A 72,089-nucleotide genomic window follows, 5' to 3' on the forward strand; every position below is an offset into this window, starting at 1 on the left:
ATAGATGTGAATGAATGAGATGTGATGTGATGTGAATCGAGATAGATGTGAATGGATGAGATGTGATGTGAATGGATGTGAGATGTGATGTGGATGTGATGTGAATCGGGATAGATGTGAATGAATGAGGTGATGTGATGTGAATGGATGAGATGTGATGTGAAATGGATGTGATGTGAATCGGGATAGATGTGAATGGATGTGATGTGATGTGATATGGATATGGGTAGATGTGAATGGGGAGACGGGTAGATGTGAATGAATGAGACGTGATGTGATGTAAATGGATGAGATGTGATGTGATGTAAATGGATGAGATGTGATGGAAAATGGATGTGATGTGAATCGGGAGAGATGTGAATGGATGAGATGCAATGTGAATGGATGTGATGTGATGTGATATGGATATGGGTAGATATGAATGGATGTGATGTGATGTGATATGGATATGGGTAGATGTGAAATGGATGTGATGTAAATCGGGATAGATGTGAATGGATGAGATGCAATGTGAATGGATGTGATGTGATGTGATATGGATATGGGTAGATGTGAATGGATGAGATGTGATGAGAATAGATGTGATGAGATGTAATATGATGTGACTAGATGAGAATGGATGAAGGACGATGGGGATAGATGTGAATGGATGAGATGCAATGTGAATGGATGTGATGTGATGTGATATGGATATGGGTAGATGTGAATGGATGAGATGTGATGAGAATAGATGTGATGAGATGTAATATGATGTGACTAGATGAGAATGGATGAAGGACGATGGGGATACATATGATTGGATGTGGATTAAGCAATGTGAATTGATGTAGAAGAATGTGGAATAACGAGAAATGATGTGGAACAATGTGGAAAGATGAGAGTTCGTTAGAAATTGTATTTATTATGACCTGTTTTTAAATGACTGTTTTATGTCAAGAATGTTGGGGAAGCATTTTGACCATCTTTTGAATGAGGTCGTGGCGAGACCTAAGTGATAAAGTTGCAATAGCTGATGGAGAGCCAACGGAGGATGTCTCGCATAGCAAGGTTGACCGAGGTCTTGACCAGCCTTAGTTTTAAATGGTGAGCTTCCGGTATGATTTAAATGGTGAGCTTCCGGTACGATGGATGAGGGACCAAGGAAGCGCCCTATGAGTGAAGCACTAGGTGACCTGCGAAGGAGCCTAGAAGATGTTGACCTTATGGTGCTCGGGCTCTGGGTCGCCGAAGATACCACACGTGCGTCAAGGAAGAAAATGGAACAAGGTGTTAGAGTTGTTTTCTAAACTCGAGCATAGATCTGGTTGATTGACCTTGCTGGTCCTCAATCTAGATTTTCAAAAAAATTTGGATTATGATCCAATTAAGCTTCCTATGGAACCAATAATATTAATCCAAATGTAGGGAGGAGATAAATTGAAGAATTAAAAGAAAACCCCCCAAAAATGAGTAAATACACACATAAGATGAAGAGTTGACTAAGGACAAGGTTTATTAGTAGAAAACTATGAATATTACTAAAAAAATGAGATATTTTCGGTATAATGATTCAATTTTGCACCTTGGTAAGGAGAAGGGGGCTCTTCAAGGAGAAGGGGGCTCTTCAAGGAGGCGCCTATTTCACATGTGTGGTGGAGTTTTAAACTCAAAAATATTGTGATATTTTTATCTCTCCTCTCTCCTGGATCAAACTAAATCAAAAGGGAGCTAAACTAGGTCCAAATCTTGTCCAAATTCAGCCAAACAACACCTGGAAAATTCTAGAAACTAGTTGGACTTGATTAGAGGCCTCCCTCACCTATAAATAGATCCTTAGCCCTTTGTAAAAAAATATGAGAACTATACCATGCTAGTATTATACTGAAATAATGATATTTTCTATTATACTCTAAAAATCCACTACAAATTAGAGAGATTGGAGTTTCTCTCTTTCCTCAATCTTCCTTGAAGTCTTCATCAACATACCAAACCAATTGATTGGTTGGGGGCCTCTACTTTGATTAAAGAATCAAGCAATCTAGGAGGTACAGTGTGGTTTATGGTCTTTTTTTTAAAAAATATCCAAATGATTCTCTCTTCTCAACCCCTCTCAAGCTTGAGAAGCATACAATTGAATGGCTTTTTAATACAATTGAAGTTCTTTAATGAATTGAAGTGATAAAACACATAAATTTTCATTTATGCTTAAATTCAATGTTTTTTTAAAGCATGTCTCTCTCTCCCCCAAAGAATGGTCATTCCTATGACCGAATATTCAAATGAATCTTCTCATGAAGCAATTCTCTAATCTAAAAGTAATTTCTATGCTTGTCAAATTGAGGCCAAATAAGTGGCTTTTTAATACTTTTATGCTATTTAATTCATGGAAAAATTAGGAATCAAGTCCATAATTGGATATTGATCCAATTAATGGTTATTCTATCATATTATATTACTAAACTTTATGTTTTTAAAATTATTGAGAATTATCAGTAATAGCAGCGAAGCTATGGCAAAATTTTTAAAAAATTCACACATAAATCATTTTCATTCATAATATAAAAAGAGGACTTCCTACCATATCCTAGGATTAATCATCCTAGATTAATTGAATGATTTTCATTATAATCATGAAAAAATTAATTTTTATGTTTAGGCATAAATAGTTAATTACGAAAAAGAGAAATTTCTAGTAATTCATTTTTATATTAAAAGAGTAATCCCCATGACAATGGAAATCCATGTATTCCAATGAAGTAAGAGAAAAATTGGGATGCTAAAATAATTTATATTTTATTTAAAAATCAAAGAAGGATTTTAGTTAAATTTATCTTTTTGCATAGATAAATTTTAATAGTAAAAGAGGAATTCCTATGACATTTGGAATTCCATCATTTAGATGGGAAAAGAGAAATTCCTAGCATATTGAAATTAATGGGTATTTTATTTAAATTCAAAGATGCATTTTAGATAAATTTATTTTATCTATGAGAAATATTTAAATGGTAAAAGAGGAATTCCTATGACATTTGGAATTCCATCATTTAGATGGGAAAAGAGAAATTCCTAGCATATTGAATCAATAGGTATTTTATTTAAATTCAAAGATTAATTTTAGATAAATTTATTTTATCTATGAGAAATATTTAAATGGTAAAAGAGGAATTCCTATGACAATTGCAATTCCATCATTTAGATGGGAAAAGAGAAATTCCTAGCATATCAAATTAATGGGTATTTTATTATGAGAAATATTGATAATAAAAGAGAAACTCCCATGACATTGGAATGTAAATAATTAAAGGCAAAAAAGAGGAATTCCCATGGTATTTGCGATCCAAGAAATTAAATGGAAAGAAGAGGAATTTTTATTATAATTCAATTTAATTATTTATCAAAAGTGAAAATATAGGTAGAATTGATTTTTGTAAATCCCATGAATTCTTTTATTCAAAAGAGAAATATTGAATATAATTCAATTGAGTTATTGAGAAGGAATATAGAAATAGTCGTTCGAGAAAAGGAGCCTTTAATTAGGCTAAGCAATTGGTAGAATGTAATGGAAATGGATGTGGATGTGTATGTGAAAGAATGGATGTGGATGTGTACGTGGAAGAATGGATGTGGATGTGGATGTGTATGTTTGGAAGAATGGATATGGATGTGTATGTGGAAGAATGGATGTGTATGTGGAAGAATGGATGTGGATGTGGATGTGGATGTGTATGTGGAAGAATGGATATGGATGTGTATGTGAAAGAATGGATGTGGATGTGGATGTGTATGTGAAAGAATGGATGTGGATGTGTAGGTGGAAGAATGGATGTGGATGTGTATGTGAATGGATGTAATGTCATGTGAATCAGATGTAAATGAATAATATGGGATGTGAATGGATGAGATGTGATGTGATGTGAATCGGGATAAGAATGAATGAGATGAGATGTGAAATGAATGTGATGAGATGTGATCTAAATTGAGATAGATGTGAATGAATGATATGTGAGGTAAATGAATGAGATAGATGTGAATGAATGATATGTGAGGTAAATGAATGAGGTGTGATGGGATGTGAATATGGGTAGATGTGAGTGGATGAGATGTGAATATGGGTAGATGTGAGTGGATGAGATGTGATGAGGATAAATGAGAAAAGATGTGATGAGATGCAAAATGATGTGATTGGATGAGAACATGAATATATATTAATTGGATATGGATTAAGTAATGTGGACAGATGTGGAACAATGTGAAAGACAAGAGTTCATTATAGAAACTGTATTTATGACCTGTTTTTAAATGATTGTTTTATGTCAATAATGCTAGGGAAGCATTTTGACCGTCTTGTGAATGAGGTCATGGAGACCTAATCTGATATAGTTGCAATAGCTGACGGAGAGTCAATGGAGGACATCTCGCGTAGCAAGGTCGGCCGAGGTCTTGACGAGTCTCGGTTTGGTGAGCTTCCGTTACGGTGGATGAGGGACCAAGAAAGCAGCCTATGAAGTGAAGCACTAGGTCACCTGCGAAGGATCCTAGAGGGTGCTGACCATATGGTGCTCGGGCCCTAGGTCACCAAAGATACCCACACGTGAGTCAGAGAAGATATTAGAACAAGGAGTAAGAGTTGTTTTCTAAAACCGGACATAGATCTGGTTAATTGACCTTGCTGGTCCTCAATGGATGAGTCCATGGCTCTTTTATATGGATCTGTTGGTTGATCTTGGTGATCTTCAACGGAGATTCCATCTTGATTTTTATAAGCGAATATATTGCCGGTTACTATGAGCTAGGAGCTATAAAAAAAAAGGCCCCTGAGTGGTCAGGTGGTAAGAGTTCTGGTGCCAATGATGCCATAGGTACACCGATGAAGGAATGATTGGAAATTAGGATTCAACCGGATATTTTGGAGGATTATGATCAGTGACACTACGCTTTCATTAAATGATTATTTTAAAGATAGCTGAATTTGTGAAAAAGGCAATTTCATACTGGGTGTGTAAGTGGTGTGACTGGCATTAAATTTGCATGAATATCCGGCTAAGGGGCCTGGGAACTCTTTTCCCTGGTACCCGGGATAAAACCTAACCAAATTCCTAATTGGATCCCATCACTATAGTGGTTGGGAGATTGGCTAACCCATGGGACTGTATGGGGTTAGGCTGGACTGATGGATCCGTAAAATGAGACTCAATTTTGTTATAGTACGATAGATGAAGTAAAATCCCGAATTCTGTTATAGTACGATAGATGAAGTAAATCCCGAATAGTAATTGTTCTATGGAAAAAGAATCAACAGCTATACCTCTCTCGATGGGAAAAAAAGCATTGGTTCCTATGATCCAAGTGTAAGTTTCTTCCTTGATCTGACCAAGTGACTCATCGGTTCGGTCGGATCAGTTTGGTCAGTGTAATGACCCTGACTATGTTAGAGTACAAATATCCTGGAGGAATCGCCCATGCTTTGCGGCGGTAGGGGAGGTTTTTTTGGGTTCGGTTTTTGAAGAACCAAGGGATTAGTCTCTTGTCTGGATATCCGTGGGGGCGAGGCCCCGAGTGAGGGATCCTGCTCCGCGTAGCAAGAAGTGCTACTTCCACTGCTAGCACCTCTGAATCCGTTGCATAGAGGGGGCCAGGGATCTTTCAATGCATAAAAATCAACTTCAATGGGAATAACACTTTTATAAAAAAAATCCTCTTATGCACTATTTATGCATAAAATCAAATTTAATAGAAATAACACTTTTAAAATTTAAAAAAATTCTTTATGCATCTATTTATGCATAAAAATTAATTTTTATAAGAATAACGCTTTTATAATAAAAAAATTCCTTTATGCATCTTTCTATGCATAGAAATTCAATTTAATAAGAATAACACTTTTATAATAAAACAATTTCCTTTATGCATCTTTCTATGCATAGAAATCAAATTTAATAAGAATAACACTTTTATAATTAAAAAAATTCATTTATGCGTCTTTCTATGTATAGAAATTAAATTTAATAAGAATAACACTTTTATAATAAAAACCATTTTCTTTATGCATCTTTCTATGCATAGAAATCAAATTTAATAATTAATATCAGTGATATCCATGCATATTCATAGGTGAATATGTACATGGAGTAATTAGAATATTTCTTTTAGATGTGTAAGGTTCCCCCCCTTCCAAAATAGGAGAAACACTTAAGATAGTCCACTAAGTCTTAACTTGGAGAAAATTTCCTACTCATCGACACCTTGACCATGCAGAGATTCAAGGATACGATTCATAGGTAAGACCTAATTCTATCCCGCAGGAGGAGCGTGGTCTTCTAAAAATCAAATCACCCATAGGGTAATTGATCATAAATTGGGCAACTACAAGACTTGATTTCTAGAGGCAACGCTTTTTTCCTCATCCATGCAAGGCACAACTGCTGGCTTAGTCTTCTAGAATAGAATTGCCCGAGAACCTATTTATCTAACGTAGGGCTTTCACTTAATATGTTGGAAAGCTACCCGACTAAATGGGGTCCACCCATCCGTCGGATGGTGCCATCAGGGCATTCCATCCTCCCACTTTCCACCCTACTCACGCGTCAATTTGTTTTCTAATTAATCCTACCACACTGTTTGACATAAATAAACATGTTCCTTAATTAAGGCCCTTTTCACAAGGTTTATTAAAACAGCCTTTTTTCACAGTACAATAATGCCAAGACAAGATTTAAAAGAAAAGTTTATACATGAATCAATTTCATACAAGCCAAACCGGCTCTCTTATTCTTTTCTTTTATACCGCCGATGATCTAGAATTCGGTCTTCTAGCCTCTACATGCTGGGCAAAACCCTACGGGACCATACACCTCATCGTCGGGCCGCTGGCGAGGACTCAAGCCGGCTTGTCGCCCTCTCAGGCTCCATCGCTCAATCCTCCCGTCCCTCAGAGGGATGTCTGTGCACTAGGGTGGGCTAATTCACCACACTAGCCTGGGCCCTCAGAACTAGGCAGCATCACAATCACTCGCCTCAATCGGCAAACCTCATTCTCCCACCAATGGTATGAGGGATACCATGGGCCAACTCCGGCGGGCCTTACTAACGTCTCCGCCGTCTGGCTACACAAGCACAAGAACGGGGCAGTGTCAAGGCAGGGAGAAGTTGTACCTGTACCTTAATTCAACCAAGATAACAATCCATTTACTCACTAAACCATAGGACTAGGATCCATGTCACCTTCTTAAGAAAACAATCCTTTTCACAAAGATTTTAGCATTTCAACTTGAGATTGCTGATAAGACATTCTTTATTAAGGCATATGCTATTGTTTAAAAGAATACAAACTTTAAATAGTAAATCAATCAAATAGATCACTATTAACAATTAATAGAGAAGCCGAGGCCATACCTCAACCCCTAAGAATGATATATAATTGAAAAATAAAATATGTATATACCTTATAGAAATTTGTCGTTTATCGTTGCCTGTGCTCGTTAACAAGAGCTTTAGAACTTGACATATGAGAATAGAGTCTTCTAATACCTTGTCTTTTGATTGAAATCATCTAATAATCTCCAAGCTTTATCTCCTCTTACTCATACTGTGACTCTTCTCTCTAAGGTCTATGGCAAAATAGCCTTCTCTTTACAGGGCTACGGCATACTATTCTTTCTCTAAAAGAAAAGCTATGGAGTTTTGGTCTCTTCGTCCGAAAGACCATAGTAATCTAAGCTTCTTTTCTAAGATATTAGATAAGAATGAAGGGATATATACATCTCAAACTCTAGGATTACCTTGAGGCTACTTGCTGCCTTCTATCACAGATTTCTCTGTGTAGAGACCCTGACAGAAACAGCAAATTGTTTTGGCCATAACTCTCTGATAAAAAACTCAGAATATGGTCATATAACCAGTCAAAAGAACGGGAAGGCATTTGGTCTACAAGCCAACGCGAGAATAATAGGCAAAAACGTCTGTATATAGCCACAAACGTGCTATCTTTAGAAACGCGTTGTTTTTTCATATTTTTAGTATGCATGGACTCTAAATGTGTAAAGTACTCTAAATATGACCTCTTATCACCTAAATTCGAAATTCTATTTTTGGGGATACTTATCTCTTAATAGAACTATTCTTATGTTCTTATTTCTTTTAGGATTTTTGGAGCTAATATTTTGATTCTAACACTTTTCTAATGTTTCTAGCCTTGTTGTCTCACTCTTCTCTAAGTACACTCTCTTTCAGGTTATTGAAATCTATATTAAAAGAGACATATACATACATGGCTTGGGAGGGACCTTACAATCTCCCCCACTTAAAAAATTCGAGATGTCCTCATCTCGCGAGCTGGGGTAGTATCTAAGTAAATCCTCCTGTCTCTTTCAAAGTGGTATCCCCACTAGGTAAAAATTTTCTTTTATCTAAATATTGTTCTTAAAGATTCATTTATTTCATGTGCTTGGCTCGTTTTGTTGTGCCTCCAAAAGATCTTTATTATTCTAAAGTTAATTGGCCTTATTATCCTAATTTCATGTATCCATATACCTCTCATATGGTATGAACCTTCGAATTCCTTATTCTATACCCCCATGTAATATGGTACTTAACAAATTATCATGGAAAAACGTAAGGAAATCAATTCTTTACGCAATCTAGCCTATGATAGCAATTTCATAATCTTAGTATCATCTTGTAGAATACCTCTATTCGTCATGCACATTACTTCACATGAATCTTGCACCAATCCTCTTCTATTTACTCATAGAAATACTTGTTGAATTCGGTTATCTTTAACCTAGCTATCCCTATTTCTTGACCTAGTTTTTGCTCTAGCTCATGATTCCTTGTAGCCAGCATTAGGAAATTTTTGAGCTCATTTTGGGGCCCTGTAAGGAAGTTTGACCGAAATATTCCCTCCAAAAAGGGGCACTGGATAAAATTTTTGCAAACGAACTCCAAATTTGTCGGACCTCACATATTTAGATTCTACTCTTCAAGAGCTATCCATTGATATATAACACGATGGGGTTCAGAGAAGGGACAAGATAGATACCTAGAAGATTCCTTTTTGCCTAGGAATCTTCTACGTTACGTTGATATATAACACGATAGGGTTCAGAGAAGGGACAAGATAGATACCTAGAAGATTCCTTTTTGCCTAGGAATCTTCTACGTTACGTAGAAGATTCCTAGGCAAAAAGGAATCTTCTAGGTATCTATCTTGTCCCTTCTCTGAACCCTATCGTGTTATATATCAATGGATAGCTCTTGAAGAGTAGAATCTAAATATGTGAGGTCCGACAAATTTGGAGTTCGTTTGCAAAAATTTTATCCAGTGCCCCTTTTTGGAGGGAATATTCCGGTCAAACTTCCTTACAGGGCCCCAAAATGAGCTCAAAAATTTCCTAATGGGGTGGGCTTGACGTTCCTCTTGAATTAGAAGACCTCTTCTTGATTAACATGGACGGACTCGTGTCCTTCTCGACACTTTCTATATTTAAAAAAACTTTATCATAGTCTCTGGTTATAATTATAGCTTTTGAAATAGAGGATGGTTTCACATTCTTGATGAGGTTATTCAAAGGTAGATTAAGCTTCCAAATGAATCGATGGAGAAGAGTTACCTCATCCATCTCTGAAGTAAATCGGGAGAAGTTTAACAAAAGTTTGGTGGTATTCTTTTAGGGTCTTCCTTTCTTGGGTTAGCTCTCCAAAAATTCATTCATTTTATCCTCTCAAAATCCTAGAGGACAAAACCTTTCATGAAGGTGTACTTTCATGGCATCTCATATAACTGATTCTAGTTCTAGTGGTTAGATTGACAACAATGCTTCCAACTAATTCGACATTTCTTTCAATTTTTAGACGAGCAAGGGTGGACTTGCTTCTTTCATTATATCCATGAAAAGTTCAAAACTATCAAATACTTAACATAGCACCACATTTAAAGGCAGTCAAGATTAGTACATCTAAGATCTTCATTTTTTTGAGAATTACATATCTGGTGCCATGGATTGACACATCCAAAGATTGTCAAGATTAACACGTCTGAGATGATTAGTTTTCTGAAAATTACACATCTAGTATCTTGGGATTAACACATCTAAGAGCATGATCCTCTGGGAATTACACATCCGAAGTTAGACCCATGTTTGTCTAAGATGGGTTCTAGATCTTGGATGATCGTCCTAGTGTAAAGCATCTAATGGATGACATTCACACGTCAACTATTCAAACCTTAATGGAGTTATAATCTTAATAATTTATAATATGCGAATTAATGAGATATATCCTGAAAATTTCTCTAAACAAAGTTTTGATCTATCCTTCTATTTTGTCTCTCACTAGATTCTTAATTTGATCACCCTATGTGTTTCCTCATAAAAGGTTTTCTCCCCAATGTAATTTCTCAAATTTATTGTACAAATATCTTACGTGTGCACCCCCAAGATACAAGAATAATTTCATAGGATGATTGTCTCAACATGTGAGGATATTCAAACAACTTCTATGGCCAATAGAGATGATTGATTCGTCCTCATATGATAAACAATCACTTGTTTTAATCCCTTGATAGTTAACCTTTAAAAAACAAATCCTAGGAACTAAGATCGGCTCTGATACCACTTGTAAGGTTCCCCCCTTCCAAAATAGGGGAAACACTTAAGATAGTCCACTAAGTCTTAACTTGGAGAAAATTTCCTACTCATCGACACCTTGACCATGCAGAGATTCAAGGATACGATTCATAAGTCTATCCCGCAGAGGGAGCGTGGTCTTCTAAAAATCAAATCACCCATAGGGTAATTGATCATAAATTGGGCAACTACAAGACTTGATTTCTAGAGGCAATGCTTTTTTCCTCATCCATGCAAGGCACAGCCGCTGGCTTAGTCTTCTAGAATAGAATTGCCCGAGAACCTATTTATCTAATGTAGGGCTTTCACTTAATATATTAGAAAGCTACCCGACTAATCGGGTCCACCCATCCGTGGGATGGTGCCGTCGGGGTATTCCATCCTCCCACCCTATTCACGTGTCAATTTGTTTTCTAATTAATCCTACCACACTATTTGACATAAATAAACATGTTCCTTAATTAAGGCCCTTTTCACAAGGTTTATTAAAACAGTCTTTTTCCACAGTACAATAATGCCAAGACAAGATTTAAAAGAAAAGTTTATACATGAATCAATTTCATACAAGCCAAACCAGCTCTCTTATTCTTCTCTTTTATACCGCCGATGATCTAGAATTTGGTCTTCCAGCCTCTACATGCTAGGCAAAACCCTACGGGACCATACACCTCATCGTCGGCCGCCGCCCGCTGGCGAGGACTCAAGCCGGCCTGTCGCCCTCTCAGGCTCCATCGCTCAATCCTCCCGCCCCTCAGAGGGATGTCTGTGCACTAGGGTGGGCTAATTCACCGCACTAGCCTGGGCCCTCAGAACTAGGCAGCATCACAATCACTCGCCTCAATCGGAAAACCTCATTCTCCCAATGGTATGAGGGATACCATGGGCCAACTCTGGGCCTTACTAACGTCTCCGCCGTCTGGCTACACAAGCACAAGAACGGGGTAGCGTCAAGGCAAGAAGAAGTTGTACATGTACCTTAATTCAACCAAGATAACAATCCATTTACTCACTAAACCATAGGACTAGGATTCATGTCACCTTCTTAAGAAAACAATCCTTTTCACAAAGATTTTAGCATTTCAACTTGAGATTGCCGCCGATAAAACATTCTTTATTAAGGCATATGCTATTGTTTAAAAGAATACAAACTTTAAATAGTAAATCAATCAAATAGATCACTATTAATAATTAATAGAGAAGCCGGGGCCATACCTCAACCCCTAAGAATGATGTATAATTGAAAAATAAAATATGTATATACCTTATAGAAATTTGTCGTTTATCGTTGCCTTTGCTCGTTAACAAGAGCGTTAGAACTTGACATATAAGAATAGAGTCTTCTAATACCTTGTCTTTTGATTGAAATCATCCAATAATCTCCAAGCTTTATCTCCTCTTACTCATACTGTGACTCTTCTCTCTAAGGTCTATGGCAAAATAGCTTTTTCTTTACAGGGCTACGGTATACTATTCTTTCTCTAAAAGAAAAGCTACGGTATACTATTCTCTAAAAGAAAAGCTATGGAGTTTCGGTCTCTTCCTCCGAAAGACCATAGCAATCTAAGCTTCTTTTCTAAGATATTAGATAAGAATGAAGGGATATATACATCTCAAACTCTAGGATTACCTTGAGGCTACTTGCTGTCTTCTCATCACAGATTTCTTTATGTAGAGACCCTGACAGAAACAGCAAATTGTTTTGGCTATAACTCTCTGAAAAAACTCAGAATATGGTCATATAACCAATCAAAAGAACGGGAAGGCATCTGGTCTACAAGCCGGCGTGGGAATAAAAACGTATGTATATAGCCACAAACGCGCTATCTTTAGAAACGCATTGTTTTTTCATATTTTTAGTATGCATGGACTCTAAATGTGTAAAAGTACTCTAAATATGACCTCTTATCACATAAATTCAAAATTCTATTTTTGGGAATACTTATCTCTTAATAGAACTATTCTTATGTTCTTATTTCTTTTAGGATTTTTTGGAGCTAATATTTTTATTCTAACACTTTCCTAATGTTTCTAGCCTTGTTGTCTCACTCTTCTCTAATTACACGCTCTTTCCTTATTGAAATCTATATTAAAGGAGACATACATACATACATACATACATACATATATTAAAGGAGACACATACATACATATATTAAAGGAGACACATACATACATGGCTTGGGAGGGACCTTACAAGATGCCAAAATTGTGGGAATTACTCTTTTGGAATAACATAAAACCAAACTTTCTTTTTCACAAAATTTTGCCATAACCTCCTTTGTATGGCTGACCATTTCTCATTTTTATCTTTCTTCACTTAACTTAATTAACCCAATTTAGAATTATAGAACTCTAATCTGCACAATTTTCTAAATTCAAGAGAGTAAACAATAAGAAGAGTTTAATTAATCACTTAGTTAATCTTTCTAGGATTAAGAAAGGTTAGAATGTAAAGAAGAGAAGGGGGCGGCCTTTTCATCAAAGGCATAGCATTCAATCATTTGCAAAACATGAAAATCAAGAAAACCATAGATTTTTCATTAAATTTTGTAAACAAAGTAAGAAAATTAGCTTACATGGAGCTTGTAAGCTCTCCTTTGGCTTGAGGGATTGAGGGTTCTACTCTTGTTTGAAGCAATAGTGACCACCAATTCACTTTGGAGAGGATTAGGCCAAAAACAATTGAATTATTAAAAAATTCAATGTAGATGGCTCAAGACAAGAGTAGAGTAACAGTGCATAAACACCATTAAGCTTTTACAAAAGGGGGAGGCTTCTATCTATAGGAAAAAGTGAGCCTCTAACCAAGAAAATTGATTCTAGAATTTTCCAGATGAGTTTGGTCAATTTTTGACTATTTTTGGGTCAGTTTAGCTTACTTTTTGGATCTAGATTCGAAACAAGAGAGAGAAGAGATGAAAATATCTCATTTTATTGATTAAAAATTGGGGGTAATGGTGAGAAAAAGGCACCTACTTCATGAGGGGAGATCCCCACACTGAGGTGTCAAAATTCAGTTTTTTAATTCTTTTCTTTGATCCTTAGTCCACTCTTCATCTTATTGAGCATTTACTCATTTTTGGGAGGTTTTTCTTTTATTCTTTAATTTATCTCCTTCCTACATTTGGATTAATCTCATTGGCCTATCAAACCCTTGTTTGGACCTTAATCCAATTTTTTTTGAAAACAGGGGCCCTTAGGCTAAGGTCTTTTGTGCACATTATAATTTATTTCTAATGCACCTTAGGAATTTCTTTTTAAACTTCTATTTCAGGGGAATTTATTTTAATAAGAAGGGATATTTTTCCATCCAAAGATATCTAAAACTAAATTAACTCTCTTTTTACCTCGTGGCATTACATTTCGAGAGTTTGAAGGTGGCTACATTTTCACTAATGCATCAAGGTTTTTTGCATTGACACCCCTTCTTCATCAGCATTTTCATCTCTTGGTGCTCCTGGCGGCCCGTGCTCCTGGCCCTATGGTTTTCTCTCATAGGAGTCAAGGTGCAACCTAGAGGGGGGATGTGTTGGTGATCTGTGGGTTGGTTTTCTAGGTTTGATGGTGTAAGAAGACAAGTAGCTCTTCTTGTTCATCTTCTTCCCCAGATTCCCTCCCCTTCCAGTGGGTGTTTTTATGAGGATTTTTATGGACTATTTTGCTATTGTCTAGCCTCTTACTACCTCAGATTTTTAGGGGGCACTCACTACCTCAGATTTTTAGGGGGCACTCACTACCTCAAATTTTTAAGGGGCCTGATTGGTCTCCTTATGGTTCCTTCTACTCACTACCTCAAGAAGTGCTCGAGATTGGTGGTGGAGTGCTGTGAGATCATTGATGGCACAAAGGCTTGCTTGTGGGGATTGCTATTTCCCTGTGGATATAGGTCCCTTGTGTATAAATGAAGAGGAATCAATCCTTACTTCTCTCGGGGGGGGGGGGGGGGGGGGGGGGGGGGGAAGGTAAGGTTCACTCCTAGTGGACATGTATAAATGAAGAGGAATCAATCCTTACTTCTCTCAGGGGGGGGGAAGGTAAGGTTCACTCCTAGTGGACATGATCAAACACTTGCTACAGTGTAAAAAAAAGGACGGAATCATCCTCACTTTCATTGCTACATTGGTCTTATGGAAAGAAGGGTCATTTGGCTAAGGATTGCAAGAACAAAGGTAAAGCCAAGGCCAAGGCCAAGTTTTTAAACCAGGGAAATGAACATATATATAGGATGATGATTCTGATAATTCCAATGATACTTCTAGTGCCCCCAAGGTTGCAAAACACCTAGGAAGGACCTAGATGGTCTGCTTCTATAGTTATATAGAAAGTTTTCCCATGTGTGCTTCTAGCCAAAGGAGGCTTGTGGGTGGGAGAGGAGGCTGACACTAGCCTCAACTTTTAGTGCATGGGACCAGTGTGTTAGAGTTCCAAGAAGGTAGAATATCTGGTACGACAAGTATATTTTGGTAGCTAGAGCCATGGACTAGATATGTTCCAAGTCTATTGCTTGGTGTAGCATAGATCATGGACTGGATGAGTTCCAAATTCCATTAGGTCTTTTGAGATGTGATGTGTTCAACGTCTACTATTGGGGGATCATGGGCATGGTGTTCTTACATAGACTCACGATTCTCTACTTGGAGCCAAGCATATTTATTTGTTGTGTTTGGGTGGGATTTTGTCTTTCATCAGGAGAGATAGGTTGGTAGGTGCATTTTCTGAGGTGTATCCAATAATCCAAATGTTGGAGTGTCCATGGTTGCATCTTCATCAGCTTTTCCTTTTTGACATTTGCACATTATGCGTTGCAGAGGGGGTGTTGGAATTTTGTGCATCTCTTAGTGTGGAAACTGGCCTTGTATAGGTGTATGTGTATTTTCTCTCAGCATTTTTAGGTCATGGGTGGCTGATTTATAGGGCGTGGGGATATTTGTTCATATGAGTAGGGAAACTCTGCCTTTGTGCCTATATAGAGACGTCTCTCCTTTCACTTGTAATCATCCAAACACAGGTGTATTTCTTATAACACCTCTTTGTTGGCTAGTATTGATATTCATAAAGCCTCTTATGATATCATATGATGTTCATTGTCTAAGACCTCTCTTTCTCTCTACCTCTTTCCCTCTCTTCTATGTGTAGCATATTCCAATGCTGTTTTATCAATGAGTAGCATACAATTGGCCAGTAACCCAATATAACATGTTAGAACAAAGCACATTGAGGTGTATTATCACTTTGTGAGGGAGAAGGCTCTAGTAGAGGTGATGTAGAGATTTGGTATATGTCAGCATAGAGGATCAGGTGACTAATATCTCCACAAAGGCATTGGGCATAGTGAGAAGCTCCATATGTTTAGGAACTTACTTGGAGTGCAGTGTGTGGAGTTGAGCTTGAGGAGGAGTGTTGAGATATCAAGCTCAACTAGTGCTACAAACATTGATGATGCCTCTAGATGATAGCTTCCACACTTATGCCACTGGCACGGTTAGTGAGATTATGGTTGATATTCTACTAGTGGACATGATAGGCTATGAGACAATAGCATGTCATCCGATTATTGTCACATAGCATGTGTGATAGCAACCACTTTGGAGTGCTAGTGTTATGGCATAGTTATAGTGCGAGCTTATATAGTCAGGTTCACACTATGGATTGACCATTATATGTTAAAGTAGGAGCATAACTTCCCTTATATTATGTACTCTAGTCACCAAAATATTTTCTCTGATGTGATAGGTGATGACTTCATTTTGATCCCATCAGAGGCACTGCCTCTTAGGGAAATGTACATCCCCTACACATTAGCAGGTCTAAGTCCACCTCTCTGAGTGAGTACAAGCTAAGTGAGCACAAATATCATAAGAGGGACATAGCAAGCCTCACATCCTTCTTATTCTCGAAAGTCCAAGTTCAAGAAATCTCAACTTTGAAGAGACTTATCTAACTGGATAAATGGGAATCTAAGCTCCACACACTTAAAATTTATCCTAAAGAGGAGGAGGATGAGCCGTATGCCATAATGAGCACTCTCCTTCCATACCCAAGATGAAAGGACACCCAAAAGTGTCCATGAAAAAGCTGAGACATTACTTTATGAATGATGAAATAAACATAGTGGTACTTGTCATTTATAAAGGCATGACAGTCTTCTCCGCAATGTTGGATGGTGGTGCTAGTGTCAAGATAATCACCAAGGACTATTGAGAGTCTTGGAGAAGCCCGCCACTCATAGGCACAAGCCTTGCAATCAAGCTTGGTGACAAGAACATAGCTAAACCTTTGGGCATCTTGCAGGATGATGCAAAGATTAATAGCTTTGGGATAAGCTTCCACCACACATTTTGGGGATGGATTTTCAAACAAGAGGGTGATACACCATAATCCTCTAAAGGACTTACATGAGAGATACAAGGATAATTCATGATTGGGAAACTAATCACATTTACATACACATAAAGTAACCAGTCCTTAAAGATAAAATTAAAAACATGGAAGAATCTCATCCCATGGGTCAAGGCATTCTTGTCAATGAGTCTCAGACTGCTTCAGTCTTGGCAATCTCAAAGCTCACACCATGTTGTGACTGATATATGTAGAACATGCAACGTAGAAGCTCACACCTTGTCGATTGATATATGTAAAGCTAAACAAGATGTTAGATGGTGAATATGAGGGAGAGCTTGAGTTCCTTTGCAAGTAAATACACACAAATAAGAGAGAGCAAGATAAGAGAGAAGGTAGACACCTCAGAGAACACGCTTAGTGAAACCTTCCAGATGCTCTACAGTTATTGTATGCGTGACTAGAAGCTCTAAGCTATCATGAACACGCTTAGTGAAACCTTCTAGATGCTCTACAGTTATTGTATGTGTGACTGGAAGCTCTAAGCTCGGGTGCTTAGTGGTTGCATAGTAGGTTTCTACCACATCCCTATACACCTCTTTAATTGGGTCGTCTTGATAGATTTTAACTTCTGGAATTTCTTTTACTATGTCCCATGGGTTTTTCTTGGTCTCTTTTTCTTTTCCCGTTCTTTCTCTATCCTCCCAATTCCTGTCAGAAAACAATTCTTCAAGTTTCAAGCGCGGGACCAAAATGAAGTACAACAAGCAAATGGCATGTTAATCACTACATGAAAGTACAATAACATAGCTTCCTTGCAACTCAAGGCTTCTGAAAGCTCTTCAAGACATCCATAAGACCAGTCAAGGCCATTGTAAGGTTTCCCAACATCACAAGTTTTTGAGTTTCTAGAGCCTTGCAATGTACATCTGACTCCTTTTGATGGATTGCCATCATTTTTCATGTGCTTTCTTATATCTTATTCTCTTCTCTACAACCATAAAACTAAAGAGATAAGAGTATATACTATAGGAGAAAGTAAAGAGAAAAGAGTAAATACTATAGGGGAAAGTACTTTCCTAGTATAACATATAATGGTCTGTAATTTGAAACCAACTATATGAGTTGGTGCTTTAACTATTCCATACTCTAGTAATCCAAATGTGGTTGTCACAAAGCTTATTAGTGGGGACAACATATCAACCATAATCCCCAACTGATACCATGTCATCAACACCATTGATGGCATATCAACCATAATCTTACCAACCTTGGTAGTGGCATAAGTGTGAAAGCTATCACTCAAGCGGGTCATCAATGTTCCTAGCACTAGTTGAGCTCAATATCTCAACAATGTATAGTGTGATGCTATTACTCTCATCAATGTTCCTAGCACTAGTTGAGTATCTCAACAATGTATAGTGTGATGCTATTACTTATCCTTGTTACCATCAAAGGAGAGCCACCCATGGAGACATACCCCAAAGAGAACTATGCACACACTTCTGTGGCATTGTTGAGAAACCCTAGGGCTTAAAAAGACCACTTTAGTCCCACAACACCTATGTGCGTTGAGAAGAATGTAGGGGAGAAGATGACCTTGAGAAACCCTAGGGCTTAAAAAGACCACTTTAGTCCCACAACACCTATGTGCGTTGAGAAGAATGTAGGGGAGAAGATGACCTTGAGATCCTTCAAGAAAACACATGCACACCAGAGGAGATAAGCACACAAGAGAGATGGATAGCTAAATTTTCTTCTATTCTATTCTATTCTCTTCTCAACCATAAACTAAAGGAATAAGAGTTTATACTATAAGGGAAATTACTCTCTTACTATAACATACAAATTTTGGTCATAGTATGAATCCAATTATATGAGTTGACACTATAACCATTCCATAACTCTAGTAGACCAAAGTGGCTGTTACATAGCATGTAACTATGCCATAACTCTAGTAGACCAAAGTGACTGTTACATAGCATGTAAACCTAACTACATGAGCTAGCCCTACGGGGTTCACTCACAAATAAATGGAGACATCACTTGCATGCAGTAACCTCAAGAATACCCCGTATATATGATGCTCATAAGATGATAACACCCACTATTTAAGCTTATAAGGATACCTTTTAAAATGACTATGTCACCCCCCTTGCTTATATCTAAATTTTTTCTCTAGCATTTACACACCCCCTCTCCTAGATTAAAGTATGTTACTTTGAACCTTATTGAGTGAACATAATAACTTCATGCATGCTACTAAGAAATAGATGTTAAGTACAAGGAAATCATCATTGTAAATCATCACAACCTACTTGAATCATTATTGAAGCATGTTGTGATCGTGAAATCATCATTGTAAATCACCACAACCTACTTGAATCATTATTGAAGCATGTTGTGATCTTTTCTTAATATCCTTAGATCATAACCATACATTCACCAATGAAAGTGATGTGAAATCATGTCACAACATACACATGGTATACAAAACATCTTCCCAAGAAATTTCCAAAGTATATAGAAACTAATGATGTAGCTTTAACTTCCAACTAGTGCAAATGAGGACTTCCAACATCAACATTATCATAGGAATTCAACATGCTAACAAAGGCGATTGTGTTTGGATAGATGTCTATTTAGAGAAAATTTAGTGCTTTCTCACCATGCCCATGTTGGGCATGCCCTACTATTAGATGACTACATCTTAAATAGAAAGCTCCTCCAATGCTTATGTGCTTTTGTGAGTGTACCACATTTGGCATATGTATCCACCAACGTAGTTGCAAACAAGCATGATATCTTTTCCCATTAATTATTAAGAACTTCAACACATATATTTCACCTTGGTCAATTTCTCCTATGCTACCACATACTTTCAAGATACAAGTAAAGATGACTACATCTTGAGAAATTACCTCACATTGCATTGTTTGAAGCTTCCTTACCATGCCTTTGTTGGAAAATCCTATGATGAATGCAACATGATGGATTGTGGTTCTAGGAATCATATAAATATTGATATTGATAGTAGATTTGATCACTTAATTGACCTAATACCTCTAACTTCATGTATATATACCTCAATCAAGTAGCACAAACAAATGTTTTGCAAGATAGGATTGATGCAAAAATGTAATTGCCTTAAAAGCATGGATTTTGTCAAAAACATTCCATGTGATGATGTTCATTTCAACACAAAGTTTTCTCAACTTTAACTATTCCATAACTCTAGTACACCAAAGTGGTTGTCACATAGCTTGTAAGCCACTGGCAGCATATTGGCCATAATCTCACCAACCATGCTAGTGGTGTAAGTATAGAACCTATCACCTAGGCAGGTCATCAATGTCTACAACACTAGTTGAGGTTGATATCTTAACACAATGCACTAAAAGTAAACTCATAAACTTACCTAGTGAAAGCTTAAAAACTTACCGAGCTTTGTTGTACCCAGTTCCTTCGTGAAGATATCAACCACCTGATCCTTTATGCTGACATATACCAGATCTACATCACCTACTAGAACCTTTGTTGAGAATGCAAGCTCATTGGGATTTGGTGAATCATAGTAGCATGTGGACAATAGTCTAGCAGTGTGTGTGTGGACAATAATGGCCGTGTCCAAACTGGCCAAGTGTGTGGATATTAGACTTAGGTTATTTCAGTGTGAACTTATCACTAGGAAAAATGTGCTATGTTTTGTGGTGTGCAATGAAGGAAAGCTATGGAGCTTCTCTACCTTGTATGTGTTGATGGTTTGAGATTATGAGAGCTAATTAGGGTTTGCCTCTCTACCTTGGTGTCTATATCCTCTCTCTTTTCATGGTATCAGAGCCTGGTGCTCTCTAATAGAGTTTTGTGAGTGAGTGAAGAAGAGGGAAAAGAATCTATGAAGAAGCAAGCCATTGGATCTTGGAGAAAAGAAGAAGCTATGGATCACACACTAGCATCAAATCTAAGAGCTTGGCCTATCGAGTAATAAGAGATAAACACCCTTGAGCAGATTGTAGGTGATTTGACACAAGCAAAGCAAGATTTGAGATGGCCAAAGCAAGTGGGAATTTTATTCTGCAAGCTTTAGTGGAAACTTTGAGAGCTTGAATGCAAAGAGGCAATGCAATCGGCAAAGGACACATGTATGTGGCATTGGTGAATGCAATAGTAACTTGTATGCAAACCCTAGCTTGATTTTGGAGAAAATCTATGCATTGTGCAAGAGAGAAAATTACAGTTTTGGAAGCTTCACAAAAATAGAGAACATGTCCTAAAATTGATGCCATTGGAGGTGATTCTTGTAAACATTGGAGACATTAGTGTATTGGGAGAAAGTATAGGATCTTGGCTAAGCCCTAGATACCATCATTGATGAGAAAAAACTCCCCAAATCCCTCAAAGAGCAGGCGGTGTTGATTCTACAAGTGTTTGGAGTAGTTTTTGATGTTTTTCTCATGTTTGATGCCCTTCGAAACCATATGAATGGTTAGAATGCATATGAAGCTTAGAAAATATGTGCATATTGATGTGAAGAAGCATTTGAAACACTTGGTTGAGCACATTGATCAATAAGGAGCTGATTTAGAGAAGATTAGCAAGGTCATTAACTTGTAATTAGCGAATAAAGCATCACTAAATCACTAATTACTCTCTCCACACTCAACATTTGGCTAATTTCTCACATACAAAGTTAGAGGAAATTGATACAAAGCTAATGAATGCCTGGGATTTAAATTTGGATCATGTTTGAAGTGATTAGAGCCAAATTAGGGGCTGTTATAGGTTTACATCAAAACAGAGAGCAATTTCTTTTTGACATGTAATGAGCTTGGATGATTCCCATATTCTTTACACCTGGATTGATCATTTCTCAGTGATTTGTAGAATTTTAAGGCTTGGAAAAACTTATCATAATAGGGCATAGGGGACTGTTTAATACATAGTTAGCTTAAATGGTTCTTGGGAGAACTTGTAATGCACATTGCAAAGTGTGAGTTCATTGGAGTGTTTCAAAAAGTGGAGGACTTTTTTGGATGTGTTTCTTAGATTTTATGAGCGGCGCCAAGTTATTTTCAGCTTATGCAAATAGTTATTTTGAGTCTTGGATTTTGTCGCCATAAAAATTGTGGAATGTGTAGACAACATTGGTGATGAAGTACATGTATGTATGTGTGTTTGAGTTGATTGTTTGCAATACTCAATGAACATTGTGCATAGCAAAATGAGTGACGGTCTAGACAAGATTGTTGGGAAAAAGCTTGGTAGAAACAGCTTTTGGATTTGGAAGTACCGCATGACAAACTTTCTTAAAGGAAAAGGGCTTTGGAATTTAGTGACAGCTCAGGTGAGGAGATGGAGCCAAGGGTTCTGTGAGTGAATGCAACACACACCCAACTTATAGCAGATAGGAATTGGATAGAGAGGGATTTTAAAGTGCTATATTATTTCTCAATTTGTGTGACATATGGCATGTTATGCCATATTCAGGACACAGATAATCCTAAGGATGCATGGGATACATTGGTGAAGTTGTATGATACAACTACACAAAGAAAGAAGATGCAATTGAAGTAAAAGATACATAGTATAACTCGAAACAACAAGAGCATAAATGATTATGTGCAGGAGATTAAAGGATGTGCTGATGCACTTGCATCTATTGGTGCCCCCATGTAAGATGATGATTTGGTTGCCATTACATTGAATGGTTTGGAAAAGTATTACAAAGCACTTGAAACCTCTATCCGGGTTAGAGGCGGAGACTCCCCAGATTTTGATGAGTTGATATCTTTGCTTATTGTGGAGGAGATGAAACTTGGTTTTAGTGCTTCATCAAACATGCAAGGGACCAAGAATTCTACACTCATAGAGGTGCTAGAGGCAGAGGGAGATCTAGTTTGAGAGGATGTACATGTGGACATGGTTGTTATGATAGGCCACCACAACAACAACAAGATTTAAATCCATCATTTTGGTGCACATGCAGGGTAGAGGTTTTTACCATCATGCTAGAGGGAGGCAAGAGGTGGTTCGCAACCAAAAAAACAAAATATGCATGGCATTGAGTGTCATTGTTGTGGCAAAGTTGGACATATGGCTAGAGATTGCTACAAAAAGAAAAAATGATGTTCATGGTAGTAGAGTACAACATCGAAATTATGCATCATCTAGCAATGGACATATACATCATTTGTTTACCATGAAGTAAGTGGTACTATGAAATCTTACAAAGGTGGAACAAGGATTGCAAGCGGGATTTAATGAGCATGGTTTTTTTGTTGAGAACTTTAAGCATGGTTGAAAATTGGTTGCTAGAGGTAAAAAAGAAGGGAGATTTTTCAAGATAGATGCAAGAATTCCATAATTGAAGTTAGTCATGTTTTCTCATAGTTGTGGGATAGTGTCGGACATTGATATTTGGCAGAAGAGGATTGGTCATGTAAAAATTCAAAAGATGAAATCTATGCAAACAAAATGCATTGTTGGTGGTCTACCTAGATTCAAATATGATGGTAGTACACATGTTTGTGATGCATGTCAATTTGGGAAACAAGCAAAGTTTCCATTTCTCACGGATAGTCAAATGAGTAGAAGATCACTTGAGGTTGTGCAAGTGATATATGGGGTCCCATGCAAACCCAATCAATAAATAGGAGTAGGTATTACATCACATTTATTGATGATTTTAGCAGAATGACATCGATTTATTTTCTGAATGAGAAGATTGAAGCCTTGGGTAAGTGTTGCGTCACGAGTGGTGATCAATGCAAGGATGCAACACAAAGATAGAAGCAGGAAAACAAGAGACTTGACATTCTTATTTAGGGCTCTTGTAGAGAGTTCCAAGTTATAGGTGAGTGTGGGAGTGGGCTTGAGAATAATCCCACATGGGAAGTTTTGGGAGTTTTAGGTGTTTTAGTATAAATAGTGGCTTATTTGAGAGCTCACATACACTTTGGGCTAAGTTCATGCAAGAGCTCCTTTGAGAGAACTACTCTCCCTCTTCTCCATAGAGGTGAAGACTCTTCTCTCACCCCATTTACATCTTTGTATGAGATAAATCTCTTCATTGAATCAATAGCAATGTCATGAGTCTTTCTCATCCTCTTCTCTAATCATTTTACTCTTATGCATGCTTTTAGTATTTCCTTTTTGTGTATGTGGGCTGATTTGAAGCTTTCATGGAAGCTTGATGCTTGAGTGTGTGCATGCTTGTAGGAAGATAGGAGTGGAGTGAGGTCTTTCTCTTTGCTTGTGTGCATAGTGATTGTGTTTCTCTTGCTTATATTAGTGAATGAATGGGTGTGTAGGAATGAGGGCAAGTTGAGCTTGTGTGTGTGCTTAATCTAGTGTCATGTGATGGTAGCCATAGGCATCTCTCCTTTAGAGGATAAGCTTTCGTGTACCTAACCGGGTTGAGTCCCTAGCGCGAAAGGAGTGCTTGCATTCCATTGGAGCTAGGCATAACCTCTATTTGCCTGTATTGCATCGTAGGGAGATAAGGGTCTTTCCATTGGCACCGCTGCCGGGACCTACGGTTGGTTGAGGACCCTTGGCAGCCATTACAATCTAAACATTACTAGGAGTAGGATAATTAGACTCTAAGCTATTGCAGGGAAGCTCCAGTAGGCGAAGAGTGCTGCTCTTAATCTCCTTCACTTTCAGCTCTGCAAACGCCTCGGGGTCGTCAATGAGACCCAAGGGGCCGAAGCTCCCACCACCAGGGCAGACGGGGCCCGCGACCCAGAGGCACGCCCGCAACCCCGCAACCCTCGATGGCACCCACGAGAATCACCCGGTAGGCCCAGACGGTGAGAACGCCCCGAGCGCGCTGCCGAACCCCACACCGCCCCCGGCCAGCAGCCCCGGGGCGACACAGCCCAGCGCGCCCAGCACCGCCCACCGGCAGCGGATAACCTCCAAGGCCTGGCCCCCGGCGAAGGCCCCGGGATCGGCAGATAGACCTGCAGTGTCCCAGCCATAGTCACCCGGGAACTCGCCCTTCAAGTAGCTTGGGGCATCGTCATCATCTGCACGCGCGCTTCCCCAGCGCTCACCTTCTTGAGAGCTCATTGGCGGGCTTGGACAGCAGCTGGCCACTGAAGACAGAGGAGGAGAGGGCGGCGGTGGTGGCAGAGAGTGGCGATAAGATGATAAGGTGCCGGCTGATTAAGCGATAAGGTGCCAGGCGATAAGGTTAGTGTTTTATTTTTTATTTTTATTTTTTATTTTTCTTTAATTTTTTAAAATTTGTAATTTTTGCATACTAGGTAATTTTCATGTTTTTTGCATTTAATAATAATAATAATAAAATCTATAAATTATGTGTTTTCTTTGGATTCTATATTTTCTACATATTTTGTATTTTTTTTAAATTTTTGTAATTTTTTACATAATTAGTATAATTAGTATAATTCGTATTTTTATGTAGTTATTAAAAAATATATATATATATATATATATATATTTACACACATATTCATGTTAGTTGCATTTAGTGGTTAGGTAGGGTAAAAAAATAAAAAAAATAATAAAAAATAAAAAATAATTTTTTTTTCTAAAACTGGACACTGCAATGTGCTAAAAATAGCGTATGCATCTATGCTTGGGAACAATACTAGGGGGACGTAACACTAGTGCACCAAGGGAGCGGCACACTCAATCGGTTGTTGGCAACTTGGAGAGAGTTCTCGAGACATCTTCGGAGTCTCAAAACAGAGAGCCTCTCAAAACAGAGAGCCTCTCAAGAACCGCGAGTGATATTTCAATGGACGTAAACGAGTCATTTGGCATGAATAGACCATCCACACCCATTGGTATGGTAGATTCTGCTAATCCATTTGAAATCCCAGATGGGGAGTTGATTGACAACATGAGACTCCATTTCTTGTATACAAACGTGCATGGCGGTGAGATCTACAAAGATCCAATGAGCCGGTTTGTTGTTAAAATTGCAGACATTCATTCTGCGTTTGAACCAACACCATGGGTAAACTACCAAAGACGATATGTACATGGGTAGAAATGGAGTACGCTATGAGGTCACCAAAAATCCTGAACAAGTGGAGGCTTTGGGTGTACTTCAACCTAGCGCACATGAATCTGCCTTTCGAGGAGAAACACTAGTACCACCATGGGCTAGAACCCCAAGTGTGGCTCGACCAGCACCCTCCATGCAAACAACTGCTAGAGGACCAGTCTTTCCAACGATTGATCCTACGAGGAGACCCGGGGCTATTAGAGAATCTAGGGGAGAAGAAATACCACGAGCAAGTGGATATGTACCTCCAAGATAACCCCATAGACCAAAAGAACTGACATTTGAAGAGCCTAGAGTTAGAGGCCAAGACTCATATAGGAGACATGACGATGAATATTCTAGAAAAGTGAGACCATCTACGCTGCAAAATCTTGTCAAGAAGTATGACGGATCCGGTGACCCATATGACCATATAGCAGCTTTTAAGCAAGCTATACATGCGGAGCAGGTCACGGATATGCATGCATACGCAAATCAAAGGATTTGGCTTGACGCTAGAGAGTAAGTCTTTATCATGGTTTCAGACTTTAGAGCCAGAGGCAAAACAATCTTTCGATGGGCTAGAAAAGAGCTTTATAGCTGCGTTTTCAAAAATGGGAATTAAGCACAATGCGATAGCTCAAATTTATGCTTTTAAGCAAAAAGATCAAGAATCTGTGTGAGATTGCATAAATAGGTTAAAGCAGTACATCCATCGATGCCCTGATGATGAGAAGCCAAGCCAAGGAAGATTAATTTCTATCTTCGTGGAAGGCTTATGAAACAAGACGCTTCACGCTCACTTGTACGCAAAAAGAAGCATGTCATCTTCAATGAGTGTTGCATGGATGCCATGGATTACGATGACAACTTTGACATGACTGGCATGGGAAATCAAGATAGTCATCTGGACGATAAATGTAGCTCTAGGAAGGTCTCCGACTCTAGTGTGTCATTAGTTAATCTAGATCAGATTGCCGAGATAGTATTGAAAAAGATGGGACAATACTACAGAGCTTCCTACCGACCCCAACCATCATACATGCATACTGTACCTACAAGCCCCTACGTCTGTGGAGGATGTGGAGGGCCATAAAACCGAGCAGTGCCCAACCTTCTCACCATTGGTTGGCAATCAACCAACAAAGAAGTAGTGCCAGCTTTGTAAATGGAACTACACACGTGTGACTTCGGACTGCAATCACATTGCAAGGATACAAAGGGAACAAGTAGCCAACTCTGCACCTAGGCAACAAGTTGTGAACCATGAGAGAACCTTAGTTGCTCAAGAGCAAGCACCGCCGGTGCTAGGAGCTCAACCTCCTCCACCTGGCACAGCTTCCTTTAGATATGTGGAATATAAGAATCCTGAATTAGGAATGGAGATGGTTAGCTCTCAACCATACTACATCGAAATGGAGCATCCTCTTGTCGAACCCTACTTTGAGAACCCAACCGGACCAAGCCTAGTTCATGACTTTAATGGAGACCCAAGCTCTTTGATGCTTATAGGATCTCAGCCAACCAAGACTCAAGGTTATCCAGGACCATATCCTATAAAGAGACTATACCCCACGCAACAAACAGGACCATGCTACAAATGTGGTGGTCCACATTGGGCGAGAGAACGTCCAAACAAGAAACGACCCCTCTTAGCTAACATAGGCACAACATCTACGTTTCCACCTATAGAGAGGTTTTGCCAAGGGTGTAGCATTGACCATCTACCAAAGGATTGCTTGTTGAAGCCTCCGGATCCAGTAGCACAAAAAGCTAAAGCATCCCTCAACTACGTTGAAGTGATTCCATCACCCATGACATCTGAGGAGGAGAACGAACTAGTGTCGCTAAGAGTAGTGACTAGAGCCCAAGCGCAAAAGAATGTCAAAGAGGTTATTGAGAAACCCTCTGAGATTAAGGTTCTATCTAAAGATGGAAAAGAGAGAAAGAAATCAACTCGACGTAAACCACGCAACAAGGGGAGTAAGAAGTCGAAGGAGCAGAAGAGCTCTGATGGAGGAAATTCTATCCCAAAAGAGCTAGAAGGAATGTTGAAAACAAAACAAATAGGAGAGAAAACTCAAAATGAGCAAAAGGAAAAAGCATCCGAGTCTGAGGAAAGCTCAGGAGGATCAGTCCTTGTGGACAAGGTGTACGAGCCTTTAGATGCAATGCTTCAAGCGTATAATAGTAGGATCACAGCTCTGACCGAGCTGCCTAAGAAGCTGCAAGAATATCCCAACCCTCGTGAAGAGACAATCAACTTGGCTATCCATAAGCAGTTGATTAGGGATACTCAGACTCTAATGGACGGCCCACCACCTATGTACGCAAGAGGACCTGCTTCTCTGAAGCCTAACTTAGAGACGATACCAGAAGCCACGCCAAGCATGGAAAAGGAAAGTGAAGTTGTATCTCTACATTTCCCAGAAATGTCTGAAGGAGATGATTTACCTCATACCAATGCAGATGAGTCAAAACCATTGACTATCGCGGATTTTGGAGATAAAATTCTTGAAATAGAGGAAGCAGTAGCAAGGGAGATGTGGGAAGTGGTGCAAAAACAAGTTGAGGATCTAACATCTTCTGACAAGTCACCACCGTTCTCTATAGTAGAATTCTCGAATCAAAGGGTTTAAGAATTAGATGCTTTATCTCTACCAGATGATGCGTAGACTGTTGTCTCAGCTCGGAGCAACAAGCTCATATGCAAGACACTACCCTCATATTTAGGACTATACGAAGCACATAGCCAAATCATGCGAGTACCATCAATGACACGACAACCTCATCAGGAACGAGACATAGGGAGTTTGCAAGCTTTAATGTCGGCACCAATTACGTGTACCATTCCACTCGTAGAGTTCTTAAATCTTAGGCCAAGATTGTGGGGAGAAGTGGCTACACAATTAACTGAGCAAGGATTGTGGAACCAGAACATCCAGGTTAAGGAGTTGTTGAAGGCAAAGGCTTCTGAGCTAATGCTTAAGCAAACAATTCCGGTTCCTGTGAACAAAGTTGGCAAGCATTGTGAAGACGATGAAGGAAATACTACGCTTCCTGTGGAGATCAACAAGATTGAATCTATAGCTATTCTAGATAGCGGAGCAGGGGTGAGTATAGCAACAAAAACTGTATGGGAAATGTGGGGAAAACCTGCAATTAGAAGTACAAGGATGAGTTTGCAATTGGCAGACGGAAATCTAGAGAGTCCCATAGGATTGCTTAAGAACGTTATAGTCAAGCCATGTGGCATTGAGTACGGACATACCTTTGCTATTGTAGACTTTGGCAAGAACACAAATTACGAAGTGATCCTAGGAAGGCCATTCATGCGCCAATTCAAAATGATTCAAGACTAGGGTTACAATTACTTGTAACTCAGACATACCTTTGCTATTGTAGACTTTGGCAAGAACACAAATTACGAAGTGATCCTAGGAAGGCCATTCATGCGCCAATTCAAAATGATTCAAGACTAGGGTTACAATTACTTGTACCTCAGACATGAGAATGTAACCACGAGATTGAATCTGAAAAACCATGCTTATCAAGATGTGATGCACTCTCCTGTGGTGGGTGGATGAGTTTGATTCCGCTTCTTCAGAAGCATCGGGAGCAACTATGTCTGAAGGAAGAGTTGATCTATGCATATGTGGATCATCTTGTCGAGACTTGCAACCCTGAAATGTTACCATAGATAGAAGTGTGACGGATGAGGCGTATATCCCTATACCTTTTCCTGAGAACTTGATAGATCCCTTAGAATGGAACCATGTTTTAGCTACCATAGACACTTGTGCATTGCCAAGGCAAACAAAGTTCTGTGATCCAGATGGGTATGACATTATTCCCGTAAGAATGCTAAGACTGATCTATGCCAGAGGAACCTCAAGAAGCCCCTAGGTATGAAGCAAACAAATCATTATTGCTAGGAGATATGGTATCTGTAGAGAAAGTATCCCCTCTTGAGTACAGCTTAGCTGACGAAGGAGATGAGGATAGATGCTTAGAATCCTTTGATGGGAAGGATTCTGATGACAATGCCATAGTCCCTGAATCAGAGTTAGAGAAGATAAGATTGTTGTTAAAGGGCAGAGAGGTCTTGCTGAGTATTCCTAGTGACAAACCGAAACGTAAGTTTTGCAAGAGTCACCGGAAGTTTCGCAAACAAGAACTCAAGGAAAAGAGACAACAACAACAAAAAGAAAGAGAAGATGTGGATAAAGAAGACTTTATTCCACCTCCAACCTTTGTAGGGAAGAACGAGTACTTGTACTACTTGGGAGCTGATGATTGCATCAAAGACGAGATGAAATGGAGATACGGCTTTCAATTAGTGCAAAAGCTAAATGAGAAGGAGAGTGACAACCCAAAGAAGAAGAGGAAACAGAAACCGAAGCTAAAATCTAAGGCTTCAGTGCATTCAGTCAAGAGACTGAACAAAGCACCATGATGAGAGTGGAGCGTAAAGCAAGAAGAGGATACCACAAATATCCCCTCAAACTTCAAGAAATTCACCATACAAGATCGAAAAATAGTCTTGCAACAACCTATTCGACAGAAATCTGAGGAACCAGGAGTTTCCTATGATGGCCCTGAGGACGCCAAGAAAATAGACCTGGCAGAACCAAGCGAAGAGCCACGTAACATGTGGATTGCCACCACAGACTTAACCCAAGCGGAGGAAGAATTGCTAATCTCTACTCTGAGAGAGTATCGAGATATATTTGCTTGGAGTTACAAAGACCTTAAAGGGGTAGATCCAAAGATCTACCACAGCATATCATTCCCATGCGAGAAAACTACGAGTATGTGTCAATATAAAGAAAGTAAATGCTGCTACTGTCCGAGACCACTATCCACTTCCACTCACTGATCATGTATTGGAGAGGGTAGCTGGTAAGAAGGCATACAGTTTTCTTGATGGATTTTCGGGCTACAACCAGGTATCTATTGATCCCAAGGATCAACACAAAACCGCATTTGCCTACAGAATGGGGAGTGTTTGCATAAGGAGTCATGCCTTTTGGTTTGACTAACGCTCTAGCCACCTTTCAGAGGCTAATGAGCCATGCGTTCAAAGAATACCTACTGCGATTATTTCTTGAAATATTCATGGATGACGTGTGTGCATTCCATCAACAGAGAAGAACACATAGAGCATCTCAAAAAAATCTTTGAGAAATGCAGAGTGTATCGCATATTCCTTAACCCTGATAAATGCAAGTTTATGGTTAGGCAAGGGAAGATTCTAGGCCACATTGTGTCTAGGAATGGTATATCCACGGATGCAGAAAAGATAGCTGTTATTGTTGAGCTACCTAGACCTTACAATGCAAAAGGGGTACAAGTTTTCATGGGTCATTGCGGCTACTATCGTAGATTTATCTACATGTATGCTGAAATAGCACGGCCATTGTACACACTTCTTGTTGTATTTGAATGGACAAAGAATTGTGAAGAAGCCTTTGACAAGCTGAAGAAAGCATTAGTGACGACACCTATTCTCAGGTTGCCGAATTGGGATAATTTATTCCATGTATATATAGATGCTTCGGCTTTTGCAATTGGATGTATTTTAGCTCAACCAGGCGAGAACAAAGTGGACTTTCCAGTCTCATATGCTAGCCGCCAGTTGAATAGTGCTAAAAAGAATTACACCACCACAGAAAGAGAAGGCTTAGCTATGATCTATGCTGTGAAGAAGTTTCGGCATTACCTTTTAGCCAACAAATTTACATTCTTCCTAGATCATCAAGCTTTGCTTTACCTTGTGAACAAGCCATGTGCAACCGGAAGGATTGTACGCTGGTTTGTTATTCTACTTGAATTTGAATTTGAAGTAGCGATAAAGAAGGGAAAAATGCATCAGCGGGCTGATCATCTTTCCAGGATAACTTCAGGAAAAGCACCCATTGGTATAGATGATGATATTCCTGATGCTACTCTATTCTTGGTTGAGACAGCACTAAGATGAACAGAACCCATCATTCAAGTTTTAACGATAGGATTTGTTAACTCCATTAGTCCCACCAATGAAAAGATAATGACCTTAGAGCATTGTGCTCCTTTATAAAGCTTCTTTCTGGACGATTGTATAAATTAGGAAAAGATGGAATACTTCGTCTATGCCCTGACCCTGATCAATATGATGAGATTATCTCATATGTCCACGTGAGCTTAGGAGGCAGACATGTCTCTGGAAAGGATACGGTTAAAAGAGTTTTGTGGGAAGGATATTAGTGGCCAACACTTCATGCTGATACAGAAGAGTACATACGGAATTGTAAAATTTGTCAACAAAGAAAACCCATTCCTCATGTGACTCTATTTTATATTTCAACAACACCCAATTGGAGTTCGTACATTGTGAAGTATTTGACGTAGGGTCATACGGATGATAAGATGCCTAGGCATAGAAAGAGAGCCATAGAGGTAGAAGCAGCGAGTTTTTTGATTTTTGAAGGCCAGCTATACAAAAGGGCCAAAGATGGAAACCTACGGACTTGTGTTTGTGAGAGTGACTACCTTAGCGTATTGACTCATGCACATTCAGGAGTTGGGGGTGGACATTTCTGTGGAGAAACAACTGCCAAACTTATACTATGGTCAGGACTATGGTGGCCTACGCTTTTTCATGATGCAACAGAGTATGTCAAACGATGTGATCAATGTCAAAGAGCCAAACCTCCTACCAAGTATGAGGACATGCCATTGAGACCAATTATGGGGGTTAGAGCTTTTGTAAAATGGGGAATTGATTTTGTGGGACCGATTAAACCACCAGCATGCCATACACATGCTGAATATATCATTGTAGCCACAGATTATCTTACGAAGTGGGTAGAAGTAAAAGCCACAATAAAAAACGATACTAGGACCACTACAAAGTTTTTATACGAACATGTGTTTACACGCTACGGTTTACCTATTGAGATTGTGAGTGACCAAGGTGTGCATTTTATCAATGAAGTCATTACCTTTCTTTTGGAAGACTTTATGGTCATCCATAAGAGGTCAGTGGCTTATCACCCGCAAGCAAATGGTCAAGCTGAGAGCACAAACAAGACTCTTTGCACTGTGCTTACAAAGATTGTTGAGGGACATAGAACAGATTGGGAACAGAAACTTCACTCAGTTCTATGGGCTTACCGAATTGCTTACAAAACGTCCATAGGTGTGACACCTTTCAATCTAGTTTTTGGATTGGATGCTATCCTTCCGATAGAATTTATTGTACCTACACTTTGAGTTGCAAAACAACTTGAGTGGACGGATCATGAATTCTCTACACGGATCGATGAATTGGAGAGGCTAGATGAAGACAGGCTATTGGTAGTCATTGGCATGTATGCTGAAAAACGACACCAAAAGCGTTGGCATGATATGCATGTGAAGAAAGGTCGCTTCAGGAGAGGTGATCTAGTGTTGCTTTACACATTGAAGAAACAAAAATGCAAGCTGAAAATGCGAGGACTTGGTCCATTTGTGATCAACGAGCTTAGTGCGAGTGGTGCAGTAAGGTTGGAAACCTTAGATGGAGAGCCTAGATGGAGAGCCAATGACTAACTTCATCAATGGTAGCCTCTTGAAGCGCTATGAAGAACCTCTAACAAATGATATACTGATACGCATACATGCTAGTCAGACACGTAAAAAAGCTCAAGATTTGTTACAAAGTCAAGCAAAAGAAGAAGCTAAGGCTAGAGTAGCACTAGCACGAGAATGCCGCAAGGCAGCTATCATGGCCATCCACTTGAATGATGATGAAAACTTTGTAGATCCCTTTCATATTGAAGTAAGGATCCCTACTCAAAGAGCAATCTTTGCAGCGTCTGCACTTATAGATTCGGGAGCCGACTATAATGTTTTGTCTTATGAAGCGTGGACATCATTAGGCCAACCTTTGCTCACCAATGCATCATTGAGCTTCTAGAGTTTCTCTGGTGATGAAACCCCAGCCCTAGGCAAGTGCTGTATTAATATGTCCATTTAGGATCAATCTATGCACGCGACTTTTTATGTTGCTAATAAGAGCCAAGCAGTGGTGGATGTTGTTTTAGGCAGATCATGGATTAGAACCACCAGATGCGGTATGGACTGGAACTCACGACAATACACCTTGTTGGTAAATTCTACTCACCTTACAGGATCAAGTGCTTCGGCACTCCCATCTTTTCAAAAGGTGGAAACCATCACTACTGTGATAGAGAACCTCAAAAGATCCAATGATTTGGGTGAATAATGACAATGACAATACACAAGGATGGCATGTGCCAACATCTCTCTTATATGCACAAGGCTACAGAAGGGGGGAAGCACTTAGAATTCAAATCTGGTTACCTAAAGCAGCTCACAAGCCAAGACCCAATGCTGCCAAGGAACATCCAAGGAATACAAAGCTAAAGAGGAGGTTCACCAAAACCAACAGTTCCACCTCCAACAAGACCACTCAACAACGGTGGATCCCAAAGAAGGTTCTGTAAGCACAAAGCTACTACGCGGGTGCTACTACCTTGTGGCTACCAAAGAAGGATGCAGGGACTATTGCAGCAAAACATAATTATGTTCCTGAATCTACTCAAGAACAAAAGCAGTCAATACCACCTCACTTACAGAAACCAAATCAATACTGGAAACCAAATCAATACTGGAAACCACGCCTTACCAAGCCTGAAAGAGTCCAAATGTGGAAAGAGAAGCTGATGCATCAATCGGACATCATCAGAAGGTCTCGAACAGGAAGGGATACTCCAAACTGACATGGGAAGAAAAAGGCAAGTGGGTACCTTTACTCACTTCTATCTCAAAGGCAACACATCAGAAGGAGGATATTGCAACCGAATCAAGTTCCCGAATCAAGTTCAGAGTCTATTCCTCAAAACACAAGTAATGTCAAAGTTTGTCTTACAAAGCCGACAACTTTCAATCAGGCTCCTACACAAGTAGACTCCCTAACTATTAAGGAAAGAGTGTTCTTCCTACAACTCCAACTATTTGGAATGTCGTCGGTATTCTACTCTTTCCCTAATCAAATTACATTACCAGCAGCCATAAGTCTACAGGCATAGGTGCTAGAGTTGGGCACTCTAAAGACCCAAGAAAATTTTGAAAGCCCAATGGGATGGCAAGAACACAGGTGCCATATGGTTGCCAAAGCTCAGAAGTGTTCAAACATCTCCATTCACACCTCCTCCTATTTGTCCCAATGCATTTCCTATGCCTATCGCTAAAATCTCACCTCCGACTAAACTTCAATCTCTTGCACGTACTCTAAAATGGGTACCAAAAAGAGTCCAACAAAAAGGAACCTGTGCCATACGTCAACACCCCACAAACAATTTGCATAATGTTACATCCAAAAGCAAACTCATTCTTGAAAGAGCTATCATGCTACAAAAGCTACTTTTTGGCAATTCATCTATCGAATCTATTAGCTCTATTTCCGTCATGCCTGTACATACTAGCATTGTTCGTTCAACTTGCATTAAAAAAAAAATCTGGACACTTACTTATGTGTTTTGTAGAATAACCAAATGGAGACTTGGCTGGACACATGCAGTCCATCTTTGGACCTAGATAGCACTCACCCTGACCATCAAGGGGGCTATAGCATTGCACCTTTTCAGACGCACTCTCAATATTGGGTGAGGATTGCTATGGAAGAATTTGTGGAGTTATACTACCAGCAACATCATCCGTTTCCACACTGCCCGCGACTGTGCTCGTATGGTATTGGGGAATGCTTCCCATATATGTTGGCAGTGTCGCACATATTTCCGTCGCTACGGCACTAGTATGATGCAGCAGATCATGGGGGTCACACCTCAACGACATAATCTCTGGGCAATTATGATGCCGCAACGTGGACCCAACCAACAAAGACTCCCAAAAGAGGAAAGAGCTCAAACATGGCGCGAGGACACTCTTTGTTTGCTAACCCCTCCCATTTTGCAAGTTCTTCTTTCCCATGAATCTACATGTTAGTTTTGGCTCAATGTGAGTGAGTCTTTAGAACAGTTTCAAAACCATAGGTGCCTCTTTAGCCTTCCTACTATGCCCATACCATATGTTAGTGAAGATACACTTCTTCCCTTGCCATCTTCTCCATGGGTAGGATTACGTTCTGGGTTATCTTTACATCCTGAAGCTATTGATGTCCACCCACCTGAGAATGCAGACATACATTCACCCCCAGTGCAAGACTAGCACTTGTACTCTCTTAATAAGAACTAGAAGCCAGGGCACTTTTTCCCATTGGATTTTTCCCCTCGGCCAAATCCGATGTTTAGCAGCAATGTTTCTTATTTTTTGTCTTTTCAATTTTCTTTCTCTTTAGTTTGTTTTGTCGGAATAAAACAGATACAAGCACCAAACTACATCTTCCGCTTCAAGACCGCAAAACTGACAGTCATACAATCAAGTGCAAACAATTCTTCACCAGAAATAGGTGAACTCATGCCAATCTCTAATGTTTTCTGTATTTTTCTTATTGCTTGATTGTTTATAAATTTCACTTTACTAAGCATGGCAATATGCATCTCCTTTGGTCTAGAGTAGGGATAGCATTCTAGTGGCTTTAGACTTGATAGTGTAAGTTTGACCATAATTGTTTTTACCCGTTTAGCAATACAAAGTAATTAGTGTTTTGTGCTAAAGGTAGAGTTCCAGACCTAGGACAAAGAGACTAAATTCATCATAGGACTGTCAGTGGATATCTTGCCCTTACTAGGACATTGCTTAGGGACAATTTAATAAACCTTCCATAACAAAAATTAGCATGACAAAAATAAAAGAAAAGCGTATATGTTTGTGGCCTATTGCCTTGTTATTCATGGTAGGCAAGGGAGGTCTATACCTTTCTTAGACCAATGCCTTGTGTAGTAAGGAATAGCCATACCGCGGGTGCGCAAACATACTCTTGAAGAGAGCCCTGTCCAAAAAAAATAAAAATAAAATAAAAACAAAAGAAAGGACAGAAAGGCACCAAGAGAAATGCTTGTCTAATCCAGGATGGTCGCCGTTGTGCTTAAAATATTAAACCAAAACACTAAGCAATATCAAGAGTCTGCCACTACATAATTATGTTAGATTTATTAGTGTTGAACCGACATCTTTGACTTAGCATAGGCTCAGTATACTACTTGATAGTCCCTCGATTAATTGTTGTCTTTTGCCTTCTAAGAAAAGAACAATACATTTGGCATAAAACATTCTTTACTTTAGTTAGCTGTAGGTAGTAATTATTAAGGCTTGAACTTACCTATTCAATCTCTACACTGCTTCAATGTTTCCTTCCTCTAGCTAATTGGACATTTATTGCCATGTCTTATTCAGTAAAATTGCTTGTTTTGTTATTGTCTGTCAGTACATTTGCTTTCAAAAAAAAAAGGAACACACAAACCACTTATCGTTTTGCTTGCAGGTACTTGAGATGCTACTCTTCCTTGGCATCTACGCGCTCGAGGACGTGCGCAAAACAGGAAGAGGGGAATGTTGCGTGACGAGTGGTGATCAATGCAAGGATGCAACACAAAGATGGAAGCAGAAAAACAAGAGACTTGACATTCTTATTTAGGGCTCTTGTAGAGAGTTCCAAGTTGTAGGTGAGTGTGGAAGTGGGCTTGAGAATAATCCCACATGGGAAGTTTTGGGAGTTTTAGGAGTTTAAGTATAAATAGTGGCTCATTTGAGAGCTCACATACACTTTGGGCTAAGTTCATGCAAGAGCTCCTTTGAGAGAACTACTCTCTCTCTTCTCCATAGAGGTGAAGACTCTTCTCTCACCCCATTTACTATGTGCATGTGAACTTGCCAAAAGAGAGCACTACTTCAGTATCTGGGCCAAGTGAAACATTAAGTGGAAATGACAATGTAAGTCCATGGCTAGGAAGGTTGAGAAATGGTAGTGTGAGCACAAGTGGAAGTGTTGTTGACAAAGGAAAAAAGAAGGTTGAAGGAATTGGTATAATAGGTTATGAGTCATCTAGCTCGGAAAGCTTAGATGAAGAACTTGGCATCCCAACCTTACATACTCTAGGTGTAAGGAAAGAGAGATATGTTCCTCCACATGCTAGAGCACATGATGTATAAAGTGATCCATAGGTTTTGAGAAGGTCACAAAGGTTTAGGTATCCAGTGGAGAGATTGACATATGATGGTTATGCAATGCATTATGCATACACGACATCAATGTGATAAAGCATGTGGAACCATCATGTTTTGGAGACGCTATTGGAAATCATGTATGGGAGAAAGTAATGGATGCCTTGGTACATAATGATACATGGGACTTGGTTTCATTACCAAGTGCAAAGAATGCCATTGATTTCAAATGGGTGTATAAAGTAAAAGGTAAGTTGGATGGATCAATAGAAAGGCACAAAGCAAGGCAAGTCGCAAACAAAGAGATATGCATAGACACATAGTTTGGATTATGATGAAAGATTTAACCCCGTGGATAATATGGGAACAATGAGTTTTTTGATTGCATTGGATGAATCAAATGGTTGGGAAATGCATCAAATGGATGTAAAGAATGCATTTCTAAATGGTGAATTGCAAGAAGGAGTATTCATGGAGAAGCCAAAAGGCTATGTGCATCCCAAATATCCTATACATGTATGTAAGTTAAAGAAGGCCTTGTATGGATTGAGTGAAGCAAGCACCATGTGCTTGGATAGACAAGATAAGAAGGTATTTCATTAGCATTGGTTTTCATGTGGGAACATTAGATTCATCACTATATGCAAAGAAGCTAGCACATGGTAATGTGGTGATTGTTATCTATGTAGATGACTTGATTGTGAACATGTGATTCAAGCAAGGATATTATTGATGTGAAAGCTTCATTATGTGGTGAATTTGACATGAAGAATTAGGAGAATTGAGATACTTTCTTGGCATTGAAGTGGTGAAAACAAAGAAAGGCATTTGGTTGGTTTAAAGGGAGTATGCATTGAATATGCTAGCAAATTATAGCATAACAGGTTGTAAGCCAATGAGCACACAATTGGAGAAAAATGTGAAGATAACGGCTGATTTTGGTGAAGAGATTGAGGATGTGGAAATATATAGAAAGATGATTGGTAGTTTGATATACATGACTATCACTAGGCTGGATTTATGCTATGCGGTTGGGCTTGTGAGTCAGTTCATGCAAAGCCCAAGGAAACCACATTTAGATGCAGGAAGAAGAATCTTGAGATACACGAAAGCTACAACACATTATGGACTCCTTTATGAGTATGGAAAAGTTATGGATGCTCATGGATATACAGACGTAGATTTGGTAGGTATTTCTTATGAGATAGAAGATATAATAGTGGCTATGCTTTCACATTGGGAAGTGCAGTGGTGAGTTGGAGTAGCAAAAAAAACCCCACAATTGTTTTATCTAGCATAGAGGCAGAGTATAGAGGAGCAACTATGGCTGCATGTGAGGTGGTATGGCTGAAATAACTACTCAAAGATTTGGGACAGTAATGTGAGAGGAAAGTTGTCATTCATTGTGACAACGTGAGTAACATACAGTTGTCAAGCAATCTAGTCGATCATGCAAGGACCAAACACATAGATGTCCACTACCATTTCATCAAGGAGAAAGTGTTGGATGGACAGATAGAGTTGACATATGTGAAGACTGAAGAGCAAGTTGTAGATATCTTTACCAAGCCACTTGGTAAAGAGAAGTTTGAGTACTTCAGAGAAAAGCTTGAAGTACATAAGATGGATATAGTGAGGTTGAGGGGGAGTGTTGAGAATGCAAGATCATTAGGATCTGGTGGATAGAGGTAGCATGTGGACACTAGTCTAGCAATGTGTGTGTGGACGATAATGGCCAAGTGTGTGGACATTAGACTTAGGTTATTTCAATGTGAACTTATCACTAGGAAAAATGTGTTGTGTTTTGTGGTATGCAATGAAGGAAAGCTATGGAGCTTCTCTACCTTGTATGTGTTATGGTTTGAGATAATGAGATCCAATTAGGGTTTGCCTCTCTACCTTGGTGTGTCTATCTCCTCTCTCTTTTCACCTTCTCCCTCTCACAAAGTGATAATGCCCCTCAATGTGCTTCATCTTAGCATGGTATACTAGGTTACTGGTTAGATATACACTACTAATGTTGTCACACTAAATGAAAATGTCCATATCCATGTGTTCAACTATATCACCAAGTAGCTTCTAAATCCAAGCTACCTCACAAACTGCCATATAGCATCCTTATACTTTATCTTTGTACTTGAGAAAAGGTAACTGTCAGCTATTTCTTACTGCTTTTACTCATAGTAGCACTCTCAATAGAGAACATAAAGCCACTCATAGATCTCGTGTCTCCTCAAACACTACCAGTCTAATTAGTATATGTATATCCATGTAGCTATATCTCTCTACCAGCCTCATCAAAAAGTCCAAAATCAATAGTATACTTTATGTATCTGGAGAATCTGTTTAGCCACATCCAAGTGTGTCTTCTTGGGGGCTTGCGTAAATTGACTCAAAAGTCCAATAACATTGCTCAAATTTGCCCTAGTAATGGTCATTTAGATCAAGATACCCACTATGTAACATCCAAAGGTCGGTTCATAATGTAAACCTCACTACATGAGATAGTATTATAACTATGCCATAACTTTAGTACACCAAAGTGACTCACACATCCTATAAACCACTTGTGACATATCTGTTAAAAGACATGGTGTGAGCTTAATGAATGAATGAATCAAGCAATGGAAATGATCATCACATAGACAAACTCAGACCACTAGAGCAATACATGCCACCACTTAGATAATAATGAGATGTAACCAATGAGAAATAGAGTGTACACAAGGTCACCAACAAGCATCACATAAACACAAGCTAATGGAAAATGCAAAGACATCTACCACTAAGATAAATATCACTAAGACATCACTAAGATAATAAAAAAATGCCCTACCGGCTATAAAATGCCATACATAACAATTGTTGGAATAATGAGTTGGATAAGTTTGCCTCCTCCTCTAATTGCTTGGCCTTGCCCTTCTCTTTCTCCTCTTCATCCTTCTTCTTTTTGAAGTAGCCTTTGATGATGTGGCCCTTCTTTTTGCAATAATAGCAAGTCCTTGGAGCCTTGGTCTTCTTGTCCTTGACTATAGTGGAATAGATATGCTCCCTTGGAACTGGTGTTAAAGAAGCTAAAGTTTTGGAACCCTCCATGCGGGTTTCCTCCATAATAAGGGTAGCCACTGAGGTTAGAGGATGATTGGTTTGATTGGCTATCATTGAGACACACTGAGCCTAAGCCATGCTTCATTCAAAGTATTTGTTGAGCTTACTTGATGGATTTGGCTATCACCTATCTAGATCTCTATTTGGTCTCTTCTCAAATCCATTAACCACTTCCCACATGTCTTTTTCAATGACACATTTGCATTTTGATGCACCAAGTATGGTACTTGGAGCTATGGACTTTATCTGCTTTATCAAATATCTTTCCCACCATAGTTGCCATGGTACTTAACTTGATGCACACACACAGTGTTACATAAATAGGGAAGTCCTTTATAGCTTTAGGACTTTACAATGGATCTTGGCTTTTCACCCAGAAATGCTCTGCTCACGTATCTCTTCACCAAATTCGTGAAGATGTGTACACATGAACTTTGACCACTCCAAATAATGTGAATTGGCCTTGATCTTGAAACTAGTCTTGGAACCTTGGCTAATGCAATTTGGGCTTTAGTTTTAGTGTTGTGTAAATACCTTGTGTAAATACCTTGGCATTTGGTTAACACACACCACACTTGAACCTTTCAACCCTTTCACTAAGAAATGCAAAGATGAGATGTGCTCTTTATAGTTCTGGAGCACGTACATGATGCTTTTCACAAAGAATGCATATGTATTTTAAAGGTAATGATAATATGTGCCAAAGGTTTGAGAACCTTTTTATGAAAAAGTGCGAAGGGTGAAAAACACTAAGGTTATAAATAGCGGTTTTGATTTGAGTTTTTAAAAAGAAATTGGTTTCCCTCTTCTCAAGGAGAGAAACATGGAAGTTTCCCTTGATTTCTGCACCAAAAAATGAGTTACCCTCTCTGCGCACCACACGGACTGAGGAAGGGCACCATTTGCAGAAGAGTTTCCTCGTTAGTTGGCCACCGCCTACTCAATGGTTGAGCTATTGTATGTAGAAATGTTGGGTTATCGTTGCCGCTGGAGGATGCCTCTGCTACACCCGAAATGACACGCAACTTGTAGGTTTCAGCTAGGCTGAGTTGAATATGCGTATGTTACTATGAATTTTGTGTTCTATTCTTAGCGCAACTGAACTCTTGTGGAGCTTTAAGAACCTCTCCGATTTTGCACACAGTCGACAAGATTGCCGGTTGAGACACTTCACTTCGGATGTGCTACTACTGTTGTTCCTCTTGATATCACAGTCGAAATGGCCGCCTTACCTTTGATTTTAGAGCTTCATTCCCTCCTTAGTAGCATCATTGCTATAGACAATCTGGTTGAGCTCAACCCGTTATGAATTTCTTCACACAAAAGGTCACCTTGAGAAGCTTGAGTGAAGAGGTTACTGAAATCCACCACCTCTTCTTCAGTATCTTCCTCACACGGATTTCTCTCTTCTCACTCAGGGAAGTGACCTGTGTCAAGAGTTTCTCTCTCTCTCTCTCTCTCTCTCTCTCTCTCTCTCTCTCTCTCTCTTGCTAGAGATATCACACAAAGAACTTACTTCCTCTCAAGATGAGACAAAAAGGTTTCACACTGAAAATGTTTCTCTCTCAAAGGAAATTTTCCTCTTCTAATGCTTGTCCACACCCACAATGGTGTGTCCCACCACTAAGATGATCCCTCTCTCAATGTGCCACTCACTAAGATGATCCCTCTCTCAATGTGCCACTCACTAAGAGAGACTAATTAATCAAAATGATCTCCCTCCCTCACTCCTATGTATGCTACTTACACAAGCATAAAGGGGAATGCAACATCACAAAGAAATGCTTCACTCTAAGAAGTTAGAATTCTTGGCCTTCTTGATGCTTCAAAGTTCCACTCTAAGTAAGAAGTAAGAATCAGCCCTCAAATGCAACAGATGCAACAATAAGTTTCTAAAAAAGAATACCACTCAATGATAATAGAGAATCCTTATGAGTAAATCACACATACGACCACAATCACTAAGATGTACCTATCAACTCATGAAGGATTACACTCCCATGGAAAGGAGCTCTGATACCATGTTAAAAGACATGGTGTGAGCTCAATGAATGAATGAATCAAGCAATGGAAATGATCATCACATAGACAAACTCACACCACTAGAGCAACACATGCCACCACTTAGATAATAATGAGATATAACCAATGAGCAATAGAGTGTACTCAAGGTCACCACACAAACATTACATAAACACAAGCTAATGGAAAATGCAAAGTGTTAACGGTTTAACATGCTACCTCACAAACACAAGAGAGAAGAAGAAGAAAGTGCCTGTAAGGGTCGAATCCGGTGACTTGCACTTGGCCAACCCTATTAGGGTTAACTCCCCGATGTGAGGCTGCTCGGGGCTCACTCTAGACTCTCTTTATGCCACCCAAAGAGAGATCCAAGCAAGCTAGGTAGGAACAAGAGGAAAGGAGCTATGGAGAGCTTAACCTCTACCTGATGCCAATCGTATGAAAACAAGAGGAAAGGAGCTATGGAGAGCTTAACCTCTGCCTGATGCCAATCGTATGAAAACAAGACAAGGTGGAGAGCAATGATAAGGGAGTGAAGGAGAGAAGGGAAAGCAAAACCATTCCTATTCACATACACCAACAATCACAAGCAACCCAAGCTACCATAAACTCAAAAGAGAGTGAGAGAGAGAAAGCAAAACGCAATTGAGACAAATGGGATTGTCCCTTTTCATATTCCATAAAATGTGTTATTCATGAGCTCACTTTTTACAATGGCCGACTGCCCAATTACAAATGGGGGCCCAAAACTAGTCTTCCTAGTTTAACTAGCTCTATGTACATCAATTCCTTATGACCGGCATTACACAAGTCATAAGCTCGGTCATTCCTTGTCTCATTTACAATTGGTGCTTATAGCACGATTACAAAAATATATGGATTACACGAGTGATGTGGTAGCCGCACGAAAGATCATGTTAATCCAAGTGGTTAACATACCCCCCTCTCGATGTAGGTCTGTCCTCAGAACTAGTTGAAAAAATGACTATTTGTAGTAGATAAAGTATGTACGGATGAAGTCCCATCTCGAAGTAGGGGTAGGAGGGGCTCGATGAAAGATGCAATAGCTTGTCCATAACGTGGTCTCTATCATGTCTTCGAAAGTCTAGAGCCGCCAAGCAGGCATCCATATGACACATTCGTAATAATAGCTGAACAATTGCTTGAGTGTAGGCCCTTTGTTGATGTCAAATGCAAGGCCCTAGGCTCCCTCGAAGTAGTGGTCCCATGTCAGGAAGGTCTTTTAGCAAAGTGATGATAAGGTTGAAGAAGTGGATGGTTGCATTGTTGGGTCCGGAACCTGGTCATAACGGCGGATGAAATCATGCACTTGACCATGGTGTCTTCTGTACATGGGTTCTATGGTGATGGGGGCGCGACTCAAGGGGGAAGTTGAATTGTAACTTCGGGTTCTTTTTCTATTTGGCGTGGAAGGTTTTCTAGGCCCACTGTCTGAGGATGGGGAGGTAATCCCGACTGATTCTCAATGTGCGGGGCGCGTTGCAATAGACCTCCCAAATAAAGGGCCTGTTGAGGAAGGGTCATCGCTAGGCTGGTTGCTCGCCCAAGAGATCAAAGGTGATGGGACGAATAGCTTTGGTGGGGGGGTGGTGGTAGCCACCACGGGTTTGGGGTGGGTGCTCAAGCCTCCATGTCATGTGCTTCGCGTCCAGGTACGGGCAGAGGACATGGAGATCGAGGCAGTCGGTGATGCGGGTGATGGGGTGATCATGGAGCTGTCAACCGAATAGGATGGCAATTGCCTGCTTGAAATCTGTGCGGTCCAAGGGATCACACCAATTCAAGGGATTTCGACTTCCTCACGGCTTAGATGGTGGTGGTGGGATCTCCCCTTCTTTGGGGAATATCCCTGAATGCTGAGTGTAGACCTAAGTGAAGGGATAGTGAAGGTGGCGAGGTGGGTGTGGGTGATAGGGGGGGAGTGGGAAAGTGAAGGGGGGAAGAAGCAGTTGAAGCACCAAGAAGTGGAAGTGTGGTGGTGCTGAGGGTGGTGGTGGGGGCAGTGGTTATGTGCAAGGTAATGCCAATGAGGGTCTTGATGGTGGAGGAGGGGGCGGTGGTGAAGAGCCTTGTGGCTTCGGAGGGGACAAGCTGCCCTGCCTATCTGTGCTATCATCGTTGTCATCGGAGCTACAGTGGTGGCAGGTTGAGGACTATGGAGTAGAAGAAGGTGACTGCAAGGGCCGCCTTGGCTTCATTGAAATCCCATGGAAAGGTGAAGTGTGTGTCGTCAAACTGGCAAATGCCAACGGCCTCCATTCACGTAGGCTGTAATGCCTGTGATGACCGACGGCAGACCGGCGGATGGTTATATCCGGGGTTCAGTGGGAGAGGACGCCCATGCGGAGTCATGGGCGGCCAGGCTAGTGTGGACGGGCAGGCCACACACTATATAGCCTGGGGGATGAGGGGCAATCCTCATTCTTCCTCTATGGCTGGGTGGTGAGCCAGAGGCCGAGCCAGAGGCCCGAGCCAGAGGCCATCCCCTCTTGTGGTAATGCCCGTAGCGGCGTTACGGGAATGTAACACTGCCCGTAGCGGCGTTACGGGAATGACCTCGATCTAGGTGAAGCAATGTTGGTAGATGATGAGGAGGCCGGGTGTGGAGTAGGGAGGTAGAGGATCATTGAGGAGGGAGAGGTAGGAGTCATGGATGAGGTGCTAGCTAGCGGTGCAGAGGTATTGCATCACCTGGCTTGAGAGGAGGGGGAGATAAGAGTAAGGGTAGACACCATATGGTAAGGATAACTCAATGAGGGCAGATGGGGCTGAGGTAGGGAAACCATAACGAAGTAACAGGCTCCAGTCGGCTAGCGTGGCTTGTAGGGGGTGGAAGGGAAGTTCAAAGAAATCATGAGGATGTTGGAAAGTTTTTAGCCCCTAGAAGAAAAAATGGGGAATGAGGCTTAGGGTATCAAGGGGGATTTTGGAGAGAGCATAGGTGAATTGTTGGCGGGAGAGGAACTCCTCAATATAAATATCGTGCTAGAGGAGGTTGAGGCGGATGGCTCAATACTGCAATTGGAGGAGCTGACTAGGGGTTTGAGGGAGGGATGCCAAGATAGGGAGCTCGATTTGCAGTGTCCATAAGGGCGTCCACCTTATTATCGGTCGAGCTAGATGAAGGGGCTGATGGGGTGGTTGGCGGCTTGGCAACCCGAGCCTCTTCTCCTCACCGAGTTGTTCGCGTAGGTGATGGAGGGTAGCATCTATCATGTTGCGGTGCCTTGCAAAATCCTCGGTTGTGCGGGCGAGAGCTTGCTCTGCAGTTTAGGCCTGGCTCTTTGCCTTCTAATGTAGTCCTTCAAGAATGGTCAGCTCTTGGTGGGCGGTTGCACCCGCCGTTGGGGGTAGCTGTGCCTTATCGGTAGGTGCGGGTTCATGATGGGGCCTCTTAGCTGGTGGGGAGGTGGGAGAGGTGGATGGAGGGTATATAGAAGCAAGTGTAGCATCTGGTCCACTCAACTAGATGGCTCCTGGTAATTCTTCCTAGCCCACTGCATAATATAGAACTTTGGTGAGTAAAATGGCGACTGCCAACTTGCCTTGGGGATTGGAGTAGTAGACAACATGGAGTTCCCGAAATAGTCAGCCCAATTAACATGATGGCCCTAGTGCATGCGAGCCAAGGTTATCAAGCTGGCTAAGCCTGTCGGTCCACCTTGTTGTGAGAGGAGAAACTGCAGGGTGCGTGCTAGCATCACAAGGTCTTCCTTTGAAATGTTGCCCTACTCAACTCCATCTTTGTTGGCATTCCCCCTGTACAGACCATGAGTGAGCTTAAGGGCATTGACAAGGCAGACATATGGCTGCTCCACTTGGGGTAATGCTAATGCCTCCCGCACAAGGCCTGTGCTGAGCTGGACTAGATGTTGTCTTCCCTCGATATCCAAGATGATACCTATATGCTAGTTTGCATCATAAGTCTGTGAAGTGTAAGGCGTTGTACAAATTTGGCCCCAACAAAGACTCTAATGTGGGTAGTTGGCGAGTTCGAGCAGCTCTAACTTCTAGACCACGGTGGGTCAGCTCCTGCAATAGCTCCATAGCATGGACCTGTGTAGTAAAGGAGCTCGTGCTCAACTTTATGATGGTTCTTCATTAGGGAATGGACAGTGCATCCATTAACCTGCTTTATCAGGGCTTCACCTAGATGGGAGAGTTGGGTGGGGTGCTTTGCGTACTCCTCAAATCAGCCACTTCTCCCTGTGCAAGGAAGTATGGTGGAGCACCTCCAGGGAGGATTCGGAAGCTTTAGACATTGTGAAGTGTGGGATATTTTTTTGCAAGAGTTTGGCTAAAATGAGAGTGAAAAGTGAGAAAGTGGGAGGAGGGGGGCCCATACTTATAGCACTGTGAAGAAGACACGGCCATGGCAAGTTCAGGGAACGGACGTGCAACTGTAAACAAACGAGCATGGCAAGAGGATTGAATGGCTATGACAAGATAATCGAACGACTACAGCTAGATGATCAAACGGGCTGCGGGATTGGTTGGAATGGAATGGGTGTTTGCTTTGCATAAAGAGTTGGCATGACCGTGGCAATGGGTAGGGGAGGGAACAACTATTCCAAACAGGGAGTTACATTTGTGGCAAGTTAGATATTGAGAAGGAAATGGCCATGCAAAATTTGGAACGGTCGTGGGATTTTGGGTTGAGAATGGAACGACTGTGGCATTTTGATTCTGAGACAAGAACGGTTGTGGCTCTTTGAATTTATTTATTTATTTTTGGGTGTGTACCCTGTCTCACAGGTTTTGTACACTAAGGCTATGCTACCAGCTCCCCATTGCAGGTTTTGTACTAAACCGCATGCCCAATTTGCCAAAGAAAGGAGTTTATGCCAATCGGGTGATGGGGTGAAGTAGGGGGTAGCACTTCCTGAAGAGATTTCGATGTGAGTGGAAAGGAAGTAGCTAGGCTAAGGGAGTTGAAGGTGTTGAAATTTGAGCATAATGATGAGCTATGGTGGATCAAACACTAGAATCAACATCATTAACAAAGTGATTAGCAAATGATTAATATGTAATTAGTGAATAATTAGCAAATAGATTAATGTAGGCATGGATACTCAAAAACCAGCAAATTCTCATTAGGGCTATGCCTCAATTTATAGAGTTTACATCAAGCATCAAATCCCATTGATTTCTCCATGATTCACTCCCAGAATATCTCCACCTCTTGCCTGATTCTCTCCACCTCTTCTCTTTTCCGTGAATATCTCCCAGAATAACTCCACACTCCTAAATTCCCTCATGCTACCCATTATTCTCTCCCAGTAGATTCTTCTCACCTTTTCACAGGTTCTTTCACAATTACATCTCCTCTTTTACAGCCTCTATCCAAGAGCTTGTTCCCACACACACCCTATTCACTTGTATATTTCAACACCTCCCCTCTCAAGTGAATAATCCTAGCACACCTGGACCCTGTACCAAGTTTCCCTCTTACTTGATAGTCCGCGACCAGTGCCTCAAGTCCCTAAACTCCATAGTCCTTGACACACTCTCTCTCTATGTGTCCAAGGCTACTATAAGTGCCCGCGACCTTGACTAAAGTGCTCACACATACATCTACCACGTGGCCCACATCATCGGTGACTCAGAGGTGGTTTTACTTTGTTGGGGCAGGTTACATTGGGTTGTGGGGTCTCTCTCTCTCTCTCTCTCTCTCAGAAAAGATGATCCGACTCCACTTCCTTTGGAGCCTCCATGAAGTTTGCCGATGTCGTTCCTTCTTCACTGGGTTTGCTATAGCAGTCTCTCGCCATGTGTCCTGGCTTTCCACATTTGTGGCAACGCAAGTGAAGGTCCTCCCTCCTACTCTGCCTCTTCCTCATCCTCGTCCTCGAGAGAATCCTCCTCGGCGGGTGAAGAATGCTTTTTCCTCTCCTGCTGCTGTTGAGTCGAGCCCTTTCTTCTCTTTGCCTCTGCTCTCTTGCTCTAGTAGAGCTGCTTCTATCTCGTGTATCTTCAATTCAAGTACATTCTTTAGTGTTGCTACAATGTTTTCATAATCTCCTTTGTCCACACTCTTCAGAAGTACAGCTAATGCTTCATCATCTTCTACCTTTTTGCTAATAGCTGCCAGCTGTTGCTTAATGCTTTTATATTTGTTCAAGTGTGTGATTAAAGGTTCACTTTCCTATATGTCCAATTTGTAGAATTGCATTAACAGATTTATCTTTGAATTTTTTGCTTGTGTACCAAATAATTTATTGAGTTCATCCCATGCATCTTTTGCCCATTGTATCCCTGTGATGTGATGAATGATTTCATCATTTAAACTGAGTGCAATAAGTCCCAATGCTTTTTCATTCCTGCTCTTCCACTCATTTTCCCCTCTCTCTGGGCATTCATCTCTCCCTTCAACTAATCCCCACAGATTTTTCCTCATCAGCAAATACATGGTTTTTGTCTGCCACATGTATAAAACTGTTCCCCATTAAATTTGGCTATTTCCTGTGCTGAACTCATGGTGATGTGAAGGGGGTCTTACCTCTTGATCCAATTTCAAGATTCAAGGGCAGTGTCTACCCTTTTACAACTCAATCTGGTGTTTAATAGATGATTACAACGATTTTATCAGCATAAAATCACCAGAAATTACACTAAATTAAGGGTAACCAATTTGTACGGGATGGTTGGAGTACCAAACCAACTCCGATTTGCAATCTGAAGTTATAGGGATCTGTATCAAATACCTAATGGTTGATTTGAACCCTCAATTGCACCAAAATATAGTGATTAGCACTGATTAATCACTGATTAGCAAATTAATGCTCTGTTTTGTGTGCAGAAAACAGAGTATGCGGGGAGTCCAGATCTGGTGCCTTCCACTTCAAATGAGCTCAAATGCTTTCAAAGGCATCAATAGCAATGAGTCTAGTAGAGGATTAAGCCAAGAAACACAAGATTTGACCAAATATTGAAAGCTTAATCTCTGTTTTACCAAAGTCACCTGCAGATTTGATGAAGAGCTTGGATCTCACTGTAGACTTGATGAAACTCAATTCTATCTTCACCAGCTTTTAGAGCATACTTGATTACACCTTGGGCTAGGAGGAATTGAAACAATTTGATTTGAGCAAGGAGAAATCTACAGTTTACTCAAAAAAAATACGCTGGAAAAAACGTCGAATTCTCCTGATAGCGTCGGCGATTTGCTACGTTTTCTTGATGGGCTTGTAGCCAAAGATTTTAGCTACCATGTGCTAGAAGCTTGTGCCCTAATTCTATGTATGCAAGGTGCTAGAAATCCTCCACTGGCTGGGGGTGAAGTGAGAAGTGAAAAACTCACTAAAAATTTGATTTTTTGCTAATTATCTACTAATCCTAATTAATTAACTAATGGGCTCATAAACCTAATTGATTCTAGGCATGGCTCTGATACCATGTTGAAATTTGAGCATAATGATGAGCTATGGTGGATCAAACACTAGAATCAACATCATTAACAAAGTGATTAGCAAATGATTAAGACGTAATTAGTGAGTAATTAGCAAATAGATTAATGTAGGCATGGATATTCAAAAACCAGCAAATTCTCATTAGGGCTATGCCTCAATTTATAGAGTTTACATCAAGCATCAAATCCCATTGATTTCTCCATGATTCACTCCCAGAATATCTCCACCTCTTGCCTGATTCTCTCCACCTCTTCTCTTTTCCGTGAATATCTCCCAGAATAACTCCACACTCCTAAATTCCCTCATGCTACCCATTATTCTCTCCCAGTAGATTCTTCTCACCTTTTCACAGGTTCTTTCACAATTACATCTCCTCTTTTACAGCCTCTATCCAAGAGCTTGTTCCCACACACACCCTATTCACTTGTATATTTCAACAGAAGGGAGTTTCATAGTCCTATCAAGCCTCTGAATGATCGGCCAAGGAATTGCTGACATTGAAGGTATATCTGTAATGAAATTTGTTAGCGGTGGCTTGGGGGTGACTGTGTCACATAGGACTTTTTGCTTCCCTTTTTCTTGAGTAATCTTAACGGCAGATGTTGCCTTGGGTGCCTAGTGAAGGGTAGGCGACTGAGGCGTCACATGAGGTAGGGGTTTAGGTCGAAGAGGTTTGGGGATCCATAGGGTATGATTGCCTTCATAGTAATGTTGAGAAAGAAGAAGAGATTTTGGGATCCATCGAAGAGTTGAGTGCATGGGTTTAGGTCGGAGAGGTTTGGGGATCCATAGGGTATGATTGCCTTCATAGTAGTAATGTTGAGAAAGAAGAAGAGATTGCCTTCATAGTAATGTTGAGAAAGAAGAAGAGATTTTGGGATCCATCGAAGAGTTGAGTGCATGGATTTAGGGTTCGGTCGAGGGTCAGAGTGCCTAGGAGGACACGTAGATTTGTGTTAATTATGTACCTTGTAGGCTTGAGGTTGGCGAATGAAGGGCCTATGCTAGGGGAGAGACACTATGGATGCCCGGCCGTTTGACGAGGGGGATGGTGGGACCTTTTGGGGATCCACAATGGAGATGTTCCCTCATAGTAGCCTTGTCCTGCAAGAAGTTGCTTTGGCACCCAGTGGTGAGATAGAGATATCAAACCTTGTGAAGATTTGTTGGGATGGTTAGTAGTGTTAGTTTGGTTAGTATAAGGTGGTGTGGCAGTTGCTTGTGATTTGACCATGTGAGAGTGCGCCGCCACCATGTGTGGTGGTTGTGTGGGTGCGAGAGGCGTTGGTGTGGATGGTATGTTGAGAGGCCTCTTTTTTGAGGGAATGGAATGATAAGAGTGGGGTGTTGGGGTATTTGTGGTTGTTGGGAGTGGGAGTTCATGGCATGGGGGAGTGGCGGGAACTGGTTCTTCATCTATCATTAGGATAGTAACATGGCCGGAAGCCAATTGTAGGGTGGCCATCGTGCATCCCAATCGATATTGCATCTGTTATGGCCCATACATCCCCTACCAAAGTATGATCTCTTCACTCATAGTTCCTGGGCATCACATAAAACTTCCCTTCCTAGGGATTATTTCCAATGTGGAACAAAAGTGTGATTGTGCCAATGTAATGAATGTGCTGTAAGGTAACCATGGTGACCACGATAGGTGTTTCTTTCAATGTGGGTCTCCTAAGGAAACACCATGTTTCATAGGACAGTAAATTGTAACTAGCCCCTATATCAAAAAGAGCTAATTTTTGGGTAAAGCTAGTTGATGTGGTCATTCCTAACCACAACCCAGCTAGCTTCACCTCCTAGTCTTCCTCTTCTAAGTCGATTACTTGGGCCATGTTAACCATAACATGTTTTTGCCTCAGCTTGGCTTGCCTTGCCTTGCCCTCTTCTTGCGCAAGTGCTAACTTTTTGTCATGTGCCTTGCCTTGCCCTCTTCTTGCGCAAGTGCTAACTTTTTGTCATGTGCCTTGCATGCAAAGAGGCAAAGCTTTTTAGGGACTAGTTCTAGTTGAGTGCGTTCAACTAGTTGTGGGGCAGTAGTGTACTAGAAGAGAGTTATTTGTAAACTCTTTTTGCCACATGTCATTGAAATGCTCATGGGCTTCCACGGCTCCTATATATTTCAACCAATGGGTTTCAGAGATTTCTGGGAAGATGTACCACTTTTACCCAGGAAATCCTTCAGGCTTGTGAGTCTTATGTGAGCGTGTACTCCTTGATGGCTTAGCTCAAAAAATCTGATCCAACTCTTGTGTGGCTATATTGGGTAGATATGCTGAACTAAACATATATAACGATGTAAGATCTTGCCCATCTGCCGTGGAAAATCTCGTAGCAGTTTTTCTAGGCAAGATGTACAGTGTAACAAGGATATGCATCCCAGTTCTCAGAGTCTTCAGGCTCTGGGAGTGGTGTAAAATCCTCACTCTCCAAGTTTTCATCTTCTAGTGTTTTATGGCATGTCTAGCACACAGATGGCTTAGCTCAAAAAACTAGATCCAACTCTTGTGTGGCTATATTGGGTAGATATGCTGAACTAAACATATATAACGATGTAAGATCTTGCCCATCTGCCGTGGAAAATCTCCTACTAGTTTTTCTAGGCAAGATGTACAGTGTAGCAAGGATATGCATCTAGTTCTCAGAGTCTTCAGGCTCTGGGAGTGGTGTAAAATCCTCACTCTCCAAGTTTTCATCTTCTAGTGTTTTATGGCATGTCTAGCACACAGATAGCTTAGCTCAAAAAACTAGATCCAACTCTTGTGTGGCTATATTGGGTAGATATGCTAAACTAAACATATATAACGATGTAAGATCTTGCCCATCTGCCGTGGAAAATCTCGTACTAGTTTTTCTAGGCAAGATGTACAGTGTAGCAAGGATATGCATCCAGTTCTTAGAGTCTTCAGGCTCTGGGAATGGTGTAAAATCCTCACTCTCTAAGTTTTCATCTTCTAGTGTTTTATGGCATGTCTAGCACAGATGGACTTCTGTAGTTCGTGTAGTCATGGACTGAGTCCTCTGCAAACAGTATGCCACTCATGAGGTGTACTTTCCATGTGCGTAGATTGATCTTGAGGGTGAGATCTTTTCTCCAAATGTAGATATGGTCAGTATCCCAGTCATGGATCATTTTGGATTCTTGCATAAAGGGTATGCCAAGGATGCAGTCGTATGAAACTAGCCGACGTCCAAAATTCATCACCACAAAGGTGTGGCTGTAGGTGGTTTCCCAGGATCTCAATTTTAAGATCCTTTAATAAACCAATGGGTCTAGTGGTGGCTCCATCAATGAATTTAACTAACAATCGGGTGTTCTCCAAGGTAGGTGCTCCCCATTTTCCCTAGCATTGTTTGGTCACAATGCTCACTCCGGCTCCTCCATCCAAGATTGTTGTAACTTGGTGGCCGTCAAAAGTTATGGGCAAGGCCGCATTAATTTCATCGCCTTCAAAGTATGTTCACTCAAACTTTAGGAGTCCCTTTTACCTTAAGAAGTATGTGAAATTATTCTTCCTCACATTCATCACAGCTATCTGGCTCCACGGTCTTGTGCATGCCTACCCTGAGACGTCGTTCCATCTAGTCTTTCAAGTCATTCCATAAGCTTGGGCTACCTTGGAGCAAGGTGCCGATTGGGATCTGGACCTGAGAAGAGAGGAATGGACAAAGGCCTGCAATGTCTCTTGGGGAAGCGGCAATCCTATGAGGAAGGTCAAGTATGCATTGTCTCAATATTTTTGAGGTGTATGGGATGGGAAGAGGGATTTTTGCATTAGTTCCCCTATGGTGTTCATTTCTTAGGCCTCCAAGATATTATGTCACCCTATCTTTCAGTTGGGGGGTAGCTTCTTCTTTTGTTAGCTCTAGCGAGAGTGGTTGATCGAGAAGCTCACAAGGATAAACCTGAGCCTCATGTGCAGGTCTCTGGTTTGAGACTGACGGGCATGGTTCAAGGTAGGTAGTAGGGGGGTTAGCTTCCATCTAAGCTTGGCACTCACGAACTAACTCTTGGGTGGCTTGGAGCCTCTCTTTTTCCTCAATAGGATTTGGATATTCCTTAAGATTTTTAGATAGCTGATGGGGGTCAATGGGTTCTTGGGTGCGGGTGACTATGGCATAGCCTATATTCTTCTTCAGATGAAGAAGTCAAAGGATGAGTTGTTGTGCCTGAGTCGGAACCGCTTTTGATAATCTCTCGGCTCTCTCCCTTCCCAACCTTGGTGGCCTTCTTTCATTAGCATCGAGTCATTCGGGCTTGTTCAAAGGTTCTTGCTTGGTCTTGACTTTGAGAGGTTGATGCCTCTTTAGCAGCATGTGCTGCAACCCGTTGCCTATTCTGCAGTCTGGTTACTGCGCTGAGGGGAACCACTCAAATGAAACCATCTCTCACACTTAGTAGGTTAAGGCTAGTGCTGGGATTTGCTTCATGAGCTTTTCCCGTTGTTCTGGGTCTTAGTGGGCAGTCTTTGTACATATGGTCGATACCACATCCAATACACAGTGGTTTCAACGCTAGAGCACTTGCTGGGGCACTCATTGCTCTATCCCTATTGGGACACTCAGCCACTCAGTGAGGTCCACCTCGTTTTTTTGTTCGATTCATATCCCTAGCTAAAAAATATCGAGGCTACAAGGTATACTGGATACATTTGATCCCCCTCCATAACATAGTGATAGTGAATTTGTGAGGGCGGACTTATGGGCTCTTGGGTTTCATAAGTGGGAGTCTCCAAGATTTCTCCCTCATTCCCATCCTCGAAGAGTTCTGTCAGGGTTATCTGACAAACTGGTGTGACTCTGGGTAACAAAGGCTGTGGTGGGAGAACTAGGGGCGATAGGGGCATCTCAGGGACTCTCAGGATTCCTCTTTGGGCCACTTCATGGCCCGGTTGGGGGGCATTGTGATGTGCAGGGGCTGGCAAGGCCAACGGTTTCCTGGGGTTTGCAAGTAGTACCTTGGGCATTGCTCGAGCAAAGGCAACCTTTTGATGGTAGCAGTTAGAAATCTCGTGGTGGTTGCCCCATTTCACACAATAGGTACAATAGAGGCTTGGGAGGGGTCTCAGATGAGGACATTAGGTGCTAGTATGGTTTTCTCGACAGGTCGGGCACCACACGAGTTCCCTTCTAGGATAGAGATATTGATGGCCCCCTCGATCCCGGCCTTGGTTGAATCCTCCATTGCTGGGTCATCTGTTGCATTAGAGAGATGGCTAGCTACTCCACACTTTGTCCAAAAGTGGATTCTTTACCCTTTTCATGAGGCTTTGTGCTGGTGGCCTTGAAGGAGGCTTCTGATGCACTTCATGGAGCTGTTGGGAACATGCTCCCTTGAAGTTATCCTCAAACTTCCGAGCACTCCTGCAGCATTGTTCAAAAGAGGTGTGACCCAAAGTGAATAAGGAGTTTTGCAGGGGAATATCTTTGAGTCCTTCCCAAAATCTCCCAATTAGTCTCTCATTAGAGAACTTGCCTGCGGTATTACAATGTGAGTGGAGATATATAACTTTGTTTATGTTATCTCTGATGGTTTCGCACTCATTCTGTTTGACATTATTGAGCTGTTTTTAATAGGGCTCCATTGGGTACCTTGACGAGAGTACCCTACCTTGAAAGCTTCTTTTAGAGCCTCAAAGGAAGATTTATATTCCACTTTCAGGATCTAAACCATTGGCCTGCTTTGCTATATCCAAGGTGAGGCCAAAGGTGCTTATCTTGGTCTGATCGTCTATATGGCCAAATGCTTCCCAGATTTGATTAAACATCTCCAGGTGAGTAATAGGATCACCTGTCCCATCAAACTTCATGATCAACTTTGAGATGTTTGCTGGCTTGGTTCGTTCCTGCCTAGGTTGAATTGGTGCAGGGGGATTAATGCCAACGGCTACCCCCTCCCTATTTCCATGGCAATTCTTAACATTTCAAGTGTCAAGACAAGCCCTAGGCTTTGAGTGTGAACCATTGGGAGTTGTCGGGTTGGTTTTCAATTCCTTTCTAGCTACGTCACTTGTAGGGGTTTTTTGCCACCCATCATCTTCCACTCTTTTGTAGATCATGCATACATATGATTTTAGTAAGGAATATTTCAAGTAAGGAGAGCAACAAAAATACATAATAGTAAAACCACTTACTCTTGAGTTGGTCGGGATACGCCATGCCTCCGCTTTCGGCCCATCTTCATAAAAGAACTTCCCAATGTCATATCCCACTCTTCCTTCTTGTCGGCTCTGTAGAGTCTATAACAACATCTTCACCTACATTGGTGGGCTATTGCTTAGAAACCACATCCTCTTGCAATGTCTCAGTGTCTTTCCTTTCCTCTGGTCACCACAATTCACAATCTCATTAGTACATTCCATAGTGGTTGCTTTCACAAATTCCATGATCATGATTGGTGCATACCTTTGTTAGAGTCATCCTTTGGCAGCGCGAGGTCATTATCCTCCATTTCCCTTCTATGAGGAACCTGGTTGGGAGAATCGATTATCTACAAGTACAAAAGAAAGTGAACTTGTATTCAAAAATTTATTATCACATAAAAAAGGTGTGTATCTATCGATTTACCTTCAAATATAGTTGACGTGGGGAAGTTCAACTTAACATTAAATGGATTCGACATTCTTCCACACATGGTTGGTTAGAAACTCAATAATTTGCTACTTAATAATATGAAGTCATTACTGACCATTGTTAGATAGTGCACTTTTACTATATATAGCTCACTAGTTAGTGCACTAGTTGACTTGGAGTATTGTACTAGTTAGTGGCCAATATTACTAGTTTAATGCATGCGGTTACTAGTTAATGCACAAGGTCAACGCTTAGTGATCAGGGTCCCTAGTTACTGGGCCACAAACTAGTGATTTGTGCAATAATAGTCAGTGCACCGAGATGAGTAGATAGTGCATAGAGGCACTAGTTATAGGTGCTAAGTCACTACCTAGTCAAAATATGTAGTAATTAGTGCACGTAGAGCACTAGTTACTGCTCCCAAGTCACCACCTGGTGTAAATGTACACTAGTTAGTGTAGATAGGTGACTACTTAATGTGGTAGTCATTATCTAGTGTAGTCATTATCTAGTGGAAATGTGTGAGACTTAGTGTAGGTAAGCCACTAGGTAGTGCACCTAGGTCACTAATTAGAATTAAAAATTACACCTATAGATGTCACTTATTAGTGACCACTAGTCACTAGTTAGTGAACCCCACTCACTAGTTAGTGCACCCAAGTCACTAGTTAGTGCATTCAAGTTATTAGTTAGTTAGCCCTAGCCACTAGTTAGTGCACCCACATCACTAGTTGGTGCACTCAGGTTATTACTTAGTAGCTCCCAATCACTAGTAAAGTGCACCCAGATCACTAGTTAGTGATTGAGTGCACTAGGTCACTAGCTAGTGACCTGCCAGTCACTAGTTAATGCACCTAAGTCATTGGTTATGTACTAGAGTGCACCCAAGACACTAGTTAGTGACCCCCAATCACTAGTTAATACACTCTAGTTAGTGAGTAGAGTGTACCCAAGTCACTAATTAGTGACCCTAGTTAGTGTCTTGGGGGGTGGACCTAGGTCACTAGTAATGACCCCCAGGTCACTAGTAGTGACCCCCGGGTCACTAGTAACTTGGATGCACTAGTAATGACCCCCAGTCACCACTAATAACTTGGGTGCATCTAGGTCACTAGTAATGACCCCCAGTTACAAGTAACTTGTGTGCACCTAGGTCACTAGTAATGACCCCCAGTCACTAGTTGTGATCCCTGGTAAGTAGTTAGTGCACCCAAGTCAAGATTTGGTTCATTGTTTAGTGCCCCCCAATCACTAGTTAGTGTACCACTTATTAGGGTGCTTGCTAGTGGGACATGCCATTGGTTAGTGTACTCGTTAAAATATAGAAAGAAATAACTACCAATTGGTATATTAGTAAAAGCATGAGCACATGCCCATTTCTATTTGATTGTGAATATTTATACTATGAAGATACAGAAAAACATTACCACTCTTTGTCTCAATTTTAATTGCTGGTATTGAACCCACCACCATTGACTTTGTAGCATTACTTGGCTGGTATTGAACCCACCACCATTGACTTTGTAGCATTACTTGGCTGCATGATGGTTGTAGGCAGGAATCTTTGGTCATACACAACAATGTGAAAAACATCATATGGTAGGGGTGTTTGCATGGCAGCATGTAAACACCCACCACATTGTCCTCTACGAAGCCAAATCCACATCCTCGACATTCATTGTCCATTATGGCTTTGGTGTTGCTACTAGGGACCTTTGAAATAGGAGGGAGGAATACAATATGCTACCTATTATCAACGAGTCTCAACATGTCCATCATGGCTTTGGTGTCACTACTTGGGACCTTCGAAACAAGAGGAAGGAATACAATATGCTATCTGCTATCAACGAGTCTCAACATGTCTGTAATCAACTGATCCATATGCAACTGTACCTTCTCCAACTCCGTTTTTATGGAATCTAGATTTACCTCTATGAGAGAAAGATGATAATTAGTCGTGCTTAAAATACACAATCTTGAGGCATTGTACATAAACAATCAATGACATACAACACACACCTCTACACTAGAAAGATCTAGCTCAAGGTCCAAGCTTTGGTGCTACACTGCAACATGTCAATCTGAACCTGCAGCTTTTACTTTGATGCCTCATTGGTAGCAACACTTAGTTCATTCTTGTGCCTTGCAATTTCTTCTTGCAACATGTTTATTACTATTACAACTCCCTCACTTTGACAGAGCTTCCTTTTAGCTTCGTCAACTGTGATATTTACCTTCACCTTTTCCTCTAACATTTCCTTCAACTGCAACTTCTGAGTATCCAACATCTTCTTTACATTTTCAGCCTTCCCCTTAGCCGTTAAGCTGAAATGAGATAGGCCTCTTCCAGCTAACATCTCGCTATTAGCATTGTGCGTGGTAGATGTTTCCAAATCCTCTACATGCTGCCCACTTGCAACAAAACTCTGTGTGCTCGCTGGAAAACAAGTGCATTGTGTGCTCACTGGAAAACAAGTAGTATATTATCGTATTTTTTGGTCCATGCTGTCCTTACTTAGCTTGGAGATGGTGCTCTCTGTAAATTCAGGCCATGCAATCTTCCTTTCTTCCTTGGAAATGCTACTAGTGCCAAATTCTAACACAAATCCTCTTGCAAAGCATAGTGCTAGCTCCATGTTCTAAGGAGCTTCTTGGTACACCTTGAAATTCAATAACCACAGGTCTTTAAAGAACTTGACCTAATGTGGTGACATTTTATCTTTTCCTTCCCTCGCTTGATTTCCTTGAAGACGGTCAGCCATAAGTCGTGGGGAATGTCTTTGTTGGTCAATTTGCATGGATTCATCCCTGTCAAGAGACGAGTCCGTACTCGGCATGGAAGTCGTCTTTTGTCATGCAAAAGCGCTTTAGAGGTTAAACATCCACACATGGATTATGCCACCTTGAGCTACTCAGAGATGCCATGGAGATGACAAAAATCACAGGATATGAGTGGAGTAGCTCTCCTTCTCCCGTGCTACTTCCCCCTAGTTATTTTTTCTTTTTTCACAACCTTCCCCCTCATTCTTGCAACATCAATTTGCAATCATAGTGCAACAAGGTAATGCATTTTGTAATTGCATTTCATTAAAAAAAGAACATTTTCACATCCACTATTAGGCCCCTAATAAACATTTTCACATCCACTATTGGGCCCCTAATATAAAACTAATAAGAGACCACTAACTATGCTAAAAAGTGAACCACCTTACCATGCATACACCCACAACACTTAATGCATAATGTTTAATGCATGTTGCACACTGCTTAATGCATATGGCTTTATGTACAAGCTTAATTCATAAAGCCTTGTGCTTAAGGTTTATGCATAAAGATATAATGCATGAGCCTTATGCTTTATAAAAATTAATCTAATGCATAATGAAAAAAATGCTCTAAAGAACCCAGGGGTGCATCATAAACAAGTAAAGAAATGGATTATAAAAGACAAATACATAAAGGGGTGCCTAGCTTGAAGACAATAAGTAGAGTTTGTGTTGCGAAGTTGAGCTTACATTTCGAGCATCAATCTACAAGTTGAAGAAAATATATATGTTAGAAAATATCTATGCATAAGCTTAATTAAACCAAAAGCTTTGTGCATACACCATATGCATTAAGCTTATACATGAAGCTTAATGCAAATGGCTCTATGCATGCATATTAGAGCTATGTATGCTCTAATTTGCAGGTATACAAGCCTCTATGCATGCATATTAGACTCTATGTATGCTCTAATATGCATGCGTAGAGGCTCTATGCATGTAAATTAGAGCATGTATAACTCAGATATATGTATGTGAAGAGCCTTTGTATGTTCTATGCATGCTTTATGTATGCTCTAATTTGCATGCATAGAGTCTAATATGCACGCATGTATATTAGAGTTATGCATGCTCTAATTTGCATGCATAGAGTCTCTATGCATGTAAATTAGAGCTATGCATACTGAATGTATGCTCTAATATACATATAAGCATAGAACATACATAGGCATATTAGAGAGAGAAAAAGGCATTTAACACTAAGAAAAAGAGAGCGGAAAGAAGTATACATAGAGCTTGCATAAAAGATTAAGAGAAAAAGAGGATTATCTTATTGTTGCAAACAAAGCCAAGTGAGCAAGCATAAAAAAACCCTAAACCTATAAAAGCACACACAATAAAGTAAATTAACAAAACAAACATAAAAGTGAGAAGACAAGTGAGAAGAAGAAGAAGACAAGAATCAAGACCTAAGTATGCATATAGATATTGAAACAAATATGAGAGAATAGAGAGAACAAACCCTTACCTCCTTCACCATAAAACTTATACCTTTGGAGATGAAAGCACATAAATGAAGGAAAGCATGAGTTTCATGCTTGAGGTGCTTGAGGTATGGGAGTAAACTAGTTTAGTACAAGTTTTGGGAGAAAAAATGGGCAAAGAAAGGACGCACACCGCGTGGGAAAATTATCTTGTAATAGTACGCAAGGCTATACATGTTATAGCCACGTATGTAGGCACGACAAAATAGCCACATATTGGAAAAAAAATCCTATTACATGCAGCTCTGACTCTCTCACTACGTCGTGCACCTATACCATCATCCTCTTGTAGTGTGTGCTTTTGGCATATATATTTGTCAATGGTGGTTAGTCTAACTAGTAATCAGTCCCTAGTCCCTAAGAAAGAAAAGGGCATAATATCTAAACATCCTCTAGCTCTAATTTATTAGTGAAATTGAATGCATTAAGAGTTTAGAAAGGCTCACATGTTAGGAACATGATAGGTGATGAATCATGATAGAAAGGCATGTCATTTCAACTATATATTCTTATGGGCATGGAATTTTCAAGATATTAACTAATGTAACATTGGATACATCAAGCCACATGTAAGTAACATCAATAATATACCCAAGATAGGCATCTAAAACTACAAAGGTAAGAGCATGATATTTGTACCTTCAACTCTCTATTGGTCAACTTCAATCCATTGATGAGTTTACGTAGGCTTACATGGAGGAATGTTATGAACATGACAAGTGATGGCAAATGCAAGCATGGCATTTTAAGTATATGTTGTTGTGCTTTGCATTGCATTAATTTCAAGATATGAAGCAATGTAATGCTACATACATCAATCCGCATTTAAGGTTAATCAATGAATATCAAAAATGGGACTCACAAAGCTTAAATTGGCTTGGAGGTTCTTTGATTGTGCATGAAGCCCCATATAAACTCATTGATTATGCTACAACAAGTTGCCAACAAATTGTGCCATTGGCAAAAACTCTTTAATTAGTGTTTTCTTCCTAGATAGAATTGAGAAATCTAGCTAGAAATTTACTTTATATTTCCTTGAATGGTTAAAGTTGTATTTAGAAATAGTCATAATATGTGCATGTGGGATACAACAATTTAAATTTATGTGATGGATTCGTAACTGGTTTGCTATTAATTAATTAATGGGCATAAACTGTTGAGCATAAACCTTAGAACAAAAGAATTTCGAATAAAAAAATTAAAGTTGCGATAACCTTAGGCAAAAATCTAGTGCCTTCTAGATTCATCGGACGCCGACTTTGAGTGGTATAAAAGGTGTTTGAGCCAGAGATGGAAGGGAGGCTAGCGTGGAATGAGAAGGAGGGAGAGGGGAGGGGGAGGGCGAGGGGGAGAGGGAGAGGGAGATGATAATAGAGGTGAGGGCTCTTTGTGCTAAGCAACATGAGGGAGGCTTGGGCAAGGGAGAGTGGTAGAGGCGAGTTTGGCAAGGGTAACATGAGGGAGGCTTGGGCAAGGGAGAGTGGTAGAGGCGAGTTTGGCAAGGGTACGCAAAGGTAAATTAGTTAATTAACCTTATACCATTAATTTAATTAATGGGCATAGAGTGAATAGAGGGGGTAGAATATGATTCCACAGTAGTGCACACTTTCAATTATTATGAGAATGCCAAAAGCTGGCTTGCAGTCCTGAAGCATTTCTAATAATACACCTCACGCTCGTTGGGTCACGGGCCGCGCACGTCGCACAGCTGCCCCTGCTGCAAAGAAACACCATAATATACTTGGCAGGATGTGCAGCAGGCAACGCATTCTAGCATCGATGACAAAAGTGATTGGAATCTATGGCAGCCTTTAGAGGAGTCACGGCAAAGCGATGTTTGCCGGTGTATTTAATCGTAGACTGCTGGCATATAACGCTCTCTACAGTGTGTTGGGTAACTCACAGGCGAGAGATCAAGTCTCCATGGCTAGACTAGTTAGGCCGCATGATTTTGTAGCTAATCTGCTCTTAATTATTATCCTAGCCTATGCAGCAGCTCCTTGCAGCAATGCACAGGATGATGAGCAACTTGATGCTCGTGACCTGCAAGCGTTAAAGGATGTGAGGAATAGCTTAGCTGATTTGCCTGGCTCTTTCTTCTTTGATACGTGGGACTTCGACGACTCACATGCAGTCTACCCCTGCACTTCTTTTATGGGAATAATCTGCGATTACGCAGAGGGAGCGCTGCGCGTGCGCGAGCTCAACCTCGGCACCGGTCTCGCAGACTCCCCGGGCTTACACGGCCGCATCCACCCTGCCATCGGCAACCTCACAGCCCTGCAGCAGCTCACCCTCTCCCCCGGACAAGTCAACGGGCAAATCCCACATAGCATCGGAGGCTTGCAGCAGCTCCAGTTCCTCGGGATGAGCAAAAACCTAATCTCCGGCTCCATCCCGCCCACGCTTGCCACCTTACAAACCCTGCAAACACTAGATTTGAGCTTCAACAAGCTTAGAGGCCCCATCCCTAAAGACCTGCTTCAGCTGCCTAACCTCCAAGCCTTAATCCTAAGCCATAACCATCTTTCTGGTAGAATCCAAGCCATATCCAGCCCCCTTGTCCACCTTGATTTGAACGAAAACGTTCTCTCTGGTGCCCTTCCGACCTCAATGCCGCCATCTCTAAGCTTCCTGTCTCTCTCCTATAACAAGCTCTCGGGAAACATCACCAACCTAGCGTCTCTCACAAACCTCTACTATCTTGATCTCAGCTTCAATAAGCTGACCGGTTACCTGCCTTCTCCTCTTCTAGGATTGAGCCTCCTCTCTCTCATTGTGCAACATAACCATCTATGGGGCACTGTTGAGCCTCCTTCTCTAGTGAGCATGGAAACCTTGGACCTTAGCTTTAATGATTTCTCTGGCCCTCTGTCCCCTTTGCTTTCCACAGCATCGAACCTTTACCTCAACAACAACCGATTCACCGGGCAAGTACCCCAGGAGTTCGTGGACCAGCTCCTCTCGGCTGCCCTACTCACCCTCTACCTACAACACAACTTGATTACCGAGATCCAACTCAACCCGGACATACCACTCCCTTTAACAAGCTCCCTTTGCATTGATTTCAATTGCATGGAAACTCCCTCTCAGTCTCATTGCCCGGACAACGTGGCCAAACAAAAGGCTACGGTGGACAACCAATGTGGACAATAAAGCTTTGTGATGACTAGTCTACCCTTCAAATGGTTCCAATTTAACGTGACTGCATTGTGGGTCAGTTTGGCCTTCCAAATTTGATATTTTAATGTTTCTTTATACAAAACTGTGGCACTTCTTTTCTTCTTCTTCTTTTTGTCATACACCCATTTACCATGGAAAATGAAAAGCTACATGTACTAAACATAAAATAGTATCAAACTAGAGAGAGAGAGGAATACTATAGTATATGCAGACACGGTGTTTGTTGGCACTACTGTGAGAAATGAACTTTTTTTCTAACCAATGAGAAAAAGGATGACTTCAACCTCAACCGGTTTTTGTTGAAAAATGCATAGATTAATCAATTTTATAACTAAAATTTCACAATTTTGAATCTTTCAATACACGGCTCAACAAAATTACAAGCGTTTTTCTTAATTTAAGCTGTGAAAATTACACTAAAAGACGGTTTTTTTCTTACACTACTTGACACGATGATATACTTGTAATCTACCCATACATGTGCTCTCTTTGCATGTGCCACAACAAAAAAATGCTATATGTGTACAATTGTGACTTGGCAGCTTGTTGGCATTGCAAAGGGTTTTGTGTGTGCACGTGCACATGTTGCAAACACGTATATATTACTTTTAGAAGAGAGAGAGAGAGAGAGAGAGAGAGTATATTTCTAAGAGAGAGCATATTAACCCCATGTTAGAAAAGAGAGAGAGTATGTTAGAGTCCGGGTGCTCGAAAAAAATGTTTTTTAATACCCTTAAAATTAAAGGTAGTGCTTAGGGGTAACCAGGATTTAGACTTGAAAATCACTAGAAATCATACAAATAAAATAAAATGTACAAATTTCAACTCTTAAAATAAAAAACAACGATGAATTATTTCCATCGAGATTTTTGAATTTCAACCAAGAAAATTACACGACAAACGAGGTTATGTGAGGGTTGGTCTACCCAAACATTTGATGGGCTTCAATGTTAAATATCTACAACGTTGGATTGAGCAGGTAATCTGAAATTCACGGGAATGCAATAAACCAAAAACAAAATCTCGAGGACCTACAATTTACCGAAGTAAGGGGTTTATAAACACGGTGAGGGGAAAGCGTTCGGTGCCGGCGGCCAGGAAAAGTGGGCACAGAGAGCTTTGCCTTTACGCACACATCTCATTGGAGGCAACCATGGAATCTCGTTGGAGCGACCAGTGACGTGAATGAGGTGGCGCAATTAGCAGCTCTCACATCGACCACCAACCAAAATCCCTCGCCAATCATTGAAAACTCCATTTGTTTCCACACACGATGATCAGCAGCCGACTCACCTCCACCACTTGGGAATTCTCCATTTGTTTCCACACATCAGCAGAGCTGATCAGTCACCTTCACCACGTCTTGGGAATTCTCCAGGTAATGTGTTAATGGGATGGTGGAAGTCTAGCATCAAAAATCAAGGAACCCTTCTTCCACCCAGTAAAATATGTAAAAACCCTAACCCATAGTAGGAGTCTTAGACCAACCTTTTGATGCGAGCATGTGAAGCACTCTACACACGTATTTGCATCTATGGCATGCACACGTATTCACTACTACATATTAGCCTAATACCGGGGCTTGTACCGGCGCTATTTAACGGGGTCTAAAAAAGCCTCGTCATCGGTATAAGCGCCGGTATAAGCGCCGGTATCGTAGCGTCGGTATAACTGTCGGGTGTTAATACCGGCGCATATAACGGCGCCTATACCGACGCTAACCGGGGGTAATACCGACGCTTAAACCGGCGTCTATACCGGGTCATATACCGACGAATAAACCGGTGTCTATACCGGATTATATACCGAGGTGTAAACCGGCATCTATACCAATGTATATACCGACGCTGATACCGGGGCATATACCGACGCTGTAGCAGAAATTTTTTTTTGGGCAGAATAGTGCTGCCTGGCTGTTGCCTAGCTGCCTGCAATGAGCAGGATCAACAACAGCAAACAGACAGCACCATTCTGTCTACAATAGAGCACAAAAATAACCGTGCTCGTTTGCATATTTTCCTGATCGACAAACAAGAAATTAAATTAAACATTAATACTCAAGAATGTTTTGATCATATTTCATTAGTTTGAAGGTCATCTTACATCATGGTAATGCCTCCCAATTGACGGTCTCTCCTTCTTCTTCAAGCATCTCAAACAAGGCCACAAGGCCATGTTTGTGAGCGTACTTCTCCTCTCGCCTGCTTGGTGGGCGATTCATGGCCAACTCCTGCACACACGATTAACAATTATAACTTTTAAAAAATCAACATTTAGCCCACATACATACATTTAAATAAATAAAATTGCTACAAACACTTACGAATTCATGGCGCATGGTTTCGTAACCACCACTCCCGAGATGAGAAGCCCCTACTGTTTGGAGTCTTGCCCTTGCCGCCTCTCTTTGTTGTTGAAACCTGTCTGGTGTCTCACAGATGACCTTTCTTTATTGCTAACCATGGCGGAAGATTATAATTCACAAGGCAAACAGGCCATGTGCTCCATGAAGAGCTCCTTAAACCAAAAGGGTTTACACCATCCATTGCTAGGCCAAGACGGAGGTTTCTAGGTTCTTCCTTAAAAGCCAGCCATTTCTCTTCAATGTGTCTCCATGCGGGTGAGTCAGCAGGCACACGCATCACTTCATCTGTGGATCGAGTTGTGGCATGCCATGTCATCAAGCTTGCTATTGATTTGCACCTGAACATGCTTTTTATCCTTGGAATGATTGGAAAGTGCCTGAGAACCTTTACCGGGACAGCTTCCCCCTGAACATCTTCTCTATATCTGTTAGAGCCACAATGGGGACATTCTTGCAAATGCTCATATTCATGGCGGAAGAGGCAACAATCATTGCGACAAGCATGAATATTATTGTAATCCATGCCTATGGATTTCAATAACTTCTTCGCATCTGCACGAGATGGAGGCATCTCGTTGCCAGGGGGCAATATTTGATCTTTCAAAAGCCTGCAAGTATGGCAATATCTGATCGTTACTATTAAGATTTTCTCAAATACAAGTTGATAATTTAACATTTCAACAGTAGGTGTAATCTCCAAAAAAAGACCTTACTTGAATAGTTCAGTGACACTTGTATTAGACCATCCAAAAACTGACTGCAAATTTAGCATCGTAAGAGATGCACGCAATACAGATATGTTGGCACCATTGTATAATGGAAGGCGTGCAAGTTTACGCATGGCCTCTTCCTCTGGTTCATAATTTGACCGTTGAGAATGTCGTGGTTGATGATCTTCATGTTCATGCTCCTCGAAGAGAGCTTCTTGTTGCTCGATGAAGGCATCCAACATTTCTTCCATTGGACCTTCTTCCATTTCCTGACCTTCTTCCATTCCCTCGGGTGCTGTTAATTGAGCTCCATCTGTCACTCCCTCCTGCGATATCCTCATCCTTTGTTGGGGACGAGAATTCACAGGCGCAATGTTATCAAGATGCGGCTGCACACTTGCTTGGTTGTACGATTGAAACCGTAAATTTTGCAAGCGCTCCATTGGAAATATTCCAGCGTCATGAACATGCTCGTTGCAAATCCTTCGTTTTCGAAAGATTTGGTACTTACATCGTATGCATGGACACGCTATTCTCTCTTCAAGATTGAGAGGCTCCATCTAGCAGGATAACATGTATATGCAGCTCGTTAAACACAAACCAGCTTATCTCCTCTCCATACAAAATTAAATAGAATTTGAACAAGGATGGAGAGAGAAGCTATCTCTATTCATAAATAGCTGTTTATAAAGGCCTTATGCAATAATCTAAATGCATATTATAAGTATAAGCTTGCATAATAAGGCTGCAAGACTTATGCATAAGCTCTATGCATAAGCCTTATGCATAAGTCTTATGCATAAGCTCTATGCATAAGCCATATGCATAAGTCTTATGCACACGCTCTATGCATAAGTCTTATGCATAAGCCATATGCACACGCTCTATGCACAAGTCTTATGCATAAGCCATAAGCTCGGACCTAATCCCAAAAACCCTAGGACTGAATTACGGTTTTGTAAATTCCGCCAGAGTCTCCTTTGTAATTGGAACCAAATCTCAAATGAAAGTGCAACTTCTTAAAACTTGTACGCAATACTCTTTGCATCCCACAATGTCATGAAAGATCATATGCATTTGCAATATCCACACAATATGACGGAAAAGGGGCCCCATTGCCCAAATGCATCCACAAAGTCGATGGTGAGGATTGTTGAGGACGCGCGTTGAAGCTTGCTGATCTCCCGGCCAAGCTCTTCTCACCCCTTCACCGAGTTTTCCTCCAAGGTGAAGGTTGAGGCCATTTCTTCACACCGGTGTACCTAATCCCCCTTCGTACCGCTTTACCAAGCAATCACGGCACAAAGAGTTCAAGCCATTCTCCCCTTGGCCTCTCCAACCAATGCCAAGGTACCCTCACACATTGCTAGATTCTATAGAAACTTGAAGTGGTTGCAATGGTGAGTGTAGGTACAAAATGATGTGGATAATATCAAATGATAGAACAAGTTTGTTGGCTTACAAGTATTGAGCATGACTCATGCCCTTTTACAATTTAGAACTCAGCAATAAAGCATGGACTCATGCCTCAATCCATCATCCAAAAGCTCCAACACAAACCAACAATTCACAATGCCCTCACCATGGCATTTGCATAAGCATTTGTTAACCACAATCAAGGCATTTGCAATTGCATTTCAACAATCCCTTTCACATAAGCCTTATGCACATGCTCTATGCAATTACGCTCTATGCAATTACGCTCTATGCATAAGCCTTATGCACACGCTCTATGCATAAGCCTTATGCATAAGCTCTATGCATAAGCCATATGCATAAGCCATATGCATAAGTCTTATGCGTATGCTCTATGCATAAGTCATATGCATAAGTCTTATGCATACGCTCTATGCAAGACTTATGCATAAGCTCTATGCTATATGCCTTATGCACTATGCTAACCCTTAATCCCTTTCACATAAGCCTTATGCACACGCTCTATGCAATTACGCTCTATGCAATTACGCTCTATGCATAAGCCTTATGCACACGCTCTATGCATAAGCCATATGCATAAGCCTACCTGCGTACGCTCTATGCATAAGCCATATGCATAAGCCTACCTGCGTACGCTCTATGTCATAACTACCTGCGTACGCTCTATGCATAAGCCATATGCATAAGTCTTATGCATACGCTCTATGCATAAGTCTTATGCATACGCTCTATGCAAGACTTATGCATAAGCTCTATGCATAAGCTCTATGCTATATGCCTTATGCACTATTATGCTAACCCTTAATCCCTTTCACATAAGCCTTATGCACACGCTCTATGCAATTACACTCTATGCATAAGCCTTATGCACACGCTCTATGCATAAGCCTTATGCATAAGCTCTATGCATAAGCCATATGCATAAGTCTTATGCGTACGCTCTATGCATAAGCCATATGCATAAACTCTATGCATAAGTCATATGCATAAGTCTTATGCATACGCTCTATGCATAAGTCTCTTGCATACGCTCTATGCAAGACTTATGCATAAGCTCTATGCTATATGCCTTATGCACTATGCTAACCCTTAATCCCATCACCCAATGGTGTAATAAACATGATCTTGTTTTACGTACATGGATAATAGAGATTGCAAGCTTATTATAGGTTTTATGCATAGATATTAAATTAATCCTATGTGTAAGCTTACAAGAACCCAAAACTAACCCTAAACCATAAAACAAGGATGCAAAAATTCATAGAAAATAGCATAAACAAGAAAAATCGAAAGAGGATCTACCTCTTTTTTGCAAAGCTGAAGGAGAGGATTGGTGAAAGATTGGTGAGGTGAAAGAGCTGCAAAACAAAATATTAAACAAACTAATTAGTAAATTAAACACAAGAAAAAGAACTAATACAAAACCCTAAAATCTCTATGCATGCATTAGGAGATCTATGCATACATAGAGAGCTCTAGATCTCAACATGCATAGAGAGCCAAAAAAACACAAAACCCTAAACGTCCTAATTCTTAAATTAAAAACTAAAAGCAATTGCAATAACATGTTAGGAGAAGGAGAAGAGGAGAAAAGAAGAAAGAAGGAGAAAAGAGGAGAGAGGAAAAAAGAGGAGAGAGATGGAAAGAGAAGAGGGAGAGAAAGCACCTTCTTCGCGTGTATACTTGCGCTTCTTCTGCGAAAAAACCAGAAAATAGGCTCTCGGCTGTGAAAAACTTACGAGCGCCGGTATATGTTACGGAATATGCGTCGGTATATGCTACGGAATATGCGTCGGTATCGGCGTCGGAATAAGCGTCGGTATAGGCGTCGGTATACGCGACGGGAAATGAAAATTTAAAAAAACCCCGCCATGCTTGTCTCCTCCAACATGACGACGGACATACCGACGTTCGACATTTGCGTCGGTATTTTGGCGTCGGTATGTCCTCAACCTCTTGTAGTGATTTGCGTCTATGAAATGCACATAAGCATACACACACGTAAAGCACACATCTAAACATAGTACACACATGCGCATAGCATATATATGCACACACATTGACACATACACACACATATTCATGCACAATTGGGATGGTTGTTGTATGCACACATACCATTTTTTGAGGTCTTACACATGCATGTGAAGAGCTACCATATTATAGATGCATCAAATATTTAATGCTACATTAATCAAAAATCTCGGCGGGGGGAGGGCCATTTAAAAATATGTAAGTCTACTACCTATGATCATTAGGAGTCTACCTATGCATGCCGGTAGCAACCTAGGCTACCTATGCATGCTGGTAGCAACCCAGGCATACTGATAGCTTCTAATGTATGTCGGTAGCTATCTAGGCATACGGGTAGCAACTTAGGCATGCTGGTAGTAACCTAGTCAACCTATGCATGTCGGTAGCTACCTATGCATGATGCCGATAGCAACCTAGGCATGCCGATAGCTTCCAGTGTATGCCGGTAGCTACCTATGCATGTCGATAGTAGCCTAGGCATATACCGATAGCTACCTAGGCATGCCGATAGCTCCTAATACAGGCCAGTAGCTACCTAGGCATGCATTTAGCTACCTAGGCATGCCAGTAGCAACCTAGGCATGTTGGTAGCTACCGATGCATGCCGGTAGCTTCCAATGTATGCTGGTAGCTACCTAGGCGTGCTAGTAGTAACCTAGGCATGCCGGTAGCAACCGAGGCATGCAGGTAGCTTCCAATGCATGCCGATTGCTTCCTATGCATGCCGATAGTAACCTAGGCATGCCAGTAGCAACCTAGGCATGCCGGTAGCTTCGGTTGCTTCCTATGCATGCCGGTAGCTACCTATGCATGCCGGTAGCTTCCTATACATGGTAGCTACCTAGGCT

At 40.8% G+C, this 72,089-nt stretch overlaps 1 protein-coding gene and 1 pseudogene across 1 annotated transcript; one reads left to right on the forward strand and one right to left on the reverse strand.

The window, feature by feature from the left end:
* Window positions 1-24,509: 24,509 nt before the first annotated feature.
* LOC147605262 (chlorophyll a-b binding protein 7, chloroplastic-like) lies at window positions 24,510-25,013 on the reverse strand (annotated as a pseudogene).
* A 38,357-nt stretch (window positions 25,014-63,370) lies between these two features.
* Window positions 63,371-64,777, forward strand: LOC147605263 (uncharacterized). The gene has a single exon (XM_086794012.1). It carries the CDS (start codon window positions 63,436-63,438, stop codon window positions 64,666-64,668), a length of 1,233 nt encoding a protein of 410 aa, XP_086650138.1. The 5' UTR covers window positions 63,371-63,435; the 3' UTR covers window positions 64,669-64,777.
* Window positions 64,778-72,089: the final 7,312 nt, after the last annotated feature.

Source organism: Cibotium barometz, chromosome 60, assembly GCF_041138505.1.
Source record: "Cibotium barometz isolate CiBa-2024 chromosome 60, ASM4113850v1, whole genome shotgun sequence".
Lineage (NCBI taxonomy): Eukaryota > Viridiplantae > Streptophyta > Polypodiopsida > Cyatheales > Cibotiaceae > Cibotium > Cibotium barometz.

Bases quoted from the DNA above. Each gene is read 5' to 3' on its own strand.
- LOC147605263 (XM_086794012.1), top strand. From the start codon at position 63,436: ATGGCTAGACTAGTTAGGCCGCATGATTTTGTAGCTAATCTGCTCTTA.